Source organism: Ascidiella aspersa, chromosome 3, assembly GCF_963924565.1.
Source record: "Ascidiella aspersa chromosome 3, kaAscAspe10.2, whole genome shotgun sequence".
Lineage (NCBI taxonomy): Eukaryota > Metazoa > Chordata > Ascidiacea > Phlebobranchia > Ascidiidae > Ascidiella > Ascidiella aspersa.
In genome coordinates, this window is record NC_139449.1 from 6,574,203 (window position 1) to 6,646,291 (window position 72,089).

The following is a 72,089-nucleotide window of genomic DNA, read 5'->3' on the forward strand; positions in this document are numbered from 1 at the left end:
TTTGTATCACAAGGTGACAAAACATCTCCAACTCATCCATTAATTATCCACCTTTCTCAAGGAAAATCGGCCCAAAAGGGATTGAAGAATAGGATCACCCGTCCGCTGGCCAATTTGGCCTCTGACAGCGCAACACCTGCCGCGCGAAAACCTGTGTCGTCACAATAGGCATTGTTCAGCGGCGCGCGCCCACGTGAAGGCTGATCTTCATTCAAGCGGTGGAAAGATGATTGTGAAAGATACCCGTTGTTCCTGGCAAGCGGCAGGAAAGCTCCCTTTGTGACGAGACTTATCTTTTTCGAGTCTTTCGTTTTTGTTGCCACTTTAGGTCACGTACATCACAAAGCCTTGTCGGGCGCTTTACACTAAAAACATATCATTCGTAATGTAAAAAGCCATTTAACTTACACATTGATAATATAAGGGGCTGCAGTAAGAGTGATACAGTTCTCTTTGAACCCGTGAATCTTTTTAACTAGAATCATTACAACAAAAGACTTGGAAATGCTTTTGATTGGTAGTCATCTTGATCGGTTTTATAACGCATGTTAAAATGATTATAAAAAATGTTTCTGCAAAATTTTGCAGAAGTGTATTACTGAGCTTTGTATCCGGCACTTATGTGTTTCATATGGAATTTACGGAACCCATAATTTACACACGCAGTCAACAAGAAATTGCCCGCATGGTTACATCTTCCGCCACTGTATAGTTTACATTCTACAAGCTGACATACGGTTATCAATAGTTAGTTAAAGAAAAGGTTTATCAAATCTAAACACAAATAGCATAAATTTAAATAAACTATATTGCGGAATTGTATCTTCCCTCGTGTAATACTCACCACGACAATAAAATACGACAGGAAATTTCACAATTTCAGTTTTTACAGTTATCCTTGTATATGAGAACAAAATTGGTGAACTTTGTTGTCAACACAACGTTTGTTTGCCGCTGTCTGGTTTTAGTGGCGAATGATCGATTTTCAACGGAAAATCTTAAACTGTTTTGGGCGGCAAAAGGTACCGCAAACAACACAATGAGCTTTTTATTCGATATCTGATATAGAGTAGAATAACAATAATGGTCTTAACAAGAATAAAGGAGTCCTATGTTTAACATCACAGATCAAAATCCGGTAAACCTTATTTTCATTGGAAAACTAGAATTCAGATAATTATCTTATTAAAGTCCCTAGACGAATTAACCAGCTAATTTTTTGAGGCTGTTTCTTTCTGCCGGGAAGATATTAATGCCCGAAATTATTATTTATATTGTGGCATGTCTATATTGGTAGAAATGACACATTGGGCAAACTATACAACTACAGCCGTTTCACCGAAAAACATGTTCTTTACTATAATCATGTGTTGAGAATTTTTCTACCCCTTGGACTTCTGTCAACATGAGAGCAATCGACGTTTTTTTACAAAACACGATAAGAACGAAAAAGTGAATTTTAATCATTTTGCCCCACCTACCGACAAATAAAACACGCCCTATCTACGAACATATCACAACATATCACAGGTAATATGTGCAATAATATGCTGTATTTTTTAAGAATGGAAGGTCGCTTCTTAACTAAAACGCACGAGTTGCTAACATTGTGTAAGACTTTCTCGAGATTCTCGCCTGAAAGTCAACACTTGTAAGGGCGTCTGTTAAAAGCTCAATGACCAGTTAATTAACTTGTCTCCCTATTAGAGTCATTGTTGATGACACTCCAGCGGATACTCGAGAAGTCCCTTTCTTTTATTAACTCTGTATCAACGCCGTTACCCAACTGGTCCGCAACTACAGGCTTAATTGGAAGCTACAAGACAGAACTTTTAGTTAACGTTTGCTGACTATTAGCATGAATTAAGTCGTGGTGTTGAAAAAGACCGGTAGGCAATTTTCAAAATATGTAGGGAACAAATTTACTTAAAAACTTATGTGAGTCTTTAAATAATGACATTTATACCTTTTAATACATATTGTTTATATGTGAAATTCGTCAACCGGTATAATTCAGATGTGTCAACGCCAAATGGTAACGTTTTGACCCAATTTTGAACCATAATATTGCTGAATTGATCAACACAATTAGCAACAAACTTTTAGTTATTTGACTTATTTGCTAAACTTTGAATCAAAATGATGAGAGAAAAACTATGTTTAATTCTGTATTAGCACAATAACGTCACGTTTCATTAAAGTCAAGCTCTACATATGTTAATACGTGAGTTAAAGATTCAATAGAAAATCGACTTTTAGATAGTGAATTAAAAAAGATTGGGAGTAAATAAATAGAAAGCATGCTAAACAAGTTTGGGAGTATTATACACAAGTAAATTACACGCCCAAAGGAGAAAGGGCGCTCAATTTTACAAGATTATACATCATAGAGATTTTTGAAATATTGATGAGAAAGTAACTTGGATTTAAGTTTATTGAAATTTTTTTAGAAATTGTAGTTTTAACTGTTTGTCTGGGCCGTATTTTGTCAGTTTACGCTACATAAACTTTTGAGTTGGGTTCCAAGCGCACAAAAATAACTCAATGTCACCAAGGCGCTATCAACCTTAGGTTAGCGGTTCTGTGTGTTTCAGTTGAGCTATTGCTGTTCCGCCTCCTTTAAAACAACATGTATACGAAGCCCGGGAGATCATTTTGACGCCCAGCGCCCGATTTCAATTCATTAGCATTAGAGCAAAGCCGAATTGGCGGACGTCCTGGCGACGAAATGCGCAGAATGATTAGATCGTTCATCGTTTAATTTTGAAGGCAAGATGAACATAGAGCTGCTTCAATAACAAGCAGTTACTAAAGTTCGGTAACTTTACAATGTACCGCAATTAGAATTGTGAGCGTAGACAAAATATTTACTTAAAAAACAAAATTGTTAGAACAACATCGTGAATACGCTTATCTAATGACATGTCCATAATAATTTAACAATATGTTTCCGTTTAAAGACGCTTTCGCTTTGGCAAAGCGGATAGCTTCATTTTAAAATATATAGGTCAGAGGTAATAAAATGATTAATCGTAAGTCGGTCATTTTGTTAGTTCTCAGCCTATATTGAAACTTTTAAATGTTGTGCAACCTTTTAAAGTTAGGTTTGTAATATGTTTATATTTAATACTATTTTAATATTGGTGGATCATTACAGTAATTAGAGGATTAACCTTTCATAATTGCATTTGAGTTTGGTATATTGTGCATACTTTTATAGATAAGTTTGTAATATATTTATATTTCATACTAATTTAATTTAGATGCATTTTAAGTTAAAGAGGCTTGGGGCTGGTTAAACATTTGAGCCTACGAGTCAGTCAGCCATAGCTTTGCAGAAGCAACGGTTTTGTGCGGAAAACCGCCGGCACTATGCATTTCTTGCTCCTGCGACTTTTGGCTTTCACCCTTGCAGCTCCATCAAGATTTTCAGTCTCGTGGGAGCAGGAATACACGGATGGTCTCGCTCGTAGGGACTCCTCGGCCTATGAGAGTCGATGGGCCACGACGAAGGCGACCTCTCTCTCTAATTTTGGGAATGTGCATTTTGTCACGGCATGCGGTCGTCTCGGGGTCAACAGCAAAAGTGCTGTTGCCCCATTGCGGTTCACATCTGTGACAAGGAGCTGCGGCAGGCTGAAAAACAGGTTGGTGGACACAAACCAGTATCATACTGTTGTATATTGTTAAGACTTTTCTGCCATAGTCAGTCAGTAAAACTTTATATTGTTATTTAAAAGAGAAATATATTTCGCCACAAACAAGGCATCATCAGTCTCTTAATTCGAATAAGTCTATTTTGTGGCGAAATATTTTTCTCTTTTAAATGACTAAAACGCATTACTGACTGACTTTGACTATTGTAGGAAATTCTAAAGAATATATGCTCCCATTTGAAGTCATTGTAATTTACGTGTAAGGGCTAGGAGATACCTTCATATTTTACACACCCAGTTTGCCTTTAACCGTTCTATTTAACATATTAAAAAACTTCCTTAATTTCGTAACCAATGATTTCCGACTGTTATCCAGTAAAGATAGTGATAGTAAAATAACTGTCCCTCAAATAAAGCAAATATTCACCAAATACAATATTCACGATTGTTAAATGTTTAGGACGTTGAGTGTTGATTAGAGTATGGCATATATATAGGTAACCCAATGGAGTCAATAGAAAGTTCTTCGTTTTACATATACTGTATACTTTTTTCATAGGCTTCTGGTAACAAACGAGGGACATCGCTTTTGTGCGAGGTACAGGGACAGCCTGGAACTTATCCAAGGGGAATTCTTCTCGTACCTTATCGCCCAACTTCTCGGAATCGACAACGTGCCGCAAGTTTGCCTGATGAAAGTATGCGCCAATATAGGGCTGACGTAACTTATGCAAACGGCGCCAGATTCGACCGCATGTTTTGTTCAAGCAACCGTTTAAGTCATGCTTGGGTACAGCTGATGCTATGTACAGTTGTTAGTGGTTCGTGAAAAGGATTTCACGCTATATTACTCCGACTACTCAATTTGATTCCGACTACTCAATTTAATTCCGACTACTCAATTTACCGCTTAGCTGCTTGTGCGGAAAATGCCTTATAGTATTAGCGCATGCTGCAAAGAGCAAACATTTCCAGCTCCTTAACATTAAAATCAAAGCTACTGCTTTTTGTACCGACGCCTCGTAAGCTAACCAGTGCTGCGGAGTCGATTGAAAACAACCCGAGTCCGACTCCCGAGTCCGACTCCGGCCAAAAAAATACACCCGAGTCCGACTACCGAGCCCGACTTTTGTCGCCTTGTCGGACTCGGGAGTTGGGTAGTTTTACGCGGTCTTACTCAAGTCCCGAGTCCCGATTCCGACTCCGGCAAAACAAAACGACTCCGTCGAGTCCCGAGTCCGACTCCGACTCCGTAGCCCTGAAGCTAACCAAACTCAATTAGATGACAAAGAGTTTATTTCAAGCAATTAAGGTATTGGACGCTAGAAAATATAACGTGAGCGCTGGACTCAGGTGCTTGCCAGTCCTTTTTTTGAACACTCATCAACTTGAACAGTATAGTTCGTCCTATGTTATTTACATAATATGCCAAATAATATATTTTTAATTATACAATTTTCAACGGTACGTAAAACAAGATTTAAAGTGATGTATACGCAAGTCATGGTATTCTTAAGCTTATTGACGCTGTTTTTTGACGAGCAAAACAAATGATTTAACATTTATATTTTTATAAGTTAGGACAAAGATTTTTTTTTCCGTTTTTTAATAGAAACAGAATGATAGTAGCGTGTTCTAATTTTGTATTTGTTCTAATTTTGCTAATACATTAGGGTGTATAAAGATTAAACTAAGTACCGAACTTAGTAAACCGAAAATCAGTTGGTTTGGACGTTATAAAATTATAAAGATATTGTTGCAGCAGTTGCGGCTTACCTAGTGCACCGCTTGCCTAGAATAGTTAGTTTAGGTTTTTATTAGCGTACTTCTTGACTTATGTTGTGTTACATTTTTAGATACTGATGATGCTTTTAATAGCGATATATATTTATCATATTATAACATCCAAACAAACTGAATTTCGGTTTACTAAGTTCTGTACTTAGTTTAATCTTTATCATTGATGTGCAACCAGAATCGTTTGTTTTCACCATTCGGATTCAGGCAGATTTTGTTATTCGAAAGAATACCTTGATTACATTAGGGTGTATTCACAGATTCTGTAATAAGCTACTTGGTCGTTCCAGGTGACATCCAATTCCTCCGTTTGGTCACCTGTTTGGGAAGAATTGTCCACAGTTGGATGGAAACACGAAGCGGTTGTTTCAATCACCCGCTGGGTGGAGCACTTGCGACCAGTGGTGGCGCCAAAGGACATACGACGTCTAGCGGAAAATCAAGAAAACAAAAGAACTCGCGTGGTTTGGATATTTGAACATGCAATTATCTTAATTCGATCAAACTATTTAACGTAGCATATTGTTTGTAAATTATTTTTCGATTTAATTAAGATAAGTTTATGCCTGTGGAAGCTTCGAGCCGAAACCCCATTTTCTGTGGGAAACCTAGGATTTTGGGGGAGTAAATAAACAAAATCAACAACCCGCATTTAACTCAAAAGTTTAACATTAAAAATAACCAATGCCATCCCCTTTCGACAACAAGCAAAACGAATAAAATAGTTTACTTTCTGTTATGCGCAGTTCCCATTCGGGCCCTACCTCCGTGGCAATCAATTCGCAACACAAATTATTTGAAATTTAGGTATTAGCCTAATTATGGCAAGAGGATAAAGTTTCCGCCAAAACTGAATTGTTCAAGAATTAACGGTTTCATTCCTAATCAATAGGAAGAACCCTAGCAGCAACCCTTACTTTTTTTCTTTACTATTACTTACCTTAGGTAAACGAATAAAAAAATAATGTTTGTTTGCAACTACTAAACCTTATGAAAAATAATTGTTTACTTCACACGCGAAACATGAATAAACGGATAAGTTTACAAACTCGAGCAAAAAATGATTTGCTGCGTGAAAAGTCATTTAAACCATACTGTACAATTAACTGTCAGTAAACTATAAAGAACTTTCATTGTAACGCAGTCGTTTCTTTTGTCGTGGCCCAAAATACTCGTTCAAGAGCTGTTTAGGCCCACCACGTTTAATCACTTCGACAAATGGGGTGGATTCAGGGTTTTTATTTGAGAAATTAAAAAACTTTGAGAATGGCATCGACAACTTTCGTCGTAAAGTGGCGTAAAAAAAGCGTTTTTTGTTTAAATAAAACAAATTGCGATTTTGTTTTTAATAATCACAAAAGTTCAATTAAAAATATACGTGACCCATGTGGTACATGACAGACACTTGAATATACTCGAAAAATAAATTTAGGGCCTTTAGTTTAACTGTAATACTAATGAATATCTTGCGGCCCACTAAAATTTGTTAAAAGGTCTACAATTGGACCACGGCCCATAGCTTGCCGATCACTCTTGTAACGTATAGAGTTACGTTACAAATATTTGTATTTTTTTTTGTAGATATTTTTTGAATGTTTATTTGTTAGGGTTTCTTTATTTTTTTAGTATTGCTATACACAGTATTTTTCATTTGATATATAACTGAAATCGTTCGTCGAAGAAAACAATGGAATCGGCCGAAGAGTGGTCAAATATGACACAATGGTCAGATCTCATTGTCTTTGATTACATCACCGGCAACATAGACCGCCTTGTCAGCAGCATGTATTCTCTTCAATGGGACAACGAAGCACTAGAACGTCCAGTAAATAACCTTCTAATCAAACCAAACGGTAGGTAATGTTATTCTGTAAAGTAAAATTTTTCCATAAAAAAATTAAAAAAACAATGTAAAAAGATGTAAAGTAAAGTGTGTCCTCTATATGTATTTCACAAAGTGACATTTATTTATACCAGTAAACGAAATTATGGACCTCGTCGTAAAACATAGTGTGTATCTATAGGCACACATGCAAGATCGAATACACGCTATTCACTAGTTAACTGAAAGTATTAGAATATTTATCCATTTTCGTTGATGGATTATGCGATTATTTTTTGTTATATGTGAAAGTTCTTTCAAATCCTAATTTGGCTCAAGCCATCAAGTTAAAAACCACTGCTTTAAAGGAAGGAAAGCTCTGAAGCAGTATTTCTCAATCCTTTTTAGTTTGTGTCACCATAATTATATTATAAATAGTTCGAGTGTTTAAGTGTAACATTACAATAAACGCGATTGAAACAGCAAATTTACTGTGCCACAAGGTTGAAAACAACTTTTCAATTTTTCGCGCTTATCAAGAAGCTTACCAATAAAGCAACAATTGGTTCAGTATCCTAAAGAATTTAAAATATCTCTCGGCACACTTGGGCGTTAAAAATTGCACCCTAGAGTGCCGCGGCACACCTGTTGAGAACCACTGCACTGAAGTTTATGATTTGTAAATCTTTCTACATTTTTATTGTGTTTAACAGTTCGGTATATGCATTAACGCACTCTACCCTCTGTGTTTAAAATTCAGGCCGACTGAGTTTCTTGGACAATGAGTTCGGCTTCGCCCACAGTTACCGCTTGCTGGCGCACTACGAGCAATTTCACAAAAAGCTTCTGGGGACGACTTGCCGTTTTAGCTCGAGAACGAAATCCCGCACCGAACTTCTAGCTTCTGTAAAAAGGCGGGAATTCAACGAGATTGTAACGGCGATGTGGAAAAGCTCTGGCAAACTCGTACGAGATTTGTCGGATGAGCAGAAAGATACATTGCGTGAACGTCTCATCCGAGTTAACCAACGGATGAAGGAATGCGAAAGAGGAAAATTATTAAGAATATAAATCCTTAAGAAGGTGTTGCTACTTGTTTCAATAGAGAGAGATACTGCATTTTCATCACATTACAAGGAAAAATACACTGAGATTAAAAAGAAAACGTTGAAAACCAGGTTAAAGCTTTTTTTCCGGATTGGAATTTACCGAAAACAATGATACCCACGAAATTTATACGAATTTCATTTAATTGCATAATTAACCAAGAATGGCCAAATGGATCAATAAATTAAACTTTAATGTGGGTCAAATAATTTTTCTAATTGATTTTCATTGAGCACAACTTATAAAACAATAAGTTGATTTTGGCAAATCATGAGTAAGAATTGGTCTGATTTCAATTAATTAAACCGAAAAAGTTTGCACAAATTGCATGGTTAACCGATATTTTATTTGCGAAATACAGAAAAACTGAACGCATACTGTACATAAATTAAAGAAAACGAAAACAGTATGCACACAACCTATATGCACCATATTATATGGTATTACTCCCTTATATTAGGCTATTAATTATCGAAAGAGTAATTTGCGGGTATCTTAAAGCCTTTCTCGTTTTGTCAGCGGCACCCACCGAACAAACTGCGACCGTAATTTCGCCAACCGGGCGCGCTTTGCCCGTGAAATATTGATGTTGCCTTCTCAGCCTCTTCGGACGCGAGTACAAACAGCATTCCTTCGTGCTTTTTGGCCGCTTTTGCTCGTCGGCAACTCGGCCGATTTCTCTACCCAACAAATACTGAATAATTCACTGGCGCGAAGGCCGCGAAACGCCAGCCGCTAATACAGAGTTAATTAAATCGCTACAGAGTGCCGATTGTTTCTCGCCCCCCCCCTACTTGTTTGGAGAAGCGCCAACCAATTTGTGAATTTCATTTGGGCCGGAGACCAGCGGTGACCAGATTGCACTGTTTTGTCGCGGTACCGGAAATACGCCTTTCGGACGGTTTCAGCTCCGGAATAACGTGCTCACTGCATGTGTCCTATATTTAACTTGGTCGACAAAAGCAAACTTGACTAAGTTTAAAGCAAAATAAACTGCACACGGCCTACTATAGTAAAGCATAAGCTTTTGTAAGCCATGCACTGATTTAAGCCATTGCGTTGTAAGCATGATTCCCATGATTGGTCGCTCCGCATAAACGCATTGATTGTAGACGCGCTTCGGGTGTTTTGTGGCAATTAAACAGTTTGGCCACTACTGCGTTGCCTGGCGAAATATAACTGCTGTGCTGAATTTTTTCCCTCATTTTCACAAAGTACGTTAGACTTAAAAGTTAGGTCGTCGCATGCGTTATCAAATTTTCTTGAGATTATTAATATGTTCTCGCTTTGAGGAGCTATGTTTAAACTTTCTGCGAAGACTTCATATAGCTTCTGCTGAACTGTGTTATACAACAACATTCTATTACATACAAATTACAATGTTGTGATGTACTTGATATACATTTGGCAGTTTGTGAGAAATTGTTTCGATAATCCCAAGTTATCAGGATGCCATTGAATTTATTTTAAATTATGACAAAAAATTACGACGTTTAAAATTTGCAAAAATACATAGGCTGCGGAAGGCATAAAAGCTTGTAAATGAATTTGATTTATATTTTAAAACTTTACACAATATGCTCTTCTTATTGCGCTATTTTAAACCGCATATGCACTATATTTTCATTAGGTAAAAAGCGGATAAATTGTTGAGTTGTGTCACAGCTGTAATCCGACTCCTGTAATCCACACCCTTGTAATTTTGTCCGAAAAGTTGGGAGCAATGCCAGGTAACATTAGCATTTGAAAAGTAGCCGGTCGCCTGAGCTCCGTAGCATTTCGATAATTGCAGACGGAAAAGGAAAAGTTAAGCCGACTGCTTTTAGGTGACCTTGTCATTTTGTTGCACCAATTATTGTTGACGTTTGGTATTGTTTATTTGCTTTATCGTTTGTATCTTGTTGTTCTTTCCACTCTTTCTTTTTCACTCACTTTATATCGCTTTTCCACTTTTGCACCTCACCTTTCACGCTTCAATTCTAATCTTATCACGGTTTCCGTTGGCACCTATTAATAAGTTACGTTTGACACATCACCATTTTCTCTCGTTGTTGTAGTTAGCGTAAACGAAAACTAATGTCGTGTTTTAGGGCTAGCTTGGTATCATTATAGAAACCCTGGGAATTGACGTTTCTATCACCTTTTTAGGCGTTGGCCGCTTTTCGTTGTATTAGTGTTTTATTATTTTACTTGTCGTTTATTTTAATACAATTAAAAGATTGTAGCGCTTGGCAGCCGACAGGCCGTGAAGTCGAGTTCTGGAATAGTTTAATGTAAAAATTTCGTCAAGTGGCAGACGAGGGTTTACAGTTTGAAATGTGTTTCGGGTTATTTTAGGTTCAGCACACACCTATCCGAATAATATCAGGCATGCAAAAGGTACAGTTACTAACTGAAGACGTACAATCGTACGTGGCGGTATAAGCCCATGTGTATAGGTCTCGTTATTTCGCAAAAAGCTCAAGTTAAACGGGTAAGGAAAGACATAGTTGAAAAATTGGTTTCTAAACATTTTAAATGATCATGTAAAACCGAATAAGATGCACTAAAATACACGAAATTACAGCAAAAGATCTGTTTCTCGGCAAATGCAACAGTGTAGATTAAAACCAACTGTTGAAAGCGGCGAACCTGCACGCACATTAACCGGGTAAGTTATAAAAAAAGCAACTAACGCAAGTTAGAAAACGTTCGCTTTCCATTTGATAAGAATGACATGTAAGCTGGCCAAGTTGTAAACAAGGCAAAAAGAAAACAGTTTAAAGCAAGTTTTAAGGCACGCGAAAAAGTAGCGTTTTAAACTAACATTTAAATGCAATCTCGTATAACCAATCCGGGTTTTTCGCCAACCAGAACAAAACCTTGCGGTCGAGTTTTAAGTCGACCAAGTTGCCATCAAAGCAAAGCAAACAGTTTAAAGCAAGTGAAAAAATAGCGGTTTAAAGGCAATCTTGTAACCAATCCGGCTTTTCCGCAAACCGGGTAAAAGAAGAAGCCTTGCGGTCGAGTTTTAATCACGGCAAGAGGCAATTTGTGAGGCGACGCCGTTTACCGTAAAAGGAGCGAGGCGGCGATGATCAAATATTAATCGCCCAACAGCGGGCAGCAGTTATCGACACCAGCGAAAACTTTGTAGGGGCGCGAAGGGCCGAACCGGTGCGCGGCGCTATGAATAAGTAATGATGCTCCGGTGTCTTTGCTTGAAAACAAAGCGACGGATTTTGTGTCGGGACGAGTGAAAAAGTGTCGCCTCGTCATCTGCAAATCGCGTCTACTCGGCGGCAAAGCTCATTTGCACCGTTTTCGGATTCAGTTTATCAGCCACTTGTTACACGATGCAGCTCGGAAGACTCTTAACTTTTAGACGAAACGTTGAAGGAAAAGCGAGAACGCCTCGCCTAAGTCTAGATTACTCGGAAGTGACGGCGGACGAGTCAGCGAGTACCGAGTGCGAGTCGACTCACCTCCTAGGCGGAAAAAGCAAAGAAAATTATCAAACTCGAGAAATCGACAACACACCAACCGTCGCCAGCAAACGAAGTGAGTTGATCAAAAATATACAATATAAACTATATCATTGTCACATTTACGGTTGTCAATCATTACTCCGCCATCTCACAAGATAACAATAAAAACGCATGGTAAACACTCCAAGTTTATTATTGTTAAATAATTTTATTACGTAATTTCACTGTGGTCAAAAAGTTGCGATGTCACACACGCTCCAGCTTATTTAAATATGAGTTTGAATTCTTGTTTCAATTTGAGTGTGAACTCTTGAGTTTCATTTCTCGAGATGTTTTTGGATATTACTTGTTTAGTCCCAGACTTATCGTGTGCAGTAAAAAAACAAAACCAATGATAAAGTGTTCCTAAGACGAGTAAATACGATTTCATAAACTACTTGTACACATATAAAATTACAGAATAAACATGTTAACGTGTTTAGTGATAAACTCACCGTATATACTTAAAAACAACAATCTATTAAGTGTTGGTAAACCGGCTCGTATTCTTATCAAATTACAAAATAAATATTGTAACGTTTTTCGTTGGGTAGACATACGCTTACTCAAAATATTACCGTATTTTAATATTTTCAAAACATCCCAAATTTATATATCTTATCACAGGGGATGATCCAAATCAGATAATGTACAAACATTATATTGTTGTTGTCAGCAACTCGGTAAAATAAATTCGTTTGTTTTATCATGTTTATTAAAATCGGCATGAAAAAAACAATTAACTTAAGAACGACTAATTTGTTATAGAGTTGGCTTTGGCCATAAAAGAATGTGTATCTAATAAATGTAGATTTCGTCACTTCACTTGCGCGACTGGTCTTTCTGCTGGTCGTCTTTTCACTCGGAGAGCACCTTTGCCTGCGAGGAACTGGGGTTCACGGATTTTCCTTCTGCGAACACAACGCTACCGACATAAAGCTGATTGAAAATGGGTAAATTGTGTTACTGAAACTTTCAAGATTTTGTTTCTAGAATAATCTTACCGTTTTATTAAAAAAATTAGGAGCCCTATTGAATAGCTTTTGACAATACGTATAGAAAAGTCTAAAAAGTTTCCAGTTTCAACGTTTATACGTATTCATTGTTATATCAATTAAAAGTAATAAACCAGCTCTTATATAAAATCAAATCTATAGAACATATATTACTTTGTGCCATAGAATAGACGAAATTATTCCCGAAATTTTAACGACAATTTTAAATGTATCCAGACCAGTGACAGCTGCATATGACAGTATAACGTTTGGGAAATTCAAGTCTGATAGAAGTATGTTAGATAATTGTAAAAGTACCAATAGGCAATCTCTAAACCATTTCAGCCTAATATTTTATCATATTCCAATTGGTTATTTGAGTTGGCGATTTTAGAACGGTTTTTGATTTAAAATGTCGATACGGACATGTAGGTTTTCTTTCAAACATCAAAAAAACAACTAAACATCTATTTTTAATTTAGGTACGAGAAAATCACGATTGCAATCGGCGATGAAGTTCCGGAAAATTTCGAACTCATTGGAAAAATGCAGGAACTTTTCACAAAAACGTCAGGCACTCTGTTTAAGCTAACAAAGTAAGTATGTATCGTTGGGGCTTTTTGCGCCCATTTTGGAATTGCACGTAAACACTGCCAAATCTGCATGTGTGCTTTTATATCTATTTTAACCTTCTGTCGGCGAATCTGTTTTAATAATCCGTTTTTTCCAACTATGATTTTGTATTAAGTTGATGTAATTATCATAAATACCAAAGTTTGGTATTGCCTCCTTAAAAAAATAATTTACGTAAACACGTTACGATTTTGGAATATTGATTTAAATCGAGGTCGAGGGAAATTTAGTAAACTATAAGCATGTTGATTAACAATTTTCTTTCTGATTAGTGCGACTATACCAGCTCAAATTTAAATTTATTGCTTTGTGTATCAGCAGTAATGTTTCGAATGCGTTTGATTAAAATATATATTGCAAAATGCTTCGAATTAAATATCTCTGACAATTGACGTGTTCAAATATCAAGTGTTTAATCGGCAACATGTTTAAAATTGTTAATTGTGCTTAAAAACTATCTCTCCAAAATCGTTGTTAAACACGTCAAAATATCAGATGTTTAACATAAAATCGTTCAGGTGTTTTTAATTTAAGCATAAATATTAAAATTGAACACGAAGGTGTTTAAATTAGGTGTTTAAGTGTTTAGATTTTAAAGGTGCTTAAACCATTTTGGTGTTTAAATTTAAACAACGTTCTGACAGTGTACCTTTTAGAAAATCCTTTTTTTGTAAATATATTTAAACGACTTTGATTTCCCAGAAACCGGGCGTACTTCCGGCACCTGGAATTTGTGCTCCCCCACACCTGGGGGACGATTCCACCAGGCCTGGCCGGTCAGTTGGCCAACAATACTGCAGTTTCGCCGAGAGAACGAGCTTTGGCGCTTTTTCGATTAAGGCGCAGTCACCCAAGGTAAGCGCAGTTATCTGCCATAATTATTTTTGTTTGGACAATTACTGTAAGACAACAAATGATGAACAAACTTTGTACCTTGTTGACCAAGGCTCAATTAACATGGGAATATAACACTTGGACTATATAGTTATAAAGGCCTATTTTAATAAAAAAAAATACTTAACTATGTCCCTTAACTTTCCTCAATTAGACAACATCTGAATTAATCAAATTGTGAAAGCAAAATGTTCAGTCCTAATCAAGCTAAAGTATAATTTTAATAATTAACAAATACCTTTGGAAAATAAAGATTTTATTCTTTGAGATTGTAAAGGCGACGTTTTCAAAACTCTTTTCACAATTAGACCAGAAAGTTCAACACAATACTATCAAACCCTATAATCAACATAAAATGGACGTCCGTTTTTACAAATCGAACTTTAAAAATAATAATAAAAAATAAATAAAATACAAAAAATAATAACAATAAAAACACTAAAAACACTTAAAACATAACGGATATGTTCTAATTCCACATCCAAAAAATATTACATACAGGTAGCGTTCTCTTAAGGTTCCTATAAATATTGATTAATTTATTGCAGATGTAAATCGCTTCCTATTTTGTTTGCACTTATACAACAAGGATTTCATAGTTAAATAAAATGTTTTTTTACCGCGTTCGTTTGACGTGACGTCATTCGCCAGGTTCGAGCAGGAAAGTGAAACGTCATGGCGCCTGGGCGACAAGTACGCTTACGTCAACAAGCCTTACGTCATCAAAACGACGCCGTGTGGATTCGCCGGATTGTACCTGCGACTGTCGCCTGAATTCGTCCTGTTTGGAGATAAAGCAACTGCCGAACTTGGACCGCCCGAAAAGGTTTGTGATATCTTAGTTTGCAACCCAAGTAATATGTCATAACTTGTCTGTGTCCTTAGCCTTAAATAAAGTATCTGAAAGGCTATTTCTTGTCTGCAAAACGAGTGCAGACACAACACCATCACAAAACAGCAATGTTATCAGTTTTAACTTAAAAGTTACATAGAAATGTGAATAGTGTCAACTTTGATCTGTCCTCCATAATAAGTCGCAATGGCCAACCACATTGTTCCGCTTTGTTAGAGGGGCCCGAAATGGTTGAGTTTGTGAATTCTAAACTGGCCACAGGCTTATTTGCCCGGCAGCAAATTCATTGCTTGCAAACAACTTTCTTTGGTAAAAATTAATATCTGTAGACTACTCATGCTAAAGTTGTCAATCCGTTGCCATCAAATGGAATGTTTAGACACTTTGGAAAAGTTGATTTTTACTGATAACTGCATGACTTGGTATTCATTAGCTCTTTTTCTACACACTTATAGAATAGCAAAACAACGCCACTTTAAGAATATAGGAAAATTTATTCTAGGCGTCGGTTATACAAATTAGCTACATCCCAGATTTATTTAAGGCGAACAAACTTTGATTTGTTTTTTTAAAGCTAATACATTTAATATGTTTGTGGAGCACTTCATCCAATATTACCTCCACAGGTACTTGCCAGCGAATGGGCCAAGCTACGCTGGGGTGTCTATGACGAAACTCCAAGATCGACGGCCGAATCTGATTTCTATCTCGGGAGCAATCTCGAAACTCGACCTACCATTTGTTCAGGATCGTTACCAGGTTCGTATGATATAAAATTAGGCGGATTGGAATTGGGTGTTCATACCGTTCACGAAATCTAAAATCAATTGCTTCAGTTAACACCACCACACTATATTTATCGCATCAGCTTAAATAACAAAAAGCAAATATACATTTAAAAGCATTATCTATTATATCCGATTTTCTTTCTCCTCGAATTCGTGTATTTTAACTATATTTTAGCCTTGCTTTAACCTCACAGAATCTGGTTATGCAAAAGGATGTTAATATAATTGTACAACTCGTCATTTAACCTTGAAATTTGCCTTTTTAAATATAATATAATATTCGTGTAGATGTAGGATTTGCGAATAAAGAGTTACAGGATAAATGACTCTCAGTATTGTTCGATCTCTTTTTATCATTGTGGGTCATAAAAACTCTAGATAACTAAGACCTAAGCGAACTTAAAGTTTTCGAAGACTCTATAACATATTGGAAACTGTTTGCAAAATGTGTGCTCTTTAATTAAATAATCCAAACAAAAAGCGTTTATAAGATGGTTTTAGACGCAGTTTACGATGAAGTATTTTTAAAGTTATCTAATTTGATGATCTATTTTGAAGGACGATTTGCCAATATGAGCGACCCAACGACCAACTGTTCAGCAGAAGACAGTCTCTATGACCCGCGTTGTCGCTTTATCCCGTCACAAGTGAACAGCACAGTGTCCTACGCATCAGTTCTCTATAGGTTCGTGAGTATGGTTGGGTTCTAAATGTACATTGGCGCTAAAATACCTACGGGAAAGGGGAAGTTTGTTCACGTGTCAAGTGGAGTGGAGTCAAGCGTCATTATTCGTATGCTATGTAATGTTGGTACGAATGGTTAATTTCCTGATATTGCTTTTCAATAAAAATAAAAAGACAAACAACTTGGACGCTCATAAAATTTTAACGTACTGAGCATTTATGTATTTTCTAAAACGCGAAAAATTCCGTTGTTGTTAAGTAAAACTATTCTAAATCGAGTTAATCTATGCGATCACTTGCTTAAATAAAACAAACATTGCGCACTACAATAAAATAGGGAAAATTATACTTTTGTTTTTAAGTCGAGTCGATTATAATTAGGGCGAGTCACAAGCTAAGTCTTGTTATTTCGAGCGTCATTCTTCTGAAAACATTTATCGGTACGAGTTGTCAATTGAAATATATTGCACTATAAATATTAAGAAACGCAAAATGACCTGGACACACATAACAGTTCTACTGGCCAATAATTGATGTATTTTCTAAAACACAAAAAAATCGTTGTTCATTGGTAAAACTGATGTTTTGTACATGCTCCTGCTAAAATAATGTCGTCTTCATGACTCGATTAGAATTGAATTTTACTGTTTTTACCCAAATCATTACTTATGTCTGATGCAAGATCCTTATTCAACTATTAAAACTTAATTGACCAGCATTGAAATCTATGCAGTCACATTTACGGTTAAATTAAAACAAATATACATTTTTTGTGAGACCAAACTTAAATTGCTTCCAATTTTGTATTTTAGATCAAATTTGTCACACATCAGCGAGTTCTGTGACGATAGGGAGGGAACAGCACAGTCAATCTTGCATGACGAAGAAGCACCAACGACGCACAATTTGCACTGTAAAGGTAACCGCGAAAAATAAAATATATAACAATACATAACGGCCTAACAAAAAATACCGGTTAAGTTAAAAAGACGAATCAGCAATATCTAGATGTATGTAAACGTCATACGTTCTATTTTAAAATTGAAAACGTACAAGAAAGGGTTTAATGACAATTTGATAATTCTGTAAAGGCGTGACATTTCAGACGTATTCCTGTTGTGTGAATTAATTTGTATAGCACAGTTTTTTTACTGTTTCTTACTGTGAAAATAACGAATGTCTGGAGTTTGATACATATTAATTAAAAACGTTTTCTCAACCTCCAACAAAATCTCAAACTGGTTTACATTATTAGGTAAATAAACGTTTAGCGACAAGTAAGCGTTGTAGGTTGCTGTTGTCAAGGCTGTTGTCGGCCTCCATACGTTTTAATCCAGTGGTCGACAATTTTATTGGCGCGGCCCAAAGCATTTTTGTCAAGGCTATTAAGGGCCCACTACGTGAAACCACTACGAAAACAGTGGCGAATTCAGGATATTTGTTTTAAGGTGAAATATTAGGCATGGCGCCTTGATGCCCAAAACACTGCCATGCCGTGAAATATTTTCGTTTACATATAATTAAAGTTGGAAAAAATATAGTTCGATAGGCTCTCAGGACCATATTTGTTACGTGAGTCTGAATTAAACTAAGACAATATAAAAATTTGTAGTAACACGAACTTTTAAAATAAAGTGCAACGAATGTAGGATTGTACGGGGCCCAAAACTACATGATAACACTAAGCTATTCAAAAGTATGTCGCGGCCAACATTTGGGCCGCTTGCCCACCGTTTTCCGACAACTGCTTTAATCCAAACTCGACGAAAACATTACAGAGTGTCTTTTAAACCTATTGTCTTTAAAACTTATTTTTAGGCAAAAGTGTGTGGAGCGTATTGCGTCAACACCCAGACTTTGCCGATGGTGCCAACCCACCAATGAACGTTGCCAAGACATCGGCCGTGTTAGAAGTTGGGCCACCGGCACCCACGTTCACGATTGTGCAAAACCTGGACAGGTTTGTATTTTTAACCTATCGAACAGGCGTGAAAAGTGACGTGTTGGCATATCTTGTTTAAAATAGTTGACCGATTTCAAAATTAGAGAAAATCAACCGCCAGAGTTCCCATCAAAATTAGCACGAATATAGTTTTCGCCTAGCCAATACAAATTTAAATTAGGTTAACCGAGTTTCAAATTAGAGAAAAGCAATTACCAGAAATTAATTAAAATTAGCACGAGTTATAACACAAGTAGAATGTGTATTGGCCAACAAAAACAATTTTTTTAAATGAATTATTATACAGCTTGACAAGGAATTTAATCGATATAAGTTAATCAAAAATTAAGTGATGCTGATACAAGTATCGAAACTTCGTTTTTATTTACTAGACCTTTTTGATTTTGAGATACATTATCAAGCTAACTTTACAAATTCGTGATTATCTAATTGTTTTCATATATATAGGGGAAAAACACTGGCAATAAGCTTGCAAATTATCAATTAAAGTAAGTTTTGGCATAATTTGTAGGAGGGTTGTTCTGGTGCTAGATGTCTCCACCAGCATGGCGAGCTACAACAAACTGCATTTGATGATCCAAGCTGCGAGTCATTATATCGACACCGTGCCCGTTCACACATGGGTCGGGATAGTTTGTTATGCCGCGTAAGTTACAAGAAATAAGCATTGGTTGTAGCGACAATTCTATCATTGAAGCTTAATCTCTCTATGCTGTATTTTGTAAGGACGGCTTTGAAATGTAAACCCAAATCGCCTAAAACGAAACAACAATTTTATGAAATAAAATGAAGGAACTTTTCTGCAACTATGCAACCTTCTACTTCATAGGATTAATGCAGTCGACATGGCTTGTCAAGTGATTCGATAAAATAATTGGTTAAATTGCGTCATGTGTAGCGCCCGTAATTTAAAAGTATAGTCAAGGTGAAAATTCACTTTGGAGTTATACGTTATTGCTGTTGTTTAGAAAAGCACAAATAAAAGCCAAACTGGTAGAAATCGTGCGAGATGATGCCAGAAACCTTCTCAAGGAGCGACTTTCGGTTCTACGAACTGTAGCAGGTTTACCAAACATTTAGTATTAACTTTTTGTCCAAATTAAAACATAAACTTTTTATAAAGGATCAGTTAGTTCCGAAAATCATATAAACTTGTAATTTTTGCAATCTGTTAACTATTTTTTAGGCACAAGTCTTGTGAATGGGATTGATCTCGCTCTTGAAGTGTTGACGACGTCAGGTCCCCAACTCTTGCGATCTCAAGGTGGAAGTCTGATCCTTTTGACAGATGGACTCGAGCACAACCGACCGAAGTTGAATGATACGGTCATGGCCCGGGTGAGTAAAAATCTTTTCAGCTTAACTTTTGACCTTAATAGTGGATAAAATGAAAATTTTTGTATTTCTGTATAGGTTTTCTATTATGATTTTTAATTTTTGTGTAGATTTAATTTGAGTTCATTTTTAGCATAAAACACTTTATCCTAAAGTCTTTTCAGCATAACTTTTTGACCATTATAGTTCACAAACTGAGAACTTTCGCATTTAAAGGTTTTCTATTAAATTTTAAATTTTGTTTTATTTTTCGTGTAGATTTAACTTGAGTTCATTTATGGCATAAAACACTTCATCCTACTGTACCTAGATCTTGAATACATAAAAAATAAATCCATTAAAATATGACATTGAACCAGACTGACATGCTTGTCTTAATGTTATATATATATTTACTATTCTCATAAGGCCTGAATCCTTGCGATTATTGTTCAGCTATATAGTCTTACATTTTAAGCTACAGAATGCCACCGGTGTCAAAATGTGTTCAAAAGTTTTACGTTGGTAAACATTAGCGATGCGTATTATTACAGTTACGAGAATTCGGAGTCCGTGTCAATACGATCGCACTCGGATTAAAGGTCTCCAAGGACCTTGAGTGGTTGGCTACATCTACCGGTGGTCATTCGCACACTGCAAGTTCCGGGGAGTTTGGGATCGATTCCGAGCTCATGGAAGCGTTTCTGTCACACCACGAAGTAGCCGACTGTAAGAAACAACCAATAGTTAGCGCTTTGTTTGTCATAGCAAATATTTCTTGTAAGATATTCGTAGATTTACTAAATTATTTGTCGCACTGTCGCATTTAACATAATAATGCTTCTGTATCTCGACATACCGTGAACTCATATCAGATGCTAATTATCTTGGTATGTTCATTGTTTATAAGAACAACGAAGCATATAATATAATACATAGAGGTAAACAGTTAACAAGTGATGCTGAATACAAAATATTGTCTTCAACTGTCCTTGCCAAACAGCGTAAAAATCTCCGAAGTGAAACTTCAATATACGTTGTCTGAATTTCGAAATAATTTATCTTAATACACAACATACAGTGTCATCATACGTCCATACGATTACGATTTGTTAACGAGAAGTGACAAGTCCAAACTTTTAACACTTCGATGGCCTTTTTCATAAAGCTGGTTCTGAAACTCTGGTGAGCAAGCAGATCAACATTCGGAGGAACTCAACAAAGGAGGAAAGCTTTTACATCGACAGTTCTGTTGGAACCAACACTAGAATCAGTATCTTCTACACATACGACACGATGCCAAACGTGAGTCCTGTAAAGTATTGAATGACTAAAGAGTTTAGCAAATCACTAATACTGACATGAGGTGAGACGAATTCTCCCAAACGAAACATCGCGTAAATATATTGTTTAAGTTAAGACTATATAGAGCTGTCGCTCGCAACAAAATCCATAATTGTGCTGTGGTTGTTATTCTAACGTCAACCAACATGGATAGTATATCTTATTTTTAACACAGTACTAAACTGTGATAAGTTTTGATTTTTTTATTATACGACTTTCCTGAAGGTAACCTTGCTTTCACCAAATGGACTCTTGATCAACGATTCGTATACAAACGAGGTCATTTTCCTGCTCGATGTTAAGCTCAAAACCATAACAATAAGAATCCCTGGTGCAGCTGACGTGAGTATGTAGGATCATCTGCTGATTAGAAATATAAACTAAATTTAAACTAACTTTTCCTAAAACAAGGTTTTCATAATCATTACAACCTTTATTATAACAACGTGTATTACACAACAACAGCCAAATCTATAAGTATAATAAACAGCAAAAAAATTAAAACCGATTTAATCTATCTATAAAAGTTTCTGACAATCATTTTCAGGTTGGAGAATGGAAGTTATATATACAGAACGCCATGGCTTCTTCCCGTATGCCAGTAAGAGTGAACATCGTGTCGTACTGGAGCTCTGAGGATCCCCTGGTGGTATCCACAGCACTGCTTTGTAGAGCGTTTAACTTTACGGGAACAGAATCTACTGTTATATACGCCTACGTCAGCAAAGGTGAGACCAATTTCGGTCAATAATATATAACAAGCTAGAATAAAAAAAACAAAGCTTGCTTTTTTGTTCGATCTATTGACATTGGTCGATAGACACCGTACGCTACAAATTAGCAGCTCATATATTAGTTGGTTAAACATGTAAATTACCGGTCAAAACCCTACATGTTCGTTGGTTGTTCGCACAAAAAAAAAAGTTTAAAATTTGTCATCTAAACCTTTTGATAAACTGCGTACAAGGTAAAATAATTAGTGCAAAGTAAATTAATGAATTCTAAGATAATATCCCCTAAAAATGCACCAAATTATTAAGGTTAAGATACTTACAGGAATAAAGTGAATTGCAATATGTATTGCGTTGTTTACAAAAGGGCTAGGAAATCATGTATTCTCTTTCAGGTGAGCTCGGTGTTCTGGATGCAACTGTTAGCGCAATGGTGACACGACCACTAGCGGAATCTGGTATTGTGGACACAAGGCTGATAACACTGAGGGACAACGGTCTCGACCCGGACGTGACCAAAAACGACGGGGTTTACTCGGCCTACTTTATAAGCTACACAATGCAAGGGCGGTACAACGTAAAGGTAAATAATTTTTCAAATTAGTGCCATGCATCGTGTACATTAGTGCCATGTCTACTATAAAAACATAACTTTGATTAAGTTGGTCTAAATGTTTATTAACGCTGAACAGTCTTTCATTTTAGGCAGAGACATGCTATTTAAAGGCCCTCAGCACTTACGACTTTGGTGCGCTATATGTATTACTCAAAATAGCTACAATAACCAGACAAGATGTTATTCATTGAAAATCTGAGAGGTTTAAGATGATATCTAAAATTGATATTAACCGGGCAACTATTGAGGTCAGAGTTGTCTGACCAACTTAAATAATATCATTGAACACTAAGCCCCATTAAAAATCCAGCAATGGAAATTTCTATGGTGCCCCCTTCCCCTTGGTGCCTTACAGACGTGCTTATTTTGCTTAATGATTAATCCGGCAATGAATTTTTAGGGCTTAGGTGAACTATGCGTAACTTTGTTAATTTTAATTTTTATTCTAGGCTGCAAAGATAAATTGTACGATATTTGGCAGATTCTGGCGAGCAACAAAAACGGACAAGCTTATACGGACAACTTCTATTTGTTGGGCATAGGAAGTCTTGAAGCACCGCCTGTTCCTGTGGATACCAGATACTTGCTGCCTACTTTAAGTCCTTCGCTGACAGAGTGAGATATTATTAATTTTCATTCGTTTATTAGGCCAAGGGATTTGAACTTTTTATTCATTTCTTTGGCGCGGATAGGGTTGAAGTGTTTACGAGATTTTCACACAATTTATACAGCATAATTGGTGTAGTGCAGTGTTTATTAAACAGGTGAATGGTTCACCCCAGGGTGAATAAAACTTTTGCATGGGTGAACTAACCAAATGGGGTGAATAAAGGTGAACAGTCAGAAATAGATGATAGCTTGCGAACAGGGCGAATATTCTGGGTGTTCAACCTGTTTAGTGAACAAGTGAGAATTTCCAAAAAGACAAGGGTGAATGAAATCTGGAGATAGATGCTAGGGATGAACAAAACTAAAAAAGTTTAAAAAGCACTGGTCTAGTAAACCGAAACATCATATCAGATAAAGTTAATTTGATCTTGGTATAATCCCTTACCATATTGGATGAAGCAATTTGACCATTAAAGTAAATAACTATAGTAATATTCTAACTTTGTTAACTACTAAACATGTGTCACGTACGATAAAACGAAGAAGGCTGAAAGGGTTAAAAACATGGCAAAAGTTAGAACGACCATAATCGACAGACTTTTCTGTTGACAAATGATTGTGAGAGAATTGCCAGTCAAGATCTCGTTTTAGTACGAAGTTGTTGTTCATAACTTTGTAAATATCATTATAGTTGCCGCTTTGTTTTACCCAATACTTTGGCCACTTTAAAATCCAGTGTTGTAAACACGCCATTTTAAAATGACTTGAGTCCCGATCATGTCATCAGTTGTTAAAATCAAATCCGAGTCAAGTAATTATGAGTGCAAGTCAACTTTAAGTCTGGTCACTGACATAAAAACACACTCGCCCGAAATGAGCATTAACTTAACAAAAGTAGCAAAAACGCATTTAACAGCTATCAAATTTATATAAGCACAAAAATTGAGATAAATAACCCAATTTTATTAAAAAATGTTTAATGAAAACACTTAATTTTACCAAAGTTATTTGACAAAAATATATTTGGTCAAAATGAAGTCATTGTCCAAAACGTATTAGGTCAAAAATACTCAGGTCAAGCCAAGCTTTTTAAAAACTCTAACTTGAATGCATTTAGCCTAAGTCAAGTCATTTGTCCAAAACGTCGAGTAAATTTGGTCAAAATACTTAATTCAAGTCAAGTCATTTGAAATCTGTGACTTGAATGAATTTCAGCCAAGTCATTGACTTATGTTATTAGCACGCTGTGTGAAGGTCTCCGACTCGGAAAATTCGTAGAATTGCGAATCCAGCCTACAAATGAGCAATTAGAATCTAATGGTTCTCAAAGAGAGCCACTTGACTCTCTTTGGGGGGAATTTCAATTTTTTGGGAGGAAATTTTTTCCAGGGCGGAATTGGGGAGGAAAAGTGGATGAAAATGGCTAAGTTTATTATTTGATATTTAAAACATATATCTAACTGCACAAAGTTTAAATGGAAACGTCTACCTACTCTAAGACGTAAAGTAGCCTCTGAAGACAATATGCTGCTTTAACTGTGAACTACGTCATAATATATTCTGCTTGGTTTAAAATATCTATTGTTTCGTCACCGGAAGTAAAGTTCACTTCTCATGAAAAAGCACTTTGCACATCATATTCATATTCCACACTGTGAAATTTTGGCAATATTCCTTTTCCTGATTTTTTGGGGAGAAATTGACAGTGTTTGAGTTTTTAAGGGAGGAATAGGAAAATAAATTTTGAGAACCACTGAATTAGATAGTACTGTGGAAAGCAAATACAAAACATGAAGATCACATGACTTGAATACATTTAAGTCAAGTCATTGACGCAAGTCTTTACAACACTATGTAAAGGTCTCCGACTCGGGAACGCCAGCGTCGAGCCACGCGAAGAGAGAGGAAGACTTATTTGCCTTCATTCCAGCGAGTCAGCTCGGGAGGAGCGGCGTTCAACGTCATCGAATGGCTTGTGGATGACACGTGCATCTCCGGGTAAGTATTGCTAATATGTAGATGGTGATCCAATAAAAATCATCAGTGCTATACTAAACAAAACATGTGGAAAAATACAAAAAAATTATTCTTCACCTTTTGGACGTATTGGATATACCAGTCCAGTTATACAGGCGAGTGAATTGTAGATCCCTTGAACATTCCTTACATTATATTGGTATCATTTCCACAAGCCATCTAATGCCAGAAGTCCTTGTTAACATATTGGGTTTCATTCAACACTTGAGTAAGAAACCCTCTTTAGAAGGTATAATGACTTTAAGATCTTCGCCAAGAAACAGAAATCGCTAATACCATGGTAAGCGGTTTAAACAATGGCCCAGAAAAATGTTGGCTTTGTTTTTTGCTAAAAAACAACTGACTAATGCATATTATAATTTTAAGATTGAGTGAAAAATATTGACCAATTTTAAGCAATAAAGTAAAATTAAATTAGAATGCGATGTCGTTCTGAAGTTATTCTAATTATTTTTGTTCAGAAACTAAGTTTGCTTTTTGTTACGGTAAAATATGCATTTCCGTATTATGTTGGAAAACAAACTTATTTTACTTATTTGCAATATATAATCAAGGGTATTTGTGGGTGTTTAACTTTTCCAAGTGAAGTAGTTCCTGGTCCTGACACAAAAATTGCTTCATGTATTTTTGGCAAGTCGCTTTTAATTTCTCTCCAGGTACACCCATTTCCAAGATTCTTGCTACCGAGTTGTGACGTCACCACAAGCGAGTTACGAAGACGCCGAGTCGTTTTGCCAGCTGCAAGGCGGTCAACTGGCCGTGCTTAACAGTGGTCAGGAGCTCAGTTGGCTGATTGCCAGAATAACGCCACAAAACGACCCAGGGGCAGGCAACGCCTGGTTTGGCAGCATCGACCAGGTAAAACAAATCAGGAAAACGCTAATTTTTTAAAACAGTTGAATATAAATAGCCCTCTGCACGTAATTGAACTCGGGTGGTTTTAAAGATTTCATTACGAAAGGGGTTGATTTTGGTTGTGACGTGAGGGTTCTGAAAGTCCTGAAACCCCAAAAGTCCTGAAACCTGCTCGGGTCCTTAAACCTAAAAATCAAAGTAATTGTTAACTTGATGGCCACAAATCGTTTCCCAATTTTGCCATATTTTAAATGCAGCCTGGAAGCTTGTTACCTATTTATTTATTATAAACCGAGGTTAAATAAATAAAAAAATTATAATCGTTGAGGTACTTCTGTTTGTTTAAAGATTCACGATTACATAGTTTGAGAACAGGTTAAATTGGACAAAAAAATTAATAAAATAGATCTAAATTAGACAATTCGTTTTCGTGAGTTTTCACCATTTTCCACAAAGTAATTGAAAGTTTAAGCCCGAGGCATGAATTTCGCAAAAGTCAAAATTTGGCTTTTTGGATTACTTTGTCTTAGGCGAAAGCCGTTTAACATTTTCCTGTTTGAAAAGGCTCTTCGCGATTCAGAAGATCTGGATGTAAAAGCGATCGTGCGTAGAGTCCGACGTGGAATGGAAGACACAGACCTGGAGGAACTGGCATCCCTCTTTAATGAGACTTTCCTGGCCGGAGATCTCGGCTATGCGGCCGACACCTTTGATCCGGACCTACAAGGCATGTCGGCGACAGACATTAACAGGTTTGTCGCTAATCGTGCACATATTTGTTGCTGGTTCATGGTGAAATATTTGGTATGTTTCTGTAAAGTTGTCCTTCACCAAGTTTGATCCATTTTTTATACTAAATTTATGTGTTTGAATTAATATATAACCTGTTTAGTTGCCTAGGAAGATGCAACTGTCATTTCTAATTTACTGGAATTTTCACCTCTAAATTTTTTCAATAGGCAACTTTTACGTAATAAGGTATATTTGTGATTACCCTATGTATATGTATATGAGTTTTCCTATGTATATGAGTTTTAAAGCCAAAATGGTCTATCGACATCTCCTGAATTAAGACGTTTCGATACAAACTTGCATCATCCTCAGTTGTGTTTAACTTTCAGTTATTGTGTTTATCAAGGGCTTAATTTAATTTAACGAACTAGCTTCCTACAAACGTAGACGTTTTTCGTTAAATTGAAATGTACCGATATCAGAGCCATAAATTCATGTTTAATTCGTAGTTAGTTATTCCAAGTTTATTTACCAAAAGGAATGATCATGTGAGTCAATTGTAGTCCACTCAAATATATAAAGTCTGAAGAAAAAGTTTTCGTTTTTTTCAAAATTAATGTTAGTTTTGGTTCGGGAAATTAGATTGAACCTAATAGTTCAATTATGTGCTAGACTCATTGGCAAGCTTGGCTATAAATCTCGGAAGGATCTATTGGCTCAGCTGCGCTCCTATGCTTACAACTTACGAAAAAAGCAGATGGAACAGAATTCACAAAATGTATGTTGGCTTTTGAGTTATGTTAATAATGGCGTTGGATATATGTAATAAACTTAACGCTTAGTACAAAGTTTTGCTCAATTTAAAGAAATGGCATCAAATGGTTTGTTGATAAAGTACCTTAATCGTTGATGAAAGAGCAAATTAATAGAATTCCAAATTAATATCTCATTGTAAATAACTTGTTAATTACAGATTATTTGTTTTAAAACGCAAACTAAATTTCTTGGTGGTCGAGTTTTAAAGAACCCTGGCCTTTATATACACGTGCTGATTTTGCAGGCATTACTGCTAGTAGAAACATCAAAAAATGGAATTCCCAATTAATATCTCATTGTAAATAACTTGTTAATTACAGATTATTTGTTTTAAAACCCAAACTAAATTTCTTGGTGGTCGAGTTTTAAAGAAACCTGACCTTTATATACACGTGCTGATTTTGCAGGCATTGCTGCTAGTCAAAAAATAGAATTTCAAAATTAATATCTCATTTTATTACAAATAGTTTGGTAGTTACAGGTTATTAGATATAAAATCGAAGCTAAACTTCTTGTTTGTCTATTTTAAACTGACCTTTAAGTACACGCTGATTTTGCGGGGCATAATGCTCTTTGTATTACTTATTTAATAATGTGCAATCCATCAAAGAGAGAATCTTCGAGAAGAAAGCGTCAGCTGAAACCAGGAAGCGTCGACTTTCAGAGTTTCCTTGCCGGTGGCATTCTTCCTTCCCTTCAACCAACCTTTCGTCCGACTGACGTCATAACAACGACCGGAAGTACGACGACCCCGGAAAAGATGACCACCGGAAGTGGCCAAGGCCAAAGCGATCCCGGGACCGCGGGCCCCGATACCACCGCGTCAGTGACTCTGTCGCCGGCCAAAAGAGAACCCGAGGTAAAACATTATTCGATTCAAATGGCTGACAAGACTGTTTTAAGTTGTCAGTAAAATGTCCGGTCTAAACCAGGGGTTATTAAACTATTTTTACCGCAGACCCCTAAAAAATATTTTTGTTTCGCGTCGCCAGTGTAGGCAAAGGAATTTTGTAGATGTCGTCATAATTGATTACACCATATAAAAGAACGTTAAAGATCTGCTGTTTCCGGTACAAAAAAAATGAAACCGCAATGGAGTCTAACTTTACGTTCAGTGCTAAAACAGTGCGAAATTCAGTGCAAAGTTTATTTTTAGTTCAAAATTTTTTTATTGAAAAAAGGATTACTTTCCAAATATAAACTAATATTTCAATTAGGGCTTTATGGACCCCCTAAAACTAGTTCAAGTACCCCTAAGGGGTCCATGGACCCCAGTTTAAGAACCCGTGGTCCAAATAAAGCAATCCTATGACTATTTCTCACAAGAATTAATTTATTGTAGTACTTAACCCTTTAAGATTTAACATAGTATTTTATAATCCATAGTTTTAATCCATAAAAGGCATCTTATTGTAGAATCATCAAGCAGTGGTTAATACTTTTGTGTTAGAAATTTCATCGAATGAAACAGAACTAGGAAATCGAGAGTTCGTTTTTGTCGAGGTTCCATGACGTCAATATTATATTAATTTAAACGAGAAATTTTTTTTATTATTTTCATCACGTTAAATACTTTTGTTTTGTAGAAACCGGACCCGGAAATAAGTGGAGCAGGTGTGCTTACTTGCTCTTGGTTTCAAGACGAGAGTCTAGTTCAGTCGAATGGACCAGTATGCGACACACCGCGCAAGTTTATTTGCGAAAGAACAGGTAGGAAAACTAGCAGTATGGTCTACTTGTATTGTGAACCACAATACACAAAACGCCAAGTCGAATTATTAATTTTTGAAAACGATTCGGCATAGGCATGAAATTGTCATAAAAACGTCTAGTTTTGGAATAAACAAATTAAAGTTAGGTATAGCCTATATGGTCAAATTCAGGTTAAAATCATGAAATCTTTTAAAGTGATGTTCCATGTAGGTCGACTCCTCCAAATATTGCGTAAAAATGCACTTTCATTTTACGTAAGCTATACATGATCACAATATCACTTATAATTATTGAACTGGTTTAATAGTTTGGAAAGCCTATTACGGTTTTGCGCAATTTATATCAAACACCAAATTGCCAATAGTTGCTTACGGAATCAGTCTAGACGAGCTATTGATAACCGATGAAGTCACTCCACCGACTGATTTACGTTGTAATTGGGTATAGGGAAGCAATTCGTTAAAGATTCTATATCTCTAACTAATTTTCGTAATGCGACAACACATTTAAATGATTTTGATATCTCTAGTTCGGGACAGATTCCCCCCATCGCGAATTGTGGACTTGAGTGGATCAATCAACGTCAAGGACAAGCTGCTTACACTCAATTGGTCAGCACCAGGCGACGACCTAGATATTGGACAAGGTTTGTTAATAACCAAGTTCTTAAGAATGACGAAATTTTTTTTTTGCTACTTGCTTGATATTTAACATGGATTATTTTGAAAAACACAACGGTTAACCACATACCATTATCGCTTACAAGATTCAGTCCATTCTGTATAACTATACGTGACTGGCCTGGATAAGTTGACTTCTCCAATCAAATAACAAACAACCTGTTTAAAAGTAGTATTATTTAAATTAAATGATTTCGGACACAGTGTTATTTAAGTGTTTCTTTGTATTAACTGGTGTTACCACGCATGATATTAATCACAAACAGCTCTGGTAATTGTATATCTTCTCCCCCTATTCAAGTCCACTTCTTCAGGGTAAATAAAGTTGATAGCCCGTAGCATTTATGTTGCTGTTAAGCTGTTGCATTTGTTGCATTTGCACTAAAACCTATTTCATTGCAGCTGAAGGCTACGACGTTCGCATCCTGCGCACCCGTAAAGCTTGGCGCGTCCTGGAAACCAACTTCGACAGGGGAGAAATAATCGGCGAAGATGCTATCGTGAGGGGCAACATCCGTAGGCCAAGGTCATCCGGCGACAAGGAAGCTCTAACAGTGAACCTGTCGCAAAGCTCAAGTGAGATTTGCTGTTTCGTTTAGCCTGTCTGTAAAGAGTCTTTACTGTATAGACCAGGGATCACAAAACTAAGGCCAGCGGGCCAAATCTGAAACCAAAATTGAATTCTACCGGCCCGCGGTATAGTTTATTACATCAAGTCAAGTAGAAATGTTTTCGGTCACCTTCCTAAACTCTGTTTGGATGAAATTGAACGGAACGTCAATTCCACTACAGTTTTGTTGAACATTATTTTATATTTCGTTAGTTTAGCGATACTCCAAGATAGTTCGACACAAAAATTTATATCTAGCCGGCGTTTCTTAATCGTTACAGTAATCCGACAAACGATCGCCGGGCCTTACAGTCATCCGGCCCTTTATTAAAACAAGTTGGTTACCCCTGGTTAAGGCCTTTAACAGAATTATTATAAAATAGGTTTTGTCGTAAATTAAGCAAATTATACTGATAATTGAAGGAAATTAAGCCTATACCTATTGATTTTCATGCTGGTTTGCACACTTTGATATGCATACGACGTTTGATTATATCGTTTCCTTAATCAAGCCGCTTTTGTTAGGCCAGGTTAAATGCATTTTATCAAACCAAGTAAGGGGACATAAACGAATTATGGACACAAAACGTAGTCGTCAACGACAACGTATCCATTTCACTAGGAACAAATACGTAAACGTAAAAATCACTTGAAACACAATAAACGTAATAACAAGAAAACATCGTTATCGGCTCGCTTTTGCAACTTGCATAAAAATTCTTATTATTTTTATATTATTTTGCACAAGAATTATATTATGATGCATAAGTAAAATCATTTTCAATGGAAAAGTTGTTTTTAGTGTGTCCGCCTCATGGAGCAATTGACCTGATTTTCGCTCTCCCACCTGAAGCATTTAACGTCCAAGTGGGGAACAAACCAGTCGTGAGAGCAACCCAAGAAGCAAAAACAACTGTTATGAAGTTTATTCGTAATGTGATCAAAAATTTTACCATAGGTAATCCAGTAGAATAAGGCAAGCTCTGATGTTAATTGCTGTTTTGTAAATTTGTAAACCCTACAAGTGTGACCACTGAATCTGTCGATCAAAAAATGACAAGCAGGGCAGGCTAGAAAAACATCTATTGTTTGGTGAGGATCGAACTCACGACCTCCGGTCATTCGGCGGTCGTTGCGCTACCAAGTGAGCTACACAGGCTCAGAGAGGAGCGAGGAACAACCATACGTTAATGCTTGCTAAATTCTGTTAGCGCAAGCAACTTCATATTGAAGGGGATCCACAGTACCTTATCAGTATTCACTGAAAGATGCACACACATCTGTGTGTCAACCACTGTGATCTAGCCCTTTAAAAGTTGCTTTTTTGACCAACGATTCCCCCAAGTGTGTTTCGAATAACCATTTCGCATACTGGTTTATTTACCAAAGTAACTATTTCTACTTAAATCAAATAAAAAACGTAATATGTGTCTATTTGGATGAAATATAAATTTGTTAGTTTTCATTTTGGTATAAAGTTCTTTCTTCCTTCAGATGAATTCGAAATGCAGATTTCCGCTTTCGTTCACACTCTCAACGTTCCCATAACCGACTTTAAGATGACCGCCGCCAAGTTCATTACAAAACTGGCAACATTCACAGCAATCGACTCGTCCGATACAACAGGTGTTTGCGCAAATCACTAAAAATAACGCGTAGCATTTCAAATTGCTGTTGGGGCAAACACCGGCCTAACAATGTCGCAAGAATAAAATAATGCAGCAATCCTAGTATGAAAAATTCAAAAAATGTAAACACGTTTTACATACGAACATTGTACGCTGAAATATAAACCGTAAATTACTTTGCCACTCCCCGAGTTAGCCAGATTTCATAAACAGTTTGCACTCTTCCTTTTTGAAAAATTAAATACATTTTTTGACCAGTCCAGTGTAACTTTTTTGGATTAAAAGGAGATTCGTTCACTTCTTACGTCATTGCAAAAAAATGTCATAATTATGCTGCTTATCTATATCGATATATATCATATATATAACTACATATGTTAGTGTTAAGTTACCAGAGCTAACGACCAGAGCGGCTAATATTAATATTATGGGAATTTAATGACAAACTGAACATGTAAAATATGAAGAAATCTCCTCGTCTTTACACGTAAACGACGACAATGACTTCAAAGAGTAGCAATATACTTTAGACTTTCTTGTCTGAGTCAAACAGTGTCATTTATAGGTATATGTGAATTTAATTGTTTAATAATTTGTTCATAATTTGTTCAGTGAAAGAGTTGATTGCTGCAATGAACGCCAAAAGCGGACGCGTCGAAGCCGCAAAAGTCCTGGTGGCTATCGCAGATGACAACGTCGAGCAATTTGCCAACATACCCGACGTTACAACCATTCTCGTTTTAACATCGGACAAAGTTAACAAGTAATTTTCAAATAAGACTTTGATACTGCATAGAGCCGGTTTTGTGTGAGCAAAACATTTTAATTTTTTGTTTTTGTGGTAGGATACAAAACGCGTAACTGTCAATTATTTCGTGATAATTTTAAAATATTGTTCGTTCGATTTGCTTCCGATTTAGCTCAAATATGTTAGTTTTACAAACCGCCTTTTTTCCTGATCTGGTCTTGCCTGTGACAAGTCGCTATTTTGGGGCGTTAAAATTGCCACCAAGGTCATTCCATGTCAATTCACAATTAATGACCAATCATTGTGTCGGTATAAGACCTACACTTATTCTGACAATTTTAAGTCGTATTCAGGCATACATAATTCCATGCCGTTATAAAATAATCTTTATAGATGGTTTGCCTTATGGATTTAGTTGTGCGTTACCCTCTTAATCATTAGCAGTCGCATTAAAGTTGCAATTAATTCTAATTATATATAATTTATATAGCCACCATTTAGAAGCAATAACAAATAATAAAAATTAATACACGCATTTTTTTAGAAAGCCGTATTCGATGAATTTTAACAACATTTTAGGAATTGAAATAAACTTTTTTGGTTAATGTAAGAACCCAAATTGACACAAAATAATTGAGAAATACTTGCTTGCAAATTATATCAAGAGAAAGTTTAAAATGGGGAAACTTTTAAGCACTTTCAATAACGCGATACCTTAATTGCTTTTTAACCTCTAGAAGTTAGTACCCATTTCGTTGCAGCAAATTAAGATCATCTAAGTTTTAAATGTCTACTTACATCATTCGACACAAGTTACTATAAGGTTTACTTGTATCCTAAAATTGTAGATCAGTCTTGTGGGCCTCTGCCTCGCACCCCGGTTGCGTCAATTCTTTTCAAGTGCCGAAGTTGTACGAAATCGCTAATGTTACGAGAGGAGTTCAGCTTAAGTTGTGTGATGCAAGGAAACCTGAATATCAGGTAAATATGAAAAATAAATAAAATAAAATGTGTCGCCCTGACTTTGCTTTATAGACACGTTCGTTTTCGGACCCCCTGGGTGCTGTTGTAAACAGTTTTAAAACCGTGGAAGGAGAACGAAATTAAAGCAAAATACTACCCCTTTTTTGTTGAAGACCCAAGCAGAGCTGAACGAATGGCAGAATAGTGATACCCGCTTACTGTTTTACAAAGAAACGATGAGATTGGACGTATTTAGATTAACCGAAAGCTGTAACGTTTTTATTATTCTGATTAGATACCGGTATTTCAAATATTTGCCTTAAAACAGATTCACGAGACACTTGCTAAAAAATTTAGTTTTTCTAGAGCTTGTTTTGGCTATAACCTCACTGTTTTGAGGAAAAGTACGTTATTTCTGATTCGCATAAGGCAACTATAGGCTTGTAATTGACGAAGAACAATATTTGGTCGAACAGGTGGTTGGTGTTGCAGCTTTCGACGACGTTGGTCAGAGAGGAGCTCCGTCCAACCTTATTCCCTTTGTCGTTGATCATCGCACCAAGAAAGTCACTTGTCCGGCGATCGAGGTAAAGTCTATTACATAAGGATTTGTTTTATTTCCTCAAGGCTTCGTGAAAAACATTTTATAATCTTAAATCGATCGGTACGCACAACAAGCTATAAACGGGACCAAAAAAACGCCAAACAAAGTATCTTTTTATTTGGGTAAACAAATGATTTTTTAAGATATTTAGTGAAACCATTAGCTATAAAGTATAGTGTTATCATGATGCAATTCGGTCAATTACTTGCGTTAAGTGCTCCTAAGTTAGTGAACCAACTATAATTATGGTTATCGTGATTAATTTAAAAACGAATGACTTTAACTTATTCATGTAGAGGATTAATTAGACTGTTTCTAAAGTGTTTTAAATGAGTAGAAATTATGTTAAATTTATGCTTTTACTTATTGTTACACTTTTTACTCATCAGGCAGTTTGCTGTTATTTCGTGTTTCTGTTATGTGCCTAATTAAGTTTGTTGACCAAGCTTAGACTATATACATGCCTAACTGTGAGTTTTATTGTTGTTTAAATCGTTGTTTTAAAGTTAAAAAAGCGATAGTCTTTGACCCGGCCTAGTATAATATGAACCATTGAAATCATAAGGTAGTAAACAGACAAGTGGAATTGCCAACATATGGCATCCAAAGATAACAAACGGCCATACTTGGAGGTTAAGTGCTTACTAAAATGGATATAACTGTTGTACAAGCCACTTACGTGTAAAAGAACGACGTTACATCCTAAATTAAGTGACAATTACTTGATGTTCCTAACACTCATCCTTAGGTTTGATAATTCTTCTTTGTTCAGCCCGTTCCTGATCCGCAACCGATTGCGACTTCCAACACAGCACGGACCGTTGGCCTGGCCGTCGGCGTTCCTGTCGCTCTCATTCTGTCCGTGCTTGGGACCGTGATGCTGTTAGGACAGGTGAAGAAATGGCGCAAGAAGAAGCAGGAAAAGAAAGAAAAACAGATGCAGCAAGAAAGGGTGAGATATGAAAACCCTTTTCTCTCGGTCGATTAGGAAAATGCTTCTCTCTCAATCAAATTTCTCAGTCAATTAGGAGTCCTAGCTCGTTCGGGGATGGAAGAGTTTCGCCCAGGCCGGAACATTAGTGTAAATCAGTGGTTCTCAACCGAGGTGCCATTTTTAACGCATAAGGGTACTGAGAAATATTTAAAATTCTTTCGGAATTTTTGTCTTTTATAAAAGTGCTAATAATTAAGAAATACGAGCAAAGGTGCCGCGAACTGTAGAGTGCCGCTCGACAAAAACCTTTGGAACCTCTGATGTAAATGATTGATGACGAGAAATGTCAGCTTGCAAAACGTTTGCGTATTCCAATATGGTGATAAAGAGTTGTTAAAAAGTTCAAAAGTGGGACAGAAATGGCTAAAAGCAGCTAGCGTTTGCCAAAAATAAAACACATATAACGTGAAGAAACAAAAACAAATATCGCCAACACAAAAGTGTCAAGAATCCAAGTGTGCCTTTCGATTGTCTACTATTTGATGATTTAGAAAAAAATATGCGTTTTTTTTAAATTAAAAATTGTTAACCGTTACTCCATGAAAAATCCTTTTAAATTTTTACACAAATGCTTTAAACTTGCTTTAGAACAATATTCATATTTATATTCCAACCTTCAAATGGATGTTACATGTTGGTTCGAGGAACTCTTTTATCCCAAATACAAACTAAGCCCTTTCATCAATTACTTTTCAGTTCCTTGTAACGTTTTCTTTTTATTATTTCTGTGAAATATGTTTCTCTGAAAAATCAAACCCTATTGCAGTGGTAATTTAACTGAAATTAAAACGAAGAACTTTTCTTAAATATTTTGATGTGCCATTCTTTAAATCTATTATATGAAATATCGATATCTTTAAATTCAACGGATAGCAATTGTACAACGTCAAGTTAGCGAAAAAGCCAATCCGAGTTTCTTGTCTATAAAATGCACAATTACTGGTTAGTACGTTTGTCTGGACACTGCGGGATAACTAGCGTCCGATTTTTGCCAATTCATTCCCGTTAAGGTAGTTCCATTGCTTGCGAAAACCTACTGTAAAACAAACCTAATAATACACAGGTTTTCAACCGAAAACCGAAGGTTTATTGACGCATCTGCTTTTGATAGCTTCAAACAATTCGAAGTGTATTTCACAAAACTGTAATACAAATACGATTTTTTTTTTCTAGCTTGAAAAGTCACGTGCGGCTCGCGCGGCCGCAGCTCAAGCAACCGCGACGCCAAGTGTCGACACTCCACACACAAACAACAATAACAACGCGGTGAAGATTGCCTGGCTCAGCAAAAACCGAACCACGCCGCTGTGGCAGCCTCCGGTTTGACCACGGAAATCTGCCGTCGTTTTGTAAATACTCGTTCGATTGGCTGAGTTTCAAATAAACAGATTTGTCGAAAGTCTTTGACAGATACCGAATTTAAGTCTGGCCTAAAAAAAAAAAAAAAAAAGTTGCGATTAAAAAATTTATTTAAAAATTATCCGGAAACACATCTTTACATGGTTTTAACTAGTAAGGCAGTACTTCAATTGCATTCATGCTTTGTCATAATTTTGGACATTACAAACGTGCAAATAAAATATTTATCTACAGTAAAATAATATAAGCTGAATAAAATTATTTTGAAGTGTTTGACTACAGCTTTGAACCGAAAAAAGAATATTCTAGACTTTTGGCGAAGAAATGCATCACGGGATTGTTCACCAGCGTCGCATACGTTTAGTATACTTTATATCAAAGTTGCCTAAAAAAGTAAAATATTGCATTGAGCAAAATGCGACCTTGTCACAGAAAATGAATATGAAAGAAGGTCTTACGTATAGGCATTAATTTATCTAGGGAATCATGGAAAAACATGTTTTATCTCGGGCCATTAAAAGCAACTCAATCCATATAGGAGGCCATTATTGCAAGGGAGAATCCAGGATATTAGTTTGGGGAACGTGCAAATCATAAAAGCTTATATACGTCGTCACAATTTGCGGCATATCGTGACGTCATAATTCAAGGCACTTTACCAAATAAGACGTTCTTTACAGAACTGGTTTGCAACTAAAGTTACGAGTAAGGTGCAACTGAAAGTATGTATAGTCTAAAAATTTCGTTTATTTTGTGTCAGTTGGCAAAAGGCATCTTCCGAACTATATTGGCTCATAGAAAGATGTGAATTAAATAATATTCTCTATATTATTTACACACGTGAATGGCTTATGTTTGTTTGGAGATCCACCGAGATTTGAACTCGGATCGCTGGGTTCAGAGTCCAAAGTGCTAACCATTACACCATGGAACCTCCTGCGAACATGTTAGCTAAATTATAACAACTTCTTTCTGCACATAATCTATTTTTAGATTGCAGCCAAGATTTTTTTCAAGAATATTTATTTCCAAGTATCACTCTGTCATACAACGCTTATTGAAATAAAATATTTTCAGGTTCCACCGAGATTTGAACTCGGATCGCTGGATTCAAAGTCCAAAGTGCTAACCTTTACACCATGAAACCGCGTGGTTACTCGCTGAATAATATGTTCTTTCTAATAATTAACAAAAAGTATTTAAAAATGAATCAAACATTTTTTGAAAATTTGCTTTGAGTCATACGACGTGTTAAAGCAAAATGATAACATATTGCTGTGATCAGGATTCATACCTGGGTTGTCACGGCCACAACGTGAAGTACTAACCACTATACCAGGGATGTGAATATCGCCATGCCGTATCATGTCATAGTGCGACACCTTTAGGCTGGTATATTTACTTAAAAAGGTCCGCAAAAACACACATTCAGAAAAACACCAATCTTGCTTAGCAATAATGTTTACAAAACTGTTCGACGGATGTTGAAATGCGACATTAGACTCGTTTATAGTCTTAAAACATATAAGATTAGGCCTACATCAAACACTGCGAGTTCTCCACGTTTTGATGATAGTGAAAACAATTGTTACTGAAAGTGAAAATAAGTGGTAGGCCACACGTAAACATCAGGCGGGCCGCAGGTTGGACATCCCTGCACTATACAATAACAGCCTATAGAGGATAGTTTCGATCCATCGACCTCTGGGTTATGGGCCCAGCACGCTTTTCTGCTCTGTTTGAAACAATTTATTTTTAAAATTTTATTCAAAGTTTTGGTATTACCGTTTTCATCGTTCAAATAATCTTGTTTATAATTCTCGGGTTAGGCCACTTGTCGTGGTGTGAAATTTTTAGGCCACTTGTCGTGACGTGAAATGTGCTAACTCGTTGTAGTTATCCAAAGTCACACTAATATTATGGAAATTCGTATATAACATTTTGAAAGTTCTAATTTTATTAATTAACGTTATTAAATATTTATGTTGATTACCAAAAGTTATGGCGTTAATTGTTCTGCTTAGCTAAACTTTTGTCTATTTTACAAATCCAGTTGTAAAATTAAATACGGTAGTAAATTAACAACGGAAACGAAAAAAAGTGGCGTTTTCGATTTTGCGTGTCATCCTTTTTCAGGCGCTTTCTGGCTAACACTGATTTTTTTAGGTAAGGTTTTTTCTAGGTAAGGTTTTTTCTAGATGAGTTTTGTCTTACCAGCGCCAACTTTACACAGAATATTTACAACGTGGTCAATTTTCAGATTGGACTGGTTTGGCTGTAGGCTAACAGACCTTTTTGAAGCACGTCAAACCACGAACGTTATACAGATAAAACCGGGCTATGTAAGACCTGGCACTACAAACATTTTTACACACTAGAGTTTGCGTAATTACATAATTACGAGTTCAGTAGATTTTGCTAACTTATAATTCCTTAAATCTAATTTTATTAAAGGCTAAAATTGAAGTAAGATTTGTCACGATTGCAGCATTCAGCACTGATTGTAATACATTCAGAAAGTCAATTACTGTAACATTACAAGAAACTCTGGCTCTCACGAATAGGGCCTAACACGTCGTTTGTTCATTAAATATCGCTTCTATATCGCCCTGACAATTTTGTTCATCCCATTAAACAACCAGATTTTAAAACAAGTTACAAATGGATCTAAAACCATGATTAGTCTTAATAAATGAAAAATTAAACCTGAAAAATGTATCTGTCTTAATATAAACTGCCTGCTTTTTTCGAGTTTACGAATATTTTTGGCTAAAACAACTTTGTTCCTGCCACGCCTTTACTGAATTCAGCGAAAGCAAGTTGTAGACAATTGTATTTACAATCTTACGCCACATTAACTCAAAAATACACTTTAAAATAATTGCTAGAAATTAAAATTTATAGACATGGATTGTACATGTGCATTTTATCACACAATTAACTGCATTATTTTTTCTTGTTAAATGTTTGTTTTAGTAGTCTTATTCGTTTTTTAAATTTTTCTAGCATTGTGGAATATAGAAGTGGATTTAAAGCGCTGTTAATGGGAAGCAAAACACCACCACTCACAAGGTAAACGTCTTTGGAAAGTTCAATACCTGCCAGCGAGAGATAGCTTAGTATGCATATGGGAACCCAGCAGAAAAAGTCAGTTAAAAGCAATCGAAAAATACGTTTTTGCAACTTGGCCCCACTTTGCTTATTTTTTGCTTTCGACATTTTGCTACTTTTCTTGTATATAACAATGTATACATAAACCATGAACACAAATAGCAAGCAATTCAAACTAATCAGAAATACCGAATATTGCCAGGAAGAGTCCTTTGTAGACGCGAATAACCTAGGCATGCAAACAGAAGTTTCTCCATAATAACCGAATTCTCCTTTGATTGGAAGGTTCGGCAACTCATCTTTTAAAACTTGGATGACATCGTACCAAGAAAGTGTTGACCTCATATCTGGTTTCAATTTGTCGGCTAACTGTAACAAGTCTTGTTTAAGGACTTCGTTGGTTTTAAAAAATCTAGATGGAAACCAAACATGAGCAACAAAATATCCCGATTTGTAATTAATCAGGGGCAAAACAGCGAAAATAATAGAAAAAAACCATACGCATATGCAAGATATGTAAATCCTTCGTAGCTTAAATGTTTTTGTATAGAACGGATTTTTTACGGTAATAAGTCTAAATCCTGTCATCACAGCCATAGTACCCGAAGAAGCCATTGTAGCCGTCACACACAAACTCCCTAGAATCGAACAAGTAGCACTGGTTCTCCAAGCTAGGTCATACATACAATAATCACCGGAAAACTGTAGTGCTTTCACGCTTATTGCAATGAGATAAAAACCCATGAGAATGTCTGCAAATGCTAAACTAAGCAGAAATATATAGGTACTTTGAGCCAATTTGTTGTTCTTACTTTTCTTTCCAATAATGTCTTTCATCATAATGGCGACAACTGATGAATTGCCAATAATCGCCAACAACCCCATTACCCAGAAGAAGACTTTGAAAATCATATTAGCCATCATTTCCTTTTGATTTGAGAAAATCGTGCTTCGCTTGCTTATAGCTGGACATTCGTCACTTCCATCTGTACATTGAGGATATCCATCTTCGACCAGCTTAATGTCGATTGACAAAGGCTTTCTGCTTCGACAGTAGAATCGTTTTTCTTTGCAACGTGACTCATCCTCGTCAGACTTATCGTCGCAATCGATTATTCCGTCACAAAGGTTGTTCACATCGATGCTGTTTTTATTTTTGTTTAGGCATTCGTAACGTTTAGGGCACAGCCCAGTTTCGTTGCATGAAGTGATTTTTCCTTGGCATGACTCAGCAGCCGGACCCAACTCACGTATGCACTTAACATCGCAGAACGGCGGTCGTGGTTCGCAATCATTGCATTCGTCTGTCATTTCCCAGCACTCAGGCCTACCATCGCATCTTTTGGCAATTACCATGATTTCAACACGAAGTTTATGTTTGGGGCAAAGAATAATATCTGTCTCAGCTATTTTCTGATTCATGCAGAATTTCGTGTTGGATTTTCCAACACAGCTAACTTCTGAATTACACAAAACCTTGTCCATATCCACACAATCAGAATCACTATGACAATGCATTTGATTGGTAGGACATTTTTCTTTAGCGTCGCCGATAATGGCCTTACAAACTGTTTGATCACCACACAAACATTCATCGGAAAGATCGTAACAGTCTGCTATCCCGTCGCAAACCTGACTTTGGGACAAAACTAGTCGTTTGTCCAAACACAGAAAGCATTGGAATTTTCCGTCGAGAAAACAAACATCTGATTCATCTGCGCACTGGGCAGCGTCATCGTAAAGATTAATCTGGGTTAGAACGCAAACTCCTTTTCTGCTGGTTCCCATACACTTAAATCCAAGTCCGCTGTGAATGTCGCTATCTTCACAATTTGGTGCAGCGTCATGTACGCAATACCAATGAGCGAAAATGAATTTGCCTTTACTGCATCGTGAAAAACTTGTGCGAATTCCCTCCTCACAAACCCACTGTCCATTCGCACAAGCTTTATCTCTCCGACCCTCGCATGGCCCCATAAGCTGTCGACAAGTCATGTTGTCGTGAAGAGCAAGGAACCCGTCTTTGTCTGACTCGTTTAAACAGTGTATTATGCTTCTAAAATCAAAACCGTCAAACAACAGAGCTCGATTATCACAAGGTGTTTTTCGTTCTATGCATTGGATCCTACCGTCAGCCAGTTGATGCTGACAAGCACTGCAGTACATTTCGTCACTTCCGTCGAGGCAATCGGCATATCCGTTACATAGAAATTGTTTCCTAATGCACTGAAGTCTGTCATTGCAGTGGACAGCGCCGCTTCGGCACTTACTACAACTTAGTTCATCATTCGAGCAGTGTCTCCAACCATCGCACCAATGTGCTTCGCCCACACAAAAACCGCTACTTCCATCGCACTTTTTAGCACCATTCCGACAAGTTAGACAGTTTATTTCATCGCTGTCGTCTTTGCATTCGAGTTCTCCATCGCAAAAAAAAGACTCGTTTAAACATTGCACACCGTTGTTGCACATTTTCGCATTTCCTAGACAAGCTGTGCAGTTATCTTCGTCACTAAGGTCGCTACAATCTGAAAACCCATCGCACAACTTGTCTGGGATGAAACATTTTAACCCGTTTCTGCACATTATCTCACCATTCTTGCAAGTAGAACAATTCGTTTCATCGCTGCCATCACAACATTGAGAAATTCCATCGCACAACATATTTGTATCGTAACACCTTTTCCCGTCATCGCACATAATCGCATTGTTTTGGCAGGATTTACAAGTCAGCTCATCGCTTCCATCTTCGCAAAACACCTTACCATCGCACAACGCATTTAAGCCAACGCACTCAAGTCCATCATCACACATTTTCGCTACTGGATGACAGGTCTTGCAATTCTTTTCATCGCTCCCATCCTTACACATCCACGAACCGTCACACTCGTTGCCGGGTTGAAAACAGTACGATCCATCGTCGCACATCTTTGCTCCGCGGTTGCAAGCTGTACAGTTGATTTCGTCGCTGGTATCAGAACAGCGATAAAGGCCATCACACTCGTAAGTTGGGTGAAAACACTTCGTTTCATTGTTGCACTTCTTTGATCCAAAGTTACAAGCTGGACAACTGTCTTCATCGCTGTAATCAGAACAGTCAGGCCAACCGTCACATTCAAAACTGGCGTGAAAACAGGTCGTTTCATTGGCGCACATCTTAGATGCACCCTTGCAAACTGTACAGTTGTCTTCATCGCTGGAATCAAAACAGTCAGGCATACCGTCGCACACCATGCTTTCGCTGATGCACTCAATACCATCGTCGCAGGTCTTGTTGCAGATTGTACAATCCTTCTCATCGCTTCCATCGTTGCAAAAGTGCGACCCATCGCACAAAAAATCTAAGTGAACACACTTAAGTCCATCATCACACATTTTCGCTACTGGTTGGCAAGTCTCACAATTTTTTTCGTCGCCTCCAGTCGCACAGTCATACCAACCATCACATTCAAAACTAGCGTGAAAACACCTATTTCCATCATCGCACATCTTTGATCCACCGTTGCAAGCTGTACATTTGCTTTCGTCGCTCCCATCTGTACAGTCCCACCAACCGTCACACTCAAAAGTGGCGTGAAAACAGTTCCTTCCATTGTCGCACATTTGTGATCCTCCGTTGCAAGCCGTACAGTTGTCTTCATCGCTGGAATCAGAACAGTGAAACCAACCGTCGCACCACAAACTTTTCTTGACACACCGAACGCCACCATCGCACGCGGTTTCTCCCAGTTCACAAGTTGTGCAATTTTGTTCATCATCACCCAACGAACCACAGTCCTTGTGTCCGTCACAAACTTGTGCTTGGTTAATGCATAAACCGTTGTCGGTGCATTCTAGGTGATCTGGGGAACATGTTGTACTTACTCCACTGAACAGCGCCAGTAGAACGCAACCCGAAACATTAAATTGTACCAACATTTTATAAAATTCGTTGTAGCTGGAAGTCAAAAATGTATTGATGTTAACATATCGTATTTGGCGGCTTACAAGGTTAAAATAATTTGACTGACATATTATATTCTTGAAACTTTGACAGGATCCGTTTTAATCAAAATATTTCTTAGTCAAAATTTTTTTAAATAGAATAATAAATTATGTAGCCTAGTATTATATTAAGTAAACTTTCGCAAAACGTGTAGTCAAATGAATCGTGCGTCTAAGGTAGCTAAACCTGATCTCTTTACTTAAACATTATAAAATTACAAAACGTTATGCAATTACCCACACATTCAAATCGTAAGAATATTTTTTCGGGAACATACTCATTTAGGCTATTAATAACTGTACACCGCCATATAACGGTTTTAATTTGTCTCTTTAGTTTGACTCTGGCGGAAGCAGTCCGGTTTGGTGGTGATAGACATTGCTCAGTGGTGAACGTAAGGCGGAAAGCGCGTTTCTACGCACATAATAGTAGACAACGTTTTCCAGGTCCAATAAATGAAGTTGTATGTTTTAAAACTGCCGTCGTATTTTTCACATGAATATACAGTCATTTCTCGTTTCGCTATATTTCAGCTCTTTTCAAAATAATATTTCCAGCGACATTTCGTACATCTACTAGCAATTTCAGAAATTACGATTTTGCAATTGCGCTATTTGCACTTTGTATTAACTTTTGACGTGTTTGCTATGCTGCTACTTAATTATTTATTGGAAAATTGACCCCAATGTACCAAGGATGCAAGAACATTTTTACCAAAAGCCAAACATTAAAGTAGAAAACGATATCAGATCCAGTAAATCCAGTTATATATTTTAAAATTGTGCAAATGGCACTGAACGTTGCTTTAAGCAAGTTATTTTAAAACGACTTAACTCAACTCAAAGTGATATCACTCATATAAAAATAAAACGATAAACTATTAAAATGGTAAACTCGGCCGATTTAATTATGATCAATAACTTAAGAAAAAATAACCAAAAACAACATCTACGTCAATTGTCTTACCGGAAATAATTGAGATAAATGTCTGATTTTGAAAAAAAGATGCTTTTCAAAAACTTTTAATTTCAACCCAAGTCATTTGACTCAATGACTTACGTCCAAGTCAAGCAATTTACCAAAAATACTTAAGTCAACAAAGTCATTTGAAAACAGTGACTTAAGTGTACTCAAGTCATTGACTTAAGTCATTATAACACTGGCAAATAAAATGTTGTCATATCCTAAAATTGCTACCCTTTACTGTAATAAACTGCTCTACCTATACCCCTCACATAACGTACATATTATTCGTTTAAGACCAGCCAATTATCTTATAACTATTAACCAAATAAATCTCGATAAACTAAATAAAATACACAAATCTACACAATACAGCAAACAAGTTGAAACAAATTAAAATTTCTCGAGCACGTATTTGAAGTTTCTAAAAAGTCACAATAGAACCATCAATCTTAACCGAGTTGCTTCTTCGGTATGAAAAACATGAATTACCTAATCTACCTGGCCTAGTTGATTGTATATAACACTGCTTGAATTGCTCGGACAAAAAAAGAATTGTCACAAAACGAACTATACTTGACCACATTTTAGACCGAATTGACTATGGACACATGCGGCCATTAGAGGCTTTTTATACGACCTGTAGAGCTTGTTAACAAGAACAAAATTACTAAATATGGCATAACAGCATGTACTGAAATGATTATTAAACACCTGCGACTTTAATGACCCTGGCACTCGAGTGTATAGGCTTCCAACAAAAAATGTGAAACCAATTGGAGCCATATACTGCTTAATATGACAAAACAACCGAAATGACAACGCTGAATGTGATGCGGGCAATAAGATGCAGTTGACGTGGACTAAAATGTGTCAGATTAAATTGAGAACAACACAATGTAAGTGACGTGTTATTTCAAACCGAATAGTCCTCTGTAAGTGAGGATTAAATTATAACAATTCACAAACCCGTATAACTTTGCAGCGCAAAACTGTATACTTTGTCCTACGTTTTAGTTGATTAATATGTTCAGTTGGTTTGCTAACTTACATTATTATCCTAAACGTACATTTTGAACTTACTACACTGAACAGCGCTAGTAGAACCCAACCAGCAAAAATGTTACCAACATTTTATTAAATTTGTTATATTCATGTTAAACATATCGCATTGGGTGTCGTTTATAGTTAAAATAACTTGACGGTTGTCTTACATTCCTGAAACTTTGACAGAATCCGCCTTAATCTAACGTTTTCCTCAGTCCAAATTTTTTTTAATGGAATTATTGTTTATATACTGATATTAAGCTCAATAGAAAACTTGTAATTAAATCAATCGTGCGTCTAAGATAGCTAAACCGGATGTCTTAAGAATATGTAAGAAAATTCCCACAAAGTTGTGCAATTAACAACACTTAATAGCCTTAAGCATTTGGCGTATGGTTGTTTCTCGACTCGTTCCTTTTTGAGCCTGCATGGCTCAGTTTGTGGAGCGACGGTCCCGGCTTGACCGGAGGTCGTGAGTTCGAACCTCACTGCAGGCTAGTTGTTTTTCTAGTCTGCTCTGCTTGCATCATAGATCAACAGATTCGGTGAGTCTGCGATGGCTTTCGGTGCACTAATTATACATAAGCCGCAATCGTTGGTCAAAAAGCAGCTTCCAAGGGCTAGATCTCCGTTATTAACACACATATATGTGAATGTTTCTTTGAATAAATGATATTGTACTGTGGATCCCCTTATATGAGGTTGCTTGTACTAACAGATTGAGCAAGCATTGGCGTATGGTTGTTTCTCGACTCGTTCCCTTCTGAGCCTGCATAGCTCAGTTGGTAAAGCGACGGTCCCGGCTTGACCGGAGGTCATGAGTTCGAACCTCACTGCATGCTAGTTTTTTTTCTGGTCTGCTCTGCTTGTATCATAGATCAACAGATTCGGTGAGTCCGCGATGGCTTTCGGTGTACTAATTATACGTAAGCCGTAATCGTTGGTCGAAAAGCAGCTTCAAAGGCTAGATCTCAGTTATTAACACACATATATGTGAATGTTTCACTTGAAAGCCTTGAGAATTTTTGTTGGGAAACCATTTCGTTTTGGCGATTACCGAATTTACACAACCATATTAACATTATAATTTATATGTTTAATTCAAGTTGGCGCTGACGGACATTGCAAACTGGTGAACGTAAGCCGGAATGTTAGTGCATTTTCGCGCAGTCATTTTTTTGTGAATACCTATCCCATTTTGCGTTTCGTTATATTTTAGCTCTTTTTAAAATATCATTTCCAGCCACATTCCGTAGATCTAATGAAAATTTCTTACTTTAAGGTTTTACAATTTGCGCGTTTTGCATTTTGCGCTAAATTTTGATGAGGTTTCTGTGTTGCTTCTTAATTATTTTTTGGAAAATTTACCCAAATGAACAAAGAATGCAAGATTATTTTTAACAAATGTCCACATATGAAAGTAGACAACGAATTGACTACTAACACATTCGGTCATTAGAGGCTGTTACATCCACGTGCATAGGTTGTTAACAAGAACTGAACAAAATACAGCCATAAATCACTAAATATGGCATGTACTGAAATGACTATTAAACACAAGCGACTTTAATGACCCTGACTCTCGAGTGCATTTCAAACAAAAAATGTAAAACAAGTTAGAGCTATATATTGATTAATTTGACAAAACAACCGAAATGACTACGGTGACTGTAATGCGGGCAATGGGATGCATGTTAACAAGGACTAAACTTGTACGATTAGATTTGGAACAACACAATGTAAGTGACGTGTTATTTTGAACCGAATATTCCGCTGTATAGATGAGGATCAAATTATAACAATTGAGAAACACGTATAACTTTACAGCGCAAAACTGTATAGTTTTACTTTTTAGCTTGCTTACCTTATTATCATCCTAAATTCCCTGCAGTTTAACTCCTAATTTGACTTTTGTCGTGGCTTATCACTGAGATTTCATTACATATTTAACATAAATACCATATCACCAGTTCTGCATACTGTCTCAATAAATAAGGAAGGTTGGCAAGGCTTAAGAAGAACATGAGCTTTACGGAGGCATAAACTCCTGCCAGAGCCGGTGCTGTCCCGCATCATATTAAGACGAAGAAAGGGAGCGTAGATGTCCACCTGCATCCCGCGCAGGTCCTCCAGACAAAACAGGTGCACATTCCGATACATTCCGTCCAAGGCACGTATGCGCGACTGGGAGAGCGCAGACAGTCACTCACGAAACAGGTGAAGAAGTCGCAGATGGAGAAGACCTTATGCTCGTCGCCATTGCGCTGATTCAAAACGTACGGCACCAGGGTTTCGGCGAAGATCGGAATGTGGCAGAGCGCCTTGGCTGCCGCGTTTTTTTCCAAAGCCCGCGAAACCTTGTCGAAATCAGCTTGAACAGAACAGAGAGCGCGGAAAGGCAGACCCTGAGAGACGTCATTGATCCCGAGCACCATCACAGTGAATAGCGGCTTGCAGAAGGGATGCAGCTCGTGCAGTTAATCTTGTTTTGGGTCCCCAAAATGTGGTAGTAATCTCAGAAAGCGCGAACGCACATCATTGAATATCTGAACGCAGGCGCGGATTCAGGAATTTTGAATGGGAGGCACGTAAATTTTTTTGAGGTGACGTCACAAATCTACGTGACACCTCGACGTCACAATTTTACATCTTAACGTGATGTCATACATAAGTTACTATAAGAACACGACAACGTTTGCACTTCGTTAAAGTTTTAGGTTGGAGAGGTGTTATACTATAAACATAAAAGTTATATTACAAAGATGTTATCCATTCGCGCATAACGAAAAAGACTTTATATCATTTAAGTTGCCAAACCTTTTTTCTAGGGTGCTTAACGCCTTTGGGCTAAAACGATTGTATCAAAAGATATTAAACATTCCAGAATCATAATACAGATTCGCGCTCCGCTAATTTTTTTACATTTACTTTTGTTAAAATGGACAACAAAAATCAAATCTTAGACTTGCGGCCTCCTCCCTGTATAAAAACAAAGGTACAACTGGATATTTAAGCTTGTCTAACATCTATAATTTTCTTTAATTGCTAACACTATTAATAAACCTATAGGCGAAGAAATGCGTTTAGTTAGGCCAGTGATTCTTAACAACTATATGTTTTGATCAAACCTCGCCATGGACACTAAACGCAATGTCGCGCCGTGATACACAAAAACTTCAGTTGAACTATAAATTCTGTTGTGTTAAGCCATAGGCAAATCTTGTGATTTGCCCAACGCAGGAGTAAGTATATTTTCGACAGGGGGCCGCATGAGATTAAGAAAATGCCTTGTAGGTCCGGGTCAACAAAATCTGAAATGCACATATGACATATTATATATAGTGCAGTTCCTTGTTAAAGTAAAGCTGCAAAGCTTTCGTTGTGACAAGCTGGTAAACGTAAGGATAGGTGAATCCCCTACCAGCGTAGTTTATCCAATAAAAATTATTGTAAAACGAGAAAAAATAAAAGGTTAAGGCTTATTTTTTCTTAAGCCGGTCCGCGTGACTTGTTTGCCCATATCCTTCCTAAGGCGCCACGTATGCTTTTAAACTAAAAGGTTCGCCAGTTTACTCAAAAAAAAATTAATTTAACTCAATTATTTTGTCATTTTCGTGAGTTTATACGCGGATCCACCTTACATATGCACACGGGTTCGCAAGAAATGTTGGCTGGCCTTCAGCAAATTTCCCGGCATACTATCTACGAAAGTCTATTAAACAGTTATATTTTCCTTCTTCATACGCTTTCATGCGCTTGACACTCACATTCATCTTGTAATATCTTTACCTTAAAAGTTTTTCGCGTTACACAATATACTGGCAATTACCAGTGCGCTGCCATTGCGAGTTTCCACTGCCTTGGCAGACCTCAGATCGAATTTCCCATTTTTGTTCTCTTTTTCGCAACCTTCGGTCACAAGGTTTTCAGGCTTCTTGTAGACTAGTTACGAAACAAAACTCCGCAGCACAGGTGGATCCCCTTCGAGAACCGGATAAACGCTGTCCTTGGTGAATAAACGAATTTCTGTTTTTGTATGAGACGGTGCTCTCAAAGTGAGTTACCTATTCGTCACAAACGAATTTTTATACTACCTCTTTTTATCCATTTCATGGTTCTTCTATTAAGTTATAAATAAAAAACTAAATTTGTCATAGATGATATATTAAATCCTCAGTGGTCGCAGTTTTGGAAGTAGCAAAACGTGACAAAAACTTATCAGGCCGTTGCAGGAAATTATCTTTTATACAAACAGAAATATTGCAGAAAAGTAGCACAATAAAGAATGATCATACATCTTCAAAGGCCAAAGGCCTTCAAACGACTATTAATGAATTTTAAACTTAAAATAAACAAAAAACAGTTTGGTTGAGTTACACATTAGTTCCCGGAACTTTTGTAAACGCAAGGACAGCGGAATAACAGTTTGTAAGCAAAAAATTAATCCAGTGTTTCAAATGGTCAATACCCAATTTTCAATTTTTTACAAAGCAATATTCTTTTTTAGGGATTAGAACGGGCTACATCATTTAAGCAAAGGAAGAACAAATTGCGTTACAAAACAGGTTTTTACGTAAAGATATGCAACCGTGAAAGCATTAAAGCATTTTGCAGGTCGTTTATTCAACTTGATATACCAGTAGAAATAATTAAGAAATGTAAATACAACAAGAAAGCAAACAAACATGAAAAAAAATTTATTGATGGATTGTTTTTATCATAGGAATATACAAAAAATGTTTACACCAGAAACGTGGAGCAGAGTTAAGAGTTAAAAGCAAACCAATATGCCTATAATAAAAATCTCCCAAAAACACATTCTAAGCGACAAAGGTGTTTTCTCCGACTGGCAAACCAGTGCGGTAGTGACAAAGTCAATGACTCGTATTAAGTGCACTCAAGTCACTGTTTTCAAATGACCGCTCTAGACTTAAGTCTTTTGAACAAATGACTTGATTTGGAGCTATTTCATTTTTTCAATTAAAACTATTTGCCTACTTGAGGTTGGGCAATTGACATTTCCTAGTTGGGTAATTCATTATCGGACGAGCTTTACCATGGTAATAGTTTAACGTTTTATTTTTAAATCGGTGATTTGACTTGGAGTTGACTTGCTGCAATTATTACTTAACTGAGACTTGGGCAACCGATGATTTGGACTGGGACTTGACTTGTTATTTATTCGGCAAAACTTGACGTAGACTTAGATAATTTTGTAGTGACTCGACTGGGACTTAGGTTATTTCAAAATGACTTGTTCACAAAACTGTTTCACGCAAAAACACTATAATTTCGTCAAAATTGAATTACAAAAAATATATTCTACAGAGACTTTTGGCGAAATTCTTGGTTTAAACATTTCGAACTGCCAAAGTTGGGCTTGTTTATGCTTAGCATCAAGATAAGTATAGTAGACATTAAATTATTAGAAATAAAATTAAGACAAAATAAGCACACATCCTAAAATTAAGAACGTTTCTTAGAAATATACAGATTCGTATTTTCTGAAACGTTGTAAAAATAAGCACAAATCTTAAAATAAGCACGGAATGGCAAACCCTTGATTTAGAAGCCCCTATAGCAGTGGTCGGCAAACTGTGGGCCGCAGAGCCATTTTTAGTGGGCCGCGAGTTACTTTTGAATAGCTAAGTGTTATCATGTGGTTGTGGGATGCGTGATAACCGTACATTCATTGCAATTTGTTTAATAATTCGTGTGTCTTAGAATTTTACTACATTCCCAGCATGGTTAGATCCACGTGCCAAATGTGGTCCTGAGAGCTTGTCGAACTATACTTTTTGCCCACTTAATTATATGTAAATGAAAATTTATTTTTTCGCTTAATAGTATGTTTTAGATTTTGTCATGGCAGTGTTTTGATCATTAAGGCGCCGTGTTTGATTTCACCCTAAAAACAAATATATACTGAATCCGCCATTGTTTTCGTGGTCATTTTACGTAGTGGACCTTTAATATCTCAGAAAAGAGTACTTGGGGCCGCGACAAAAAACCTTTGCCGACCACTGTCCTAGAGCAGGGGTTCTTAATCTTTTTTTGTATGTTTTACCCCTTTAACGAATATCAGATTTACTTCTAAAATATAAAATGGTGCACATATATATTTAAAAACGAAAGTAGCAAATTACATCAGTTATATGGAATGCGACGGCTGCCCTCGCTTTTTGGCAACGAGTTGTTCAATGTCTGGTAAAATATAGCATGTAATGCACAACGAATATCAGATTTAACATCAAATCAGTTTCGTGGTTTATATTTAATAGTAAGCAATGCAGAGAAGCCGCATTCGCATAGGTAAGTTGAAGAAAATGAAACCAGAATATTCAGAGTTTGAATACCTATCCAAATTTACCCCCTCAAAAACCCTGGGGTAAACCCCAGGTTAAGAAATGCTGCCCCAGGGCCTCGCCAAGATAGAAATCTAACATGGGTCGTCGTAGATGGGACCGGGTAAGGCGTAGACGGCGTGTTCCTGCTTTCCCGGCTGGGTCCTGCTCTTCACCGTACGCGCGTACCTGTTCCTGGTACGCGGTGCCGTGGGACTGACGAGATTTCCCCCTCTGGGTAGTTTCTCCGCTTGTCCGCCCTTCATCTGGCCGGAGAAGATCGTATTGATGTATTGCTCCCCAGAATGACCCGGGGAGTCGGGGCTGGCGTCCCTTTCTTTAGGTCGAAATCATGTAAAATTTGTAAAAGTCCCAGTCTTTGTCATGTTAAGTCAAGTAATTTTAACAATAAAATAAAATGTTAAACATTTAAAATAGGTAAACTCGTCCAATGCTGAACATTATTGGGGTTTGGTAACAACAAGCGAGCAAGATTTAGCAACTAGCTGATTTAATTTTAGTAATTGAGGTAAATAACCCAATTTAAAAAAACTTGATAAATGAAAACAACTGGGATGATGAATTCATTCGCATTCATGACGTAAATCCAAATCGATCTAAATTATTTGTTCGTAAGACTGGTGTTAAGTCAGGTCGTTTTGCCATAGTTACTTAGGTAAGTCAATTCATTTGAGCAGAGATATTTCGTTGCAATACGTTAAATAATTCCATTACTGGTATTTTTTTTACTTTTTCACTTAATTTAAACTTAAATCGAATCTAAATCAGGGAGTCGAACCGGAACGAACCGGAACTTTATGAACCGGTTTTGGGTCAATTTTTTCCGAACCGTAACCGAACCTGAACCGGTTTTTGTAAGATTTTAAGGAGCCGAACCGGAACTGAACCGAATAATTTGAAAGTACCTCTGAACCTTAACCAAACCCGAACCTGTAAACAAAAGCGGTTTGCTCCAGCATGACGTCACAACTTCTATTTTACCGAGTCAAGGTACGCTATGTTCGAAATTTTATAAAAAAAATGAATATTGAATAAAAAAAATCGTTCATTTTTTATATTTTAGATATTTCAATATTGAGTTGCTGCTTTTTTAGTAAGTCACGGAACTTAGATTAAATGACTTACAATTCAAAGATTATTCTCTACATTTATCGACCACATTTTGAGATTTAACGCAAATTATATTGTATCTGAACCGGAACTTTATGAACCGGTTTTGAAATAACGATGTTGGAACCGGAGCTGAACCGGAACTTTTAAATTACTCCGAACCGAAACCGGAACTGAACCGGATTCCGAAAAAATCCTTTCACCCGAACCAAACCTGAACCGGAAAAGTCAAACGGTTCGACACCCTGATCTAAATACAACTGTTAATGTGTGAATGTGGCCCACAGTGCCGACTAACAAATATATATATAAAAGCCCTATCAAAAAAGCATTTTTTCTTTGGGTACGCTTTGTAACGATATTAACCTTATTAGAAAAAAAATACCTGTTTATTGTACAGTATGCGTTTAATCATGTGTTTAGATGCTACTAATAAATAGTTCCAAACTAAAGTGCGAATATTTAACTGTTGTGTCTACCGCCAATTGTTGTTCGTGTTTCCTGTGATTTTTATTTTATTTTTTTTTTACCAGTTAGTTTTGTTCTTTTGAGTAACCCACCATTATTTGATTCAGGTTCGGAAGCACTTTTGGGAACCGCCTTCTTTTGGCAACACGAGCAGATGGCGTTTCTGTTTAACAAATTTAAAATTATGTGCTTCACTCAAATTGCGACAACTCGATAAACGTTAAAAATACCAAACTATATACCTTTTGACAATACAGACAACTATCAAAATTAGTATGAGTAATCCACCAGCACCCGATCCGATGTAGATATACAATGTCAGTTGATTTAGATTCCAAAAGTTGTTTGTAGAAACTAACAAAAAGATTAACGTTTAAAGCTAAGACCGTTTGTAATCTAACCTAATTAGGCATTCTAAATTTAACTTTAGAAAACTAATGCTCTATGATCTGACTCTAACTTTAATCTACTTGACAAAACTATTATCATCTAATTATAATTATAATCTAAATTAAACAAAAACTAATGTTATCTCTAATTCTAAATGTAACTAAAAAAACTTGTATGATCTAATTTTAATTCTAATTTAAAAAAAATAATGAAGCCTGATCTAGCTAATTTACTTGGCCGCGAGCAATTTCCAATCAAAGGTATTGCGATATCATGGCAACGTGCAGTAGAAGGGTGAAACCAAACTCGGATGTTCTGCCCTTCATCTAGCGCCACCTCGTGAGTGATCAGGCCGGAAACATTCAGCGGAATCTCGGAAAAATTGTGGCGACCATATTTTGTCTGGTTCATGGTCAGCTTAACGAAAATGTGCACCGAAGTTCAGAGTTACTACTTTTTTTTTAATTTTCTTTAAAGTTTTGTTGTTTAAATAGAAACTTAAATTGGGAATTGGAAATTAAAGCATGTACCTACTTAAAAATAATTAATTAGAACATGTTGCTAACTTAAGAAAGCTGCCATATAAACAAGTAACTTTAATAAAACATATGGCGGATCATTTAGAATTTTGAAAAAAGTACTTTCTTTAAACCAGAAAACTAAAAAAACAGAGTTCATAAACAAAACAAAAATAATCTAAAGTTTTCCAAATAGGTAATCTGATATCTTAAATCTGGGGGTTACTACATGAAATAAATTGATTGATTTACTAGACTTAGAGACTTATACAGTGGTTCTCACACTATTTTCGCTTTCGGCACAGCCAAAAATCAAAAAATACTCGCGACATACGTTCAACAAAATAACGAATTGTAACTTAAAAATCACCCTTACATTGCAAGACAATAGGTGAATGTTTTTAATTACCCGACAACAAGTGGATATTTTTTTTAGGTTTTATGTTCGCTCGAATATCTGTTTATAATATAAGTTTTGTTTTCACGCGGTAAACTAAGAATCTCTTGAAGCACAATAATTTGTTTTGATGTAATGGTGTATAAATACACGAAAAATAAATAAAAATGGAAATATACTTCACGATTAACCGCGTTTAAGAGTGCTTTATGACCTTATTTTGCATGTATAACGTGGCATAAAATATACTGCGGCCCAGCCACAGTGCTTGTGTAAAGAGGCTGATTTTGTAGCACATAACAAACCTTAGCGCTCAAAATGAGAGCCAAGATCGAGTTTGGCGTCCTAATCTCAATCTTGCACACTTTGCTTTTCATGGACAGTCGCGCTACAACCTTGCCGAAACGGTTCGATGTCGATCCAGCTATCGAGGCAGCTTCGGGTAAAGCACCGAGTGCAGGAAACAATTGAATCTGCACAATGAGATGACGTAATAAAATTACTTGAAGCTCATACGCCTGGATTCCACTGGTGGGTGTTGGGATTTAAATAGTAGTCACAGTCTTATTGGGAAATTGTCAGAAGCGGGTTTAAGCATCGAAATCCAACTCTTCTTTGAAACATAAATAACGCCTCATGTTAATAAGTATTTTCATATGGTTTGACGATTTGTTTTGTCAACACAACACTCAAGCGTGAACTGACAATATATCGATTCTAAAGATTTAACAACACCTTATGCATGGCAAAGAATAATTACTTTGAATCGATATACAAATCAGTGCGTTGTTCCAAATTGAAATGAGCACCTTCGCAATATTTTAAGTTCATGCTAAGTGTGATAATTAGTAAGCAGAAGGAATAAAAAAACAACAACAAGTGTTAGACAATCGCATTGTTAAAATTTTATATTTTGTTGGTCCTTATTAGTATATTAAGCCAAAAAACAACTTGAGCATCGGACTTTGGTTCACTTCGCTTGATACAGCATAGTTTTAAAGTTTTTGACCAAGTGTAGAACGCCAAAATGGTTCGCAAACCATGACAATAACGCAAAAATTATTTTTATTTACCATTTGGCTGAAATACAAGGCCTGTACTTGTAAATGTTATCGCCGAACTTGCAAAAACTCACACAACACAAACAACTAAAAGTTCAAAAACCTGAGTAAAAGCAGGATCAGACATTTTGTTAAAGGAATATATATTTCGCCTGTACTGGCATCGTCAGTTCCTATAACTAAAGTAAAATACATATACAGTACATCGCAAAGTAAAAATGTATTTATTATAAAAGTCAAAAACATTTAAAAGCGGTATAGATAGCTATAGATGTCAGTATAGGAGAAATATATATTCCTTTAACAAAATTTCTGATGCTGGTTTCACTTATATTTTTCAACTTGGTTTTATTGTTTGTATAGGCGTCAGCGGAAGAGTGATCGACAAGCAAAAACCTGATGCCAATGGTTTTAAATTCCAGAAAGATCTAAACTTTTATATGCTTACCATAATACGGTACCGTTCGTTGATTGGCAGCTTGTCAAGAGTGGCCGAATACTGATGATCTGGCAGGGCTTTTTGGCTGAAACTTCGAACGATGGTCACTGAACCGTCTGCGTTCTCTGCCGTTAGTCGGAAGTCAAAGTCCCTCGTGTATTTTAACTGATCGAACCACTTCACGACGATTTTGTCTCGATGACAGTCGCTTGCCATCGTAAAGCGAACCACTGAAGTATTTTTTGAGTGGGTTTAGTAAACTGCTGCACATTTACATTTGCATAAGCGTTGGGTTGAAGCCGTAAGTCAATTATGGTAGTGAATATTATAAGGGTTGGTCAAGACAAATTAAACAAAATCAAGTACTTTTATCGTGTACTTTCAACACGTCAAGCGTTAAGCTGGCAAAAACGGAATTATTTTCGCCAGTGTAAAGGGCAGTGTTTTTTTAAGGTGTTTTGGGGGACCGAAACGGTGCCCCAAATTTCTCCAGCGGTTTCCCAAATTTTGGACTTTTTGGTATTTAAATGAAACACTTGCGGTCTCTTAAAACTACTTAGCGGTCACAAGCCAAACCTTGAAAAAACCCTGGTAAAGGGTCATATTTGCAATGTTGACATTATATTTATGCATGATATACTTTGCATTATATTTCATTCAAGATAACATTATTGCAATTCTTGTTATGACATAAGTCAAAGATTTGACTTAACTGCACTTGGGTAATATTTTTAAATAACTTGACTTGAACTAAGAACAATTAACTTGGGTTGAAATGAAATGTTTTCTTCACTGGGACTTTAAAATTATTTGTTGACAACACTGATTATAGCTTTGTAGCCAGGGAAAATTGACGACACTTACAATTGATTTTTTTTATTTTAGAAATGCACGTTCGTTTTATGGCAGCAGCAAAAAAACTCCATCCATGCTTTAAGCCACTTACTTGAAAATGTGCACAGAACCGGGCGATAATGATTGCAATCGGTTGAAGTCAAACTGGAGTTCTCGTAAGACAGACAAGTCGCATTTCCAACAGTATCGTTGCCGAGACCTAACAATAAACACAAGGTTGCTGCTCATAGTACACGCTAAAGCTTTTATATTTGCTTAAATCTAGAGCAGGGGCCGGGAACCTTTTTAGCTTAGGGAATCATATAAGGCAAATATTCGTGGTTGAATTTCCATGAGAGCCATGTAATGTTTACCTAACATCTAGTTATAGGTTGGGACAAAATAGTAGATTGAGCAGGGCCGTTTATTTTGTTCTCATTTAAAGGACAGAACATGCTATACACCAAAAATGAATTAGCTTAGTTTGCGCAACTTTGAGTACGTGGTTCCGTTGTTATAATAGAGCCTTTTGGATATTAAGTGATTCCGACCAGCGGATTTTTGGGAAGCGCCGAAAAGTTGCTATTATGTGTGTTAAAAAAGGAAAAATACAGTAAAGTTAGGAAAGCGGCCGCGTGCAGTTTTGTTTAAAACATGCTGAGAAATGAGAGCTGAGATTTTTCTGCAAGAAAAATTCTTTTATTAAAAGAGCCATACAGCGCCACAAAAAGGGCCTTATATGGTCTGTTCTAGTGCAAACCCGTTTGCCAAACTCTATACCATATGGTCTTACTGGAGTAAGTAGGCTGTATCCAAAACTGTGTGGAAGGCGTGGTAATGTTCGAGCTGCCACTTGCAAATGCAGACATCGGCAAAACTCCGCCTAAACGCTCGCAAAACGCCTTTGCAGATGTAAACTTCCTCTGTGTTTTGTAGTCTACGTAGTATTGCTTGTTGTGGATCGCCAAAGCTGTAAGACACATACAAAATGTTTTAATCGGCACCTTTTTCGGACCGTGCTAATTTAAGTGGCCCGTGCCACGGGCGGATTCAGAATTTTTGATCGAGGGCATGAACAGCTTTTTGTCAGAGATGTCGTCAAACTTTCCCTCATTACGTAAACCCTCAATGCAAACTTAACATGATTTCGCAAATTTACATCTAAACGTGGCGTCATAATGAAGTATACCCTTAAGAAGACCGCGCGGTTTGTTTATACCGTTCATTTTGTTGCTTTCAGAGATGCTACTTTCGTTACAAAAGCTACATTGCAGTTTCCGATTTACAAAAAACAAACAAAAACTCCATTGCATCGTTTAAGGTGCAACAACTTTTTTCGAGGGGTTGCGATAAAACGCATGGCGCCTTTGGAGAAACAATATTATAAAAATTGGCTATTCTTTAAGAACTGGCGAAGCGCTGAAAGTATTGCACTGGCGCAGATAAAATAGACAAAAAATATGCCTCGGAAATGGAACTCGAGTTTAGTATTTTGGCCGCAGTCGGTCTCGGTTAGCTGGAATCTGATTTTTGTTAACTCAACCACAACCGTGCTTTAAACTGATATTATTAAAGACTTACGAGGTTTAAAACAACTTAAGACCGATTTATTTCTACTATAGGCACAAGTTTCGAGCCATTCCAAAGTACAAAACACTTATATGTTCGACTACGTATACATGTAGATATGGTAATCGCTTGCAGAAATGTTTTTAATGTTCACCAAACGCCTTTGTACGTGAAAATCAAACAACCTTGATAGCAAAGTAAAGTATACTCCGGCTTCATCTTGGTATATTGTCCCTATAAACCTCCACTTCCTTAAAAGCACATCATTTCCTCAAATAAACACGCCCTAAATTGTTATACAAAACTTATATTTAGACAGGTTGTGTTAAATCACTTATTTGCAGCATTCGTAAACAGTCCCGCATTTTTTTACCATTTGTGGACATCATTTTGTTTAATACAGCTGCATTTTTTGGGCAATAACTGATTTTGAAATATGAAACCCAGATCGGTGGTATTACAGTCCTATTTAAAGTCTATTTTTTGCCAACCTTAGCCAGATAAAATTGTTAGCGGTTTTAGCAAGTTTTACAGACTCCATCTTAAAAGTCAATTCGTGCCAAGTTGATCGAGTAATACAACTTGTTTGAGCTTTGCACGAATCGATTACGTCTTTGCAATGTTGCTAATACATCTTATTTAACATTCCTTTTACTACCGGTACATAAGTGTAGATCATGTTTTTTACGCTTTACGCAAACGGATTGCGTCTCATTCGTTTCATATGTGGACTAGGAAAAGGAACTTTCACAGATTACAGAAATCAAAATGCCATGTCACCAAATTACGTCATCTCTAAAAAAATTAATTACTGTGTTTATAACTATAGAAAGACCTTTTTTTCAATTATTGGCGTTTGTTCGCTTTGTTCCAACATAAACTAACCTTCATTGATATACAGCGTGTTAGTTCTGGTGATCCCGGCCTGGTTTTTCGCCCAGCACTTCACCGTTGCGTTTACGCCGAAGATTAGCGCTCCGGCCAAAGACAGCTGTGACGTCACTACGCTGTCACGCCTGTGGTTGATGACGTAGGTCGGTGACGTGGCGTTGTTGTCGGGCACGGGTCGGTCGTTGATGCTCCAGTAAAAGGCGGTGGATCGGTCGGCCGCGAAAGTGCAGTTAAACATTGGGGTTTGGCTGAAAACACTTCCATGTTTCGATGTCGCGTTGATAAACCTCGGCTGGACTGAAGAACGCATATTTATTTGCACAAACTCTTTTCATACCTTTCCGTTGTGCGGGATTTTAATAGTAGGAGGTGAAGTTTAAATTAGGACGACACTGCCTACTTTACATAGTTTGAGAACAGTCCGGTTGGTGCGTGTTTGTTTTTCTGTTTAACAGCCCATCTGTCTAAGCCAGTTAACCTTTGGATAGTTTTGGTGATAATATGATGTGTCGATATTGTCTGTCTTCTGATGGAAAATGTGCATTCTTCTTATCTCCAAGTTTGCTTGCATGCCTTTGTAATACGATTAGGTTATTGTTCTTAAATTTATAAACAAATATATCCACCGAACATAGTGTGAGAAATCAATGCTTTATACAGCAATTTGGAGTCGCAGAAATACACCAAACAGTTCACCCTTACTCCATTTAGGAATGCCCGATACTTGACATTTGTTCCGACACTGAACCTGATAATTTATATGGAATGCATCGCAATACGCTCCGACACCAAATAACGTCACTGGGCCTACTGAGCTGAAATTAGTAATATGGGTAACATTGATACGAATAAAGGTGCTTTATTCCACGTTGTTAGTTCAAGTTTTGCAATAGCTGGAATTTGTTTAGTTACGTTTCAGCTGTTTAATAAAACACATTTGAAACTACATTATTTTATGTGTTTAACTTTGACTTCGAAACTATATTTGTTGGGTTTTCAAAATACTTACCAAATGTCTCTTTTTATGCAGCCCTACACAAAATAAATATAATAGGCACCTTGCAATGTGAATTCCTTAGTCGTTATAATTCCGAGGTTATTTTCTTCACAATAATACTTCCCCGACAAAATAACGTCGATGTTTTTAAAGTGAAGCGTTGCTTCAGGCTTTTTCGTGGCATTAAAATGATGAACTTGATAGTAGCGGAGTCGCGAGTTGCTTGTAATTACAGCGCCATTTCTGCACATCAATGACATAAGTTTTTATGTATTCTTAAATGAGAACTTCGCATACAAACATTTGCAGGCCTTTGGGTTTTTTTACGTTTTTAGATATTTATAACAAATATTTTGTTTTACGTTAGAACAAAACAAAGGATACAGTTTTGCAATATAGCGTTATATTAGTAGTTTATAAACCCTTTTAGCTTTCTGTTTAGCACACATCAAAATTAAAAAGTCTTGTGGCACGCTTTCAACAAAGCTACAATATCATAACTTGAGAATCGCCCTTAATGCGCGTAAAGTGGTTTTGTAAAGATTATTATATTAATTCAGTTATATAATAAAGTTATGCATTCAAGTCACGTATGCAAATCTACATGCCTCATTTTCGGCAACACATAGCAATCTGTGGTGACACAAAAATAAATTCACTATTATAAATACTTCACCTAAGAATTGTAGAACAATATTCTAGTTTGTTTATTCATAAGTAAACAACATAACGTTTTAATATATTTGCTTCGCCTACATTGTTGTAATTGATTAAAACTAGTCTACTCGCTTTTGTTAAACTAGACGAACACCTAACTTTGTCCAGGTTAAGTAGAATATTGTACGAAGTTTAACTCTAACTGTTTAAAGACTAATAGCGATGTAACGGTCATTTTCATGATATACCTTTATCGTTTTACGAACCTTTTCCAAGTAACTTTTTGACTTTTTGGAATTGTGTGGCTGGTGCAAGTAACGCTTGTCGATGCCCGATAATTCGCGATGATTTCACTGCTTGATAATGTCAGGTTTGGTTGAACTGAAAAGTAGGAAATAATTATCAAAAAATAACGTTTTACTAATTGTAGGGTTTAAACAAACTACAAAATATAATATAAGAAAACCTATAACGAACCATCTTATGGGTTTCCAACTATGGATTTGATTGTTTACAATGCGCGAAATATTTGAAACTTATTTAATAGTATTTTTATGATTCGTTGAACAGTATATAAGAAGTTATTTTAACGTCAAGTTCAATCGAAGGTTTCTTTCTATTGACCGGTTTAGATAAACTGCAAGATGGTAAAAGTACATTTGTAAAGGAACATTCCATTCCTGGTTGGAGTGCAAAATAAGAATAAAATATGTAAAATATATTAGGAGAAACATTTATTGGTTGATTATTATGAATTTGGTTCATCCGCATGTTAAAAAATAGGCGAAAGTATAAAAAAGTGTTTCATTGCTTCTGGAGATAATTTAAACATATAGAGTAAAATGTTTTTCACTAACATAATGCTAGATTTAGTTCAAAACAAAAACTTCACAGGAATTTCGAAGCCCATGCAGAAGTTGGTATTATTTGTACGTTTTGAATAATTCTTTATTCACTTTGTTGAGTTATTAGAAAGGTTCAACATGCTACTTACTTATATATGGGGTTTGGAATTCTTGATACGTTCTACTAACCACCAATCATTATGCTCAAGAAATTAAAAAAATGAAACGTTGACCGTTTTTTTGCAAACAAAAGCAACAAAATTAAACAAAAAAGGCCCAAAAGAAGATTTCCGGTATACGTTATCGAACCGTGGTGCATTTAATAAAAAAATATTGTTCGGATAAACAATTTTGCAATTAAAACGATGCCTCAGCTACAGCCTATTCGTTGAAAACATTTGCCGAAAAAAATCAAACCGGCTTACCGACCGTAAGTTGCACGCTAGCTTCAACTGAACAAGTTCCTGCTACATTCGTAGCCTTAAACTTGTACGTGCCGTTATGGGAAGCTTTTGCTGCGTCAATCCTGTACGTAATAGTCGATCCCGTGAAGCCGCTTAATAGCGTTTGGGCAGGGTTATTGCCAATCACGACGACGTTAAGAGGCTCCTGGAAAACCTGGGAGATTGCCCCGGTGAATGACACGCTGCTTTCGACCCTTACTGCTTTCACAGGGTTTACAAACGTCAGAACTCGGCCAGCTGCAAGCAAACGTAGCCTAATTAGTAACGATAAGATGCTTTAATCGGCTGTTGGTCAACGTTTTCATTAATTTTTTTTCAATAAAATTGGTTTATTTATCTCATTTTTTGCACATAAAACAATTTGCTAGGTGTTTATTGCGTTTTTTGTCATTATTTGTCGAGTTATTGCTTATAATCAGCGACTTCGCCTACTAATTTTAATAGTTAAGCGTTTAATTAATTATGACATGACTAGAAGTTGTCTTGCTCTCAAAATACTTGACTTGGGCATCTGATGACTTGGACTGGGACTTGACCTGCAATTTTAGCGAAAGAATGTAATTGTACTCAAGTTATTTTAAAATGACTTGTTTACAACCCTGGGACGTTAATTAACGAACATAACTGTAAATTGCCAAGATAGGTTGGTGGTTGGAGGTAAATTAAGGAACATAACTGTAAATTAAGGAGTTAGGTTGGTGGTTGGAGGTAAATTAAGGAACATAACTGTAACTTGCGAAGCTAGGTTGGTGGTTGGTGGTTGGAGGTAAATTAAGGAACATAACTGTAAATTAAGGAGTTAGGTTGGTGGTTGGAGGTAACTGGTGCTGCGAAGTCAATTTAATACAACTCGTCTTACACCCCCGGCATAGAAAAAACGTCGAGAAGCCAATTTTAGCTAGTCCCGCTTCCAAGTCCTGTATTTCCTACATCAACTATAAGTTATGTTGTATATACAACAATCCACTCTTAGAGGTGAGAGCCATGAAGTACTATTAAACACCACAAATTTGACTATAACTCAGAAATGATTAAAATAATATATGCTCGTGGCCCCCAAAAATAATCGATGGTCATGTTGGAGAAACCTGTCCTAAAACAAACTTGAGATGTTCGAAAATGACACAAGATAATGAAAGTTTGGTTATATCTTGCATCGAAAACAAGTTCTAAAAAATCAAACGATCTAAACAGCTTTTACGAAAATCGAGAACTGTTTACTTCGTAGACCTTATAGTCACAGATGTATGTCGAGAGTTTGAAGAGTCATGTTTACAAAGTGAAATGCCTCTGAACAAAATACGCAGCCATATACCGCGAGGAAAATCTAAAACACTCAGCAGTTGTACCTTGATGTTGACAGACGTAATGGTAGTTTCCAGAACAGTGGGCGTCTTGCCACTTCCATGTGTAAGTGTACGGTTTGGATGCGGAGCGAGTGCCACTAAACACCAAACATGTCCCCGACCCCGACGGTCCGCTTCCAGATTTCCAGCCATTGTAGCCAGGGGTCGACCAACTACTACCTGGAAAATATTGCTTGTTTTGAGTCAGTTTTAATGCGCCGGTTGGTGGTTTTAAAAAAGAGCCGGGGCGTCGCACAATAGTTTTGTTTTGCATTTCAACTAAAATGCCTTAATAAAATGTTTAGGTAATATTGCCCGTAAACTTATGACCCCCTAAAAGTAGTTTACGTGCTCAAAGGGCACAGTTAAAAAAATCTCCTGGCATGAGCATAGCATTAGCCGTTCATCAATAATATGGGGCGGTATTAATTATATGAAAGACCCTCTCTACTAGCCAACATTGTACAAAAACTAATTGCTAGAAGCCAACTTGTTGAGTATACGGCACGTCATTAATGAACAACTCCTATATATGATTATAGTTTTATACAGAGTTACTATAGGTCAGGGGTAGCCAACATGCGGCTCTCCACCCAGTTATATGTCCACCCAGTTATATGCGGCTCTTACGATCATGTTACACTTATGATTTTTTTTTTAATGTTTCGATTTTCGTTTGGTTAAGTTATGGATTATTGTCGGTCCTGACTCTGTTTAATTGCTTTCAGGCAAATTGTCTTTTTAGTAATACTTTTGAAAAAAGATAAACGAAAAATACATGCCCAAACAATATTGATAAATGACATCAAAAAACGGACTCTTAAATTAAAATTTTGTCTATTTAACGTAATGAAGGCATTTTTTTCGAGCTATTCGTGCGATCGCTTTGTGGGAGTGACCAAGAAATGAAGTGAGACATTTTAGCATAAATAATTATGTTAACATAATCCTAATGCGAAACACCACAATTAAAGCAGTATTTTTAAGTGGGAAAACAAATTGATCAATAAATTTGCTAAATTTTTAGATGAAAAATTCACCACTGCATTAATATAAAAAACTAAAATTTATCGCGGCCCAAGGGTTAAGAACCACAATGTAAATCGTAAAGGTCGAAATTAATGCTCTTATAGGTGGTTTACCATTTCTACCCCTAGGGCATGCTTTCCACCGCGGAGAAAGAAGTGTTTGTTCTAAACTAAAGGTTTGAAAATCAGTTTTCACCCTCGCCATACCATCGTGTCCGAATTGTTGTTCTATTGTTCCACATAATTAACTTTACCTTTTCCACGCTTTACGATTCACACTAAAGCCCCTCATAAGAGGTGCTATCATATTAAATTATTCATTTCAGGCATCTGAAAACCATTGTATTCTCATGAATTTTTTTTCTCAGAAAAAAAAAACACTTTAATTCAACCCAAAAAAATCAGCATGTTTGTTGTACTGTCCAATTTTTTTAATTTTTTTGTTGGTTAATCAAAAAAATTTAAATTATAAAACAACCCTAAATCAGAAAGCCAGTTATATTTTTGTAAAATTATTGGATTTCTCTTAGATTTAATACTCATATGTACAAGTAATATAGCTTTGACTTGGTTAATCGTATATTGTGTAATTTGGAAAATCAACAATATAAAAACATAAAACTATAAAAGTTTTGTGAAAAAAACCTAAAAATGCAGTTATTTTAACAAAAAAATTAAATTGTAAATGTATTTTTAAAACAATGAGAACAACAACCAAACTTCACCATCAAACTTTCTTTTCTCTCATTTTTTGCCTTACCTGACAAAGTCGAAAATGTTAATCCATCTTGCCACTGAAATGAATCCCCGACACGTTCGCCGCCGATATAGGCATCTTGAACAAACACGAAGACCATATTTATGAATCACATTCGTTGCCGAGAGATATAAAAGTTTGTCTAACTATATGTACTTACAGACTTGGTAATCGGCCGTCCACCCGTTACCCAACTTAGCTGCTACTTGACTGGCGATTTGGTATTGCGTTATACTATTGGGAACACTTGCCAAGACTCCGCCACTTTGGTCACAAGCAGTCTTGGCAAATGCCTGGTTTGTTGCTGTGCTTTTCGAGAGGACGAAGTAGTTCCCCTTGCATACTGTGGCGTCTGCTGTTCAGGAAAAAAGAATATACGTAGAAGAACGAAAATATCCGCTTTTAAGGAGTATAAATAAACCAGGGAGTGGAACCGAAACTTTATGAACCGGTTTTGAGTTTTCACCGAACCGTTACCGTTTTTCTTACGATTTTAAGGAGCCGAACCGGAACTAAACAAAATATTTTGAAAGAATATCAACCTTAACCGAACCCGAACCTTTCAAAAAAGCGGTTCACTTCGGCATGTCTTAATAATAGATCACAAAAATTAAATTAAATACGAGTGATAATTCTATAGTTTGTTTCTACATTTGTCCACGCAACAAATGTATCCGAACTGGGACTTATAAACCGGTTTAATCGCAACTTTTGACTTGCTTCGAACCGAAACCGAAACTGAACCGGATTTCGAAAAAAATCCTTGAACCCTAACCGAACTTAAACCGCAATCGTCAAACAGTTCGAGTCCTGAAAGAAACAATGAGGTAATAGATAAAGAAAGTCTTACCGCCACATGCAAACTGGCAGACCACCAAGAAAAGTAGAACCCGGCGCATTTTTAGTTCACCGCATTTCCACCGTGTTGTAAATGTCTGTTGAATTCTTGTCTATTCCTTATGTTTTTGTTTCAAATAAACCCTGCCTCGTATTGAACCGTAAAGAAATACGAGCCCGAGTAGCGATGTTCAGCTAGTTATAGTTGTTTAAACGCCCACACATTCCTACGTTCCTTCTGCGTATGGGCTATTTTTAGCTTGTTTGTTCGGAATCATTGCTTCAAACAAGCCCACATATGTTATCGTCAGTCTGCCTATTTTCCAGTCCAAACGTTGAAATGTTATTTCTGAGGGACATTGTTTGATTTACGTGGGTTTCATCTTGTTTAAAACAAAATAAATCTCGGTAGTTTAAAGAAAAGACCCAAACAACATAAAAAACATCAAGTTAACTTCGTCTTTGTTAGTAATTTATAGTTATCTTTCGACACCTAAAATAAATTACAGTCACACACATATGCGTGATAGGTGGATTTGTCATGTTCTTTAGTTGCGCAATGCTGTAACATCACTTAAAGTAATTAGAATGGCGAAATACGCAACAAGAACTCATCAGGAAAGAAAATCCGCGCAACATATGTGGGTTTTCTATGCGTGTATCTTGTTTCCTCTTATGCCATATTGTTTGAACAAAATATTCGCAAATTACGCGTTAAAAGATACTCATCATCTTGTTTTTTAGATGAGTGGTTTAGAATCTAGCTTGATAATAAATTGCAAAGCCAAAAATGTCGGGTAGATCGACATCATCTTGACTATTAAGACGTTTCAATAACAGCTTGTATCATCTTCAGTTAATGTGGGTCTCTAAACACACTACATTCCAGCTCAATGGTGAGTTTTACAAACAAATAGATGGTGTAGCAATAGGCTCTCCAATAGCCCCGATGATGGCAGACGTCATGATAAACCACGTGATACAGAAGGCAATCGACAAGACCAAGCCGGATCACAGGCCTGAGCTACTGTGTCGTTATGTTAACGACATGTTCTTGGTATGTTAAATCCGGATGTGTTTTTTGACTGTATTAACTCAATTCACCCCCGTCTATTCTTCACAAAGAAGCTAGAACACAACAATACAGTCAGTTTCCTAGACGTTTTAGCGGAAAATACCAGCGGAGTAACCCGAACATCGACATTTAGGAAACCTACGCACACAGATCTCTACACTAAATGGTGTACACCGACTCGAAATACTTAGGCCCAGCTTCACATCATATACGTCGTAAAAAACACAGGTTTGTACTCCGCTTTACTGGTGGCAAATTTGGGTTTCGGTTAATTCATGACGCAACGAAATCCTTTGCAATCAAGGATCGCCAAGAACATTTGCAGCGATCTAGTGTCGTGTATAAATTATGTTGTTCATGCGACACTTCTTACATTGGCCAAACCCGACTGAACCTGTTAACGAGGGTTAAAGAACGTAGCGTCGATGAGAAATCAGAGGTATGCAGGCATGTTCTGTTTAACTGAAGACGATACAAGCTCGTATCAAAACTTCTTAATAATCAAGATGATGTCGTTCTACTCGACCTTTTTGGCTTTGCAATTTATTATTAAGAGGTTAGGAACAATTTTATCTATAGTTAAACCACGTTAAAAATATGGTTTAAACCACGTTAAAAGTACGTTAAACATAAGCCATTTTGAGTCTGAAAAACCTGGAACTACAAACATTTCTATTCAGTAGAATTTGCTCACATATAATTCCAACATCAGTAGAGTTTGTTTACATATAATTACTTAAATATAATTATTAACGGCTAAAATTTAAAAAAAATCGGCACGATTGCAGCATTCACAACATGTATAGTTTGTCCAATGCAAATTACCACTATACAAACCTAAAGATTCTGTTGGGCAGAAGTTATTAACGCTACAAGTTCTAGCTAAACACTCTATTTGAAAATGCATCTGGCAGCTACTCATTTTAGATCTGCAAGTGTTTTTGTTTTATGGTTTGGCCAAGTTTATTAAAAAAATAGGGGTAATATAAAATAATGGGTGCCACAAGGTCATGAAGTCGTCCATACCTGTTTTTGCAAACATTTTCTACGTTATTGCTAAACAATATGTAGCCTACAGATTTTTGATAACGTTTAATTGATTTCGCTCTTAAAATTCGCGCCTATAGAGAAATCACGCATTGTTTGTTGTTCATTGGACAAAAAGTAAATTTTATAGTGCTTCTTAATTATGCCTATCAGTTTGCATGAATGAGTATGTATTATTGCATATGTTCGGACAAAGCTATACTTTATTCTAGTCTAGTGTTGTTTGTTATACAGCAACGGCATTTACGGAAGACTGTCATTCCACTACTGTAAAAGACTAATCCATAAAGTAAAATTTGCAAATTTCATGTTTGATTTTGACCGTCCTTGTAGAAATGGTTACTTTAAATATGATGCTTTACACTAGGATCATGAAACATGATACCGTTATATGTTTATCCAGAGTAAAATGTCAGAACTGTATGCCAACAATGTCCTAAACCTTTTCTAGATTACTAGGCTACCCTGACCACAAGCATATAAGGCCAATGAAGCGTGCAAATTATTAATCACGCTGTGAAAAGCAAACCAACAACGTCACAGTGTGTTTGCTCAGTTTGAATTAGCAAGTTTATTCACGTATGTCAGCTGAACTGGATTTTAGTCACGTACGTCACCTGTAGCAGCTTATCGATATTTAAGTGATAGCTGACGGCAATACAAGGATTGTATGAGAATTGCAAAACTATAAATCTAGCGTAAATATTGTTTGCTGTTTGCGGACTTAAGTAACGAAGGCCATATTTCGAACTTGGGCAGTTTTGAATTTCCGAAAGCAATTAAACTTAATCCATGGCTTTTTTTGAAGAGGGCACAAGTGCTAATATTTTATCACTATGTTTCGCTAGGCCTACGCAAGATGACTAAAGCCTAATGCCGGTTATGCGACAATATCGGATTAGTGACGTCATGCCTTTTGAAAAAAATAGTACACTCTGAAAAGCTTAGAGCACAAAGGAAAAACTTTAACTAATTCGGGCGAAATTTTTCTCACCTTTTCTCGGCATCACATAAATTAATCTGGGCATAAATTAAACAAAAAACTCGACAAAAACGAACAAAGCACAATTGTCAGGTTGCAGTTTCTTAATGCCATTTAAAGACCACCAATGCCAACTTATCCGCTATCAATGGAAGGTATACAAAGAAATTTTAAGAGGACTGCGAAACCGGAAAATTAGATGACAACGATTTAATACTTATTTCGACTTTGGTGTATTTATTTGTTCCTGGATTGTCGATAGACATGTGTTTGGTGGCTGTGTCAATGATGTTTTAGCTCTGATTTCTAAAGCTTGCATGAAAATTATATTTATTAATTAAAAAAAAATAACCTAGTAACATTTTAATAATAAAAAAAATATTGCTAAATAATTGATTCAAGTACCAACTATATTTCTTCAGTTCCTTAGCAGCTTCAATCGTTTTTGTATGTACAATATCTCTTTTTGTTCAAGATTTTGCCTAATTTTATAACTTGAATTGGAGCTTTAAACCGTAGACAATGAGTAAACGAAATCGTTAAAAAACGGCCAACGAGACCAAAGACGTGAAAAAACGAAATACAGAGAAAAAGGCTGCCGAGGATGAATTTGCTTTTCTACATGTGAAACAGGAACCAATTCCTGAAATTTACACCCACCGACCAACGAAACCCAAGGAAAAAAAAACGTGGCCAACTGACCCCAGAACAATTGGACCATTATTTCGATAAGGTTTCATATTATGTTGTTTTAATGCTGTTTGTGAATTAAATATGTATCTGACTTTTGTCTGGTCTTAGATGACAGATCAGTTCGGTGAATGAGATGCTGTTGACTGTATTTCTTAAAACTGAGAAAAATTCGTTGAGTAAATTTGTTTCATGCATTAATAAACATTAATATTGGATGTTCAGCAAATTCACTTATAGGGGTGTCGTATCATTCATTCGCTTACAACACTTGGTTGGAAAATATTCAACCATATGCTATTCCACCTTTACAATTTCCAGTTGGCGGCCATATTTTTTGATATTGTTGAATTGATTTCGCTCTTAAAATTCGCGCCTATAGAGAAATCACGCAATGTTCGTTTTTTTTTGACAAAAACTATGTTTTATACTGCTTAATAATTATGCCTATCAGTTTGCATGAATGAGTTATGCATTATTGTATATGTTCGGACAAAGCAATATTCTAGTCTAGTGTGTTTTGTTATACAGCATCGGCATTTACGGAAGACTGTCATTCCACTACTGTAAAAGATTGATTCATAAAGTAAAAATTGCGAATTTCATGTTTGATTTTGACCGTCCTTGTAAAAATGGTTACTTTAAATATGATGCTTTGCACTAGGATCATGAAACATGATACCGGTATATGTTTATCTGGAGTAAAATTTCAGAACTCTATGCCAATAATGTCGTAAGCCTTACCTAGATTACTAGGCTACCCTGACCAGAGGCCAGTGAAGCGTACAAAGTGAAAAGCAAACTTAACGTCACAGTGTGTTTGCTCAGTTTGAGTTAGCAAGTTTATTCCCGTATGTCAGATGAACTGGGTTTTAGTCACGTGCGTCACCTGTAGCAGCTTATCGATATTTAAGTGATAGCTGACGGCAATACAAGGTTTGTATGAGAATTGCAAAACTATAAATCTAGCGTAAATATTGTTTGCTGTTTGCGGACTTAAGTAACGAAGGCCATATTTCGAACTTGGGCAGTTTTGAATTTCCGAAAGCAGTTGAACTTAATCGATGGCTTTTTTTCGAAGAGGGCATAAGTGCTAATATTTTATCACTATGTTTCGCTAGGCCTACGCAAGATGACTGAAGCCTAATGCCGGTTATGCGACAAT

At 36.6% G+C, this 72,089-nt stretch overlaps 2 protein-coding genes and 1 non-coding gene across 3 annotated transcripts; 2 read left to right on the plus strand and 1 right to left on the minus strand.

The window, feature by feature from the left end:
* The first annotated feature begins 3,372 nt into the window (after nucleotides 1-3,372).
* On the plus strand, nucleotides 3,373-10,403 carry LOC146158950 (four-jointed box protein 1-like). Its single transcript, XM_083384800.1, has 5 exons — nucleotides 3,373-3,647; nucleotides 4,216-4,354; nucleotides 5,744-5,917; nucleotides 7,135-7,306; nucleotides 8,036-10,403. The coding sequence occupies exons 1-5, from the start codon at nucleotides 3,373-3,375 to the stop codon at nucleotides 8,344-8,346; spliced, it is 1,071 nt and encodes a 356-aa protein (XP_083240926.1). The 3' UTR covers nucleotides 8,347-10,403.
* A 1,314-nt stretch (nucleotides 10,404-11,717) lies between these two features.
* LOC146158951 (uncharacterized) lies at nucleotides 11,718-37,050 on the plus strand. The gene is made up of 33 exons (XM_083384801.1): nucleotides 11,718-11,922; nucleotides 12,700-12,841; nucleotides 13,366-13,479; nucleotides 14,219-14,371; nucleotides 15,062-15,236; nucleotides 15,890-16,022; nucleotides 16,610-16,736; nucleotides 17,548-17,654; nucleotides 18,554-18,695; nucleotides 19,210-19,344; nucleotides 19,667-19,761; nucleotides 19,885-20,036; nucleotides 20,567-20,741; nucleotides 21,181-21,317; nucleotides 21,582-21,698; nucleotides 21,904-22,084; nucleotides 22,483-22,670; nucleotides 23,185-23,318; nucleotides 25,173-25,310; nucleotides 26,006-26,207; nucleotides 26,769-26,956; nucleotides 27,609-27,714; nucleotides 28,363-28,611; nucleotides 29,339-29,462; nucleotides 29,995-30,111; nucleotides 30,548-30,721; nucleotides 31,558-31,713; nucleotides 32,250-32,381; nucleotides 32,996-33,146; nucleotides 33,980-34,112; nucleotides 34,571-34,681; nucleotides 35,471-35,650; nucleotides 36,866-37,050. Exons 1-33 carry the CDS (start codon nucleotides 11,718-11,720, stop codon nucleotides 37,016-37,018), a joined length of 4,926 nt encoding a protein of 1,641 aa, XP_083240927.1. The 3' UTR covers nucleotides 37,019-37,050.
* A 1,076-nt stretch (nucleotides 37,051-38,126) lies between these two features.
* Nucleotides 38,127-38,198, minus strand: Trnaq-uug (transfer RNA glutamine (anticodon UUG)). Its single transcript has one exon. It is a non-coding gene; the product is annotated as a tRNA-Gln (tRNA).
* Nucleotides 38,199-72,089: the final 33,891 nt, after the last annotated feature.

Excerpts from the sequence above, each read along its gene's own strand:
- LOC146158950 (XM_083384800.1), top strand. The coding sequence starts at position 3,373 with ATGCATTTCTTGCTCCTGCGACTTTTGGCTTTCACCCTTGCAGCTCCA. Across the intron at positions 4,355-5,743 it reads CGCAAGTTTGCCTGATGAAA|GTGACATCCAATTCCTCCGT; the intron begins GTATGCGCCAAT and ends TGGTCGTTCCAG. Across the intron at positions 5,918-7,134 it reads AAAACAAAAGAACTCGCGTG|AAAACAATGGAATCGGCCGA; the intron begins GTTTGGATATTT and ends CGTTCGTCGAAG.
- LOC146158951 (XM_083384801.1), top strand. The coding sequence starts at position 11,718 with ATGCAGCTCGGAAGACTCTTAACTTTTAGACGAAACGTTGAAGGAAAA. Across the intron at positions 22,671-23,184 it reads AAGGGCGGTACAACGTAAAG|ATTCTGGCGAGCAACAAAAA; the intron begins GTAAATAATTTT and ends GATATTTGGCAG. Across the intron at positions 31,714-32,249 it reads GATCAAAAATTTTACCATAG|ATGAATTCGAAATGCAGATT; the intron begins GTAATCCAGTAG and ends TTCTTCCTTCAG.